The sequence below is a fragment of the Bubalus kerabau genome, chromosome 1 (assembly GCF_029407905.1).
Source record: "Bubalus kerabau isolate K-KA32 ecotype Philippines breed swamp buffalo chromosome 1, PCC_UOA_SB_1v2, whole genome shotgun sequence".
Taxonomy (NCBI): domain Eukaryota; kingdom Metazoa; phylum Chordata; class Mammalia; order Artiodactyla; family Bovidae; genus Bubalus; species Bubalus kerabau.
The window spans coordinates 46,198,934-46,262,469 of NC_073624.1; the positions used below are offsets into that span (position 1 = coordinate 46,198,934).

General features: G+C 50.7%; 3 protein-coding genes across 4 annotated transcripts in view; all 3 read left to right on the plus strand.

Moving 5' to 3' along the window:
• The window catches only part of RAC2 (Rac family small GTPase 2), a 16,939-nt gene extending 8,378 nt beyond the window's left edge, over window positions 1–8,561 (plus strand). Inside the window, exons 3-7 of one of the 2 annotated variants that reach the window (XM_055574054.1) lie at window positions 2,400–2,517; window positions 3,218–3,280; window positions 3,605–3,764; window positions 7,038–7,170; window positions 7,778–8,561. In XM_055574054.1, the coding sequence (XP_055430029.1) occupies window positions 2,400–2,517; window positions 3,218–3,280; window positions 3,605–3,764; window positions 7,038–7,168 (472 nt within the window). In that variant the 3' untranslated portion in view covers window positions 7,169–7,170; window positions 7,778–8,561. Of the gene's footprint in view, window positions 1–2,399; window positions 2,518–3,217; window positions 3,281–3,604; window positions 3,765–5,662; window positions 5,667–7,037; window positions 7,171–7,777 lie in introns of those variants that run through there. The other variant, XM_055574061.1, reaches the window with a different exon arrangement.
• A 19,407-nt stretch (window positions 8,562–27,968) lies between these two features.
• SSTR3 (somatostatin receptor 3) lies at window positions 27,969–29,237 on the plus strand. The gene has a single exon (XM_055566174.1). The coding sequence runs from the start codon at window positions 27,969–27,971 to the stop codon at window positions 29,235–29,237; it is 1,269 nt and encodes a 422-aa protein (XP_055422149.1).
• Window positions 29,238–41,252: 12,015 nt separating this feature from the next.
• On the plus strand, window positions 41,253–48,964 carry C1QTNF6 (C1q and TNF related 6). Its single transcript, XM_055566175.1, has 3 exons — window positions 41,253–41,390; window positions 43,632–43,890; window positions 46,224–48,964. Exons 2-3 carry the CDS (start codon window positions 43,638–43,640, stop codon window positions 46,769–46,771), a joined length of 801 nt encoding a protein of 266 aa, XP_055422150.1. The 5' UTR covers window positions 41,253–41,390; window positions 43,632–43,637; the 3' UTR covers window positions 46,772–48,964.
• The last annotated feature ends 14,572 nt before the right edge of the window (window positions 48,965–63,536 follow it).

The following is a 63,536-nucleotide window of genomic DNA, read 5'->3' on the forward strand; positions in this document are numbered from 1 at the left end:
AGGACTTCATGGAGGAGGTGGTGTCCCAAGTGCTTTGGTTCAGTTTAACTCTGTTCTACCTACACTCACCAGGGGCCAGTCCTGAGACTTCAGAGATAAAGAGACATGGGCCCTGCCCCCATGGACAGCTACATGGCAGGAGAGATGCAGTAATGCCAGCTCATAGTCTAAGCAAAGCAGTTGCCTGAGGGAGGGGATGACAAACTCTTTCCAGGTGGGGGCCAAGGAAAGAGGTAGCCGGGATGTTTCCCCACAGAGGAGGAAGTGCCTGGGCAGGGCTTCGAAGCATGAATGGGAGACGGGGTGATGAGAGCACAGAAGAGCATTCCCAAGAGAGGCACGGGCAGACAGGGGCCCAGGCTGGAGAGCGCGGCTGACCGCGCAACCTGGGAGGGAGGAAACACCTTCGACACGGAGAGGGTGGGAGGGCATTACAGGCAGGGGGCCACAGTGTGAACAGACTCAAGGAGGCAGGAAGCCTGAATCTTGCCAGAAACAGAAATGGCTTGGCTGATGTGTGAAGGGAGGAGTAGGGGGACAAGCTGGAGGAGCCTGAGGTCTCAGTGGGCCAGGGCAGGGGACAGGAAGCAGGACCTGTGTGGGTGACCTCAATGCAGAGAGAGAAGGTGGTGGTCTCTCGCCCACAGGGAAGCTGCGGAAGCAGCTGTTGCACGGGGTAGTGAACACTGGGCGTGGAATCAGAACTGGCTTAACACCTGGTTGGGTCACTTGCTCACTGGCTGTGTGGCCTAGGGTCAGTCACTCTATTTCACTGATCCCAGTTTCCTTTTGCATAGCGTTAGGGACCAGCTGCTGCCTCTCAGGAATGTGTGTAGCGAGAAATACTATTGAACTGAACCTTTAAATGGCAACCCACTCCAGTAGTCTTGCCTGGAAAATCCCATGGATGGAGGAGCCTGGTGGGCTGCAGTCCATGGGGTCGCTAAGAGTCAGACATGACTGAGCAACTTCACTTTCACTTTTCACTTTCATCCATTAGAGAAGGAAATGGCAACCCACTCCAGTGGTCTTGCCTGGAGAATCCCAGGGATGGGGGAGCCTGGTGGGCTGCCGTCTCTGGGGTTGCATGGAGTCGGACACGACTGAAGTGACTTAGCAGCAGCAGCAGCAGAACCTTTAAAAAAATCTGGACGCTCGTGTGATTGTCCCAGAGGCCTGTCTGGTGTCAGCAGGGAGAGTTTAGCATGTGCACATCCTTCAGCACGTGCCTTTCCAGTGTGTGCCAATGGCATTTCCTGAAGTCTCCGGTGACTGGCAGCTTTTGGGGTAGGCTGGAAGGCCAGTAAATTAATACCCCAGGATAGCCCTCTGCCAGTGGGAGATGGAGAAGGTGGTAAATACCCCAGCTCGCTGCCTCCTCAGGGGGATGCCCTGAGCTCAGAGGCCCCGGCAAGATGGAGTCCCAGTTCCACCCGCCCCCCAGTAACACCTCAATAGCTTCTGCCCCCTCCCTTGGGTCCTGGAATCACTTCCCAAGTAAATTTCATCTCAGGGTTTGCTTCTGGGGGGACCCAAACTAAGATGGGAATGAGCATTCATTCAACAAATAATGAGTACCCACAGGACTTCCCTGGGGGTCCAATGATAAAGACTTTGCTTTCCAATGCAGGGGGTGCGGGTTCAATCACTGGTTGGGGAACTAAAATCCCATAAACCTCTAGGCCAAAAAACCACAGTATAAGACAGAAGTAATACTATTACCAAATTCAATAAAGACTTAAAAAATGGTCCACATAAAAAAATAACTTAAAAAAAATTGGTTGACTAGCTGCAGTGTTCAGCCTCAGAGGTGGGTAAAGTTTATTTTGATTGTGCCTTCAAGAGAATGTTATACAGTCTTGAAAAATCATCTCTTCAAAGGATGCGTGCTGTGTGCTGAGTCACTCAGTCGTGTCCAACTCTGTGACCCCATGGACTGTAGCCCGCCAGGCTCTTCTGTCCATGGGATTCTCCAGGCAAGAATATCAGAGTGGGTTGCCATGCCCTCCTCTAGGGGATCTTCCCAATCCAGGGAAGGAACCCAGGTCTCCTGCATTGCAGGCAGATTCTTTACCAGCTGAGCCATGAGGAAAGCCTAAGAATACTGGAGTGGGCAGTCTATCCCTTCTCCAGGGGATCTTCCCGACCCAGGAAGGATAGACAGGGCAGAAAAAGAGTAGAGACAATGTTTTCTTCTTTATGTTCTCCCGCGTTTAACATTTTTTTTTAATATAATGGATTGGCATTAAAAAATTAAAAATTAACCCCAACTGCAGAGTGCAGTGTGACTTGGGTCCCATTGTAGCCCCTCTCTGGGTCTTGGCCTCTGTCATGGAACCAGGGATGGCAAGTCCACAGACTCTGGGGCTGGAGATGGATCCTCTGTCTTGTTCCCACAGGTTTGACAACTATTCAGCCAATGTGATGGTGGACAGCAAGCCCGTGAACCTGGGGCTGTGGGACACGGCCGGGCAGGAGGACTATGACCGCCTCCGGCCACTCTCCTACCCACAGACGGTACACCGCCCCACCCCTCCTCGTGGTCCTGACCTTCACGTCCCTGCTTCCTCAGCCTGGAGTGTCAGCTCGGCCTGGTGAACCCCGACCCTCCCCTTGAGGCCCAGCTCAAGGAGTCCCTGCCCTCCATCCGGCTCTGTCTGTCATCACTGTGCCTTCTCGTCTTCCCGTGGGCTCTGGCTCCACCTGGTGCCCAGTGGGTGGGGCAGGCAGACCCTGGACAGGGATCCAAAGGAAGCTCGGGATGATCAGCCCCCGGGGGGCGTGGCGGGGGGAGGGGAGATGGGGGCACAGCGGCAGGCGGCTCTGTGGCTTCTCGGCTCTCCCTCCAGGGTGGCAGAGAAAGGGCTGGGACCGGCAAACCGACAGAGGGGTAGTGAGAGCACGGACTCTGGAATTCCAGATGGCACACCCTTTAATCCTTGTAAACCTCACTTTCCCTGTCTGTAGAATGGGGTAGCAGCGGCATCGCTACAGCGTGATGTGAGGATTACCCTCTTAGAACAGACCCTGGCCTTTAGGAAGTGTCGGATAAACAAGCATCAGCCTGCTATAGAGAAGGGAAACGCTGCTCTGCCAGATCCTAAGAGCCTAGCATCGCCTGGGCTGCTCCAGCCCTCAGTGGTTGCCCAGGTGTGGAGGGCCCAGGTTGGACACCTGCAGGCCTCCTCTCACCAGTAACCCTTGCTTTATTCCCCAGGATGTCTTCCTCATCTGCTTCTCCCTTGTCAGCCCAGCCTCCTATGAGAATGTCCGGGCCAAGGTGAGTGGGACGGAGCGGGACCTTAGGGGTTAGGGCAGGCGACCCTGAAGAGGGGAGCATGGCAGGGAGGGACTGGAGACTTTGGCCTGCCTCTGGGCAGCAGAGGATGTGGGCAGAGAGGGTTCTCAGTGTCAACCACGGCTGGTGGGCGGGGATGGGGGGGAACTCGGGTCTCAGAGACATTTGGGATAGTTAACTTTACTATCTGACCTTGTCCTCTCCTTTCCACACACCCTCATGCCCCCTTCTTCTCTTCTCCCAACTTGGTGCCCCTCGTCTCCCCCCACTCCTTACATGACCCCCTGCCCCCGCCCACCGGTCCAGTGGTTCCCCGAGGTGCGACATCACTGTCCGAGCACACCGATCATCCTGGTAGGCACCAAGTTGGACCTGAGGGACGACAAGGACACCATCGAGAAGCTGAAGGAGAAGAAGCTGGCACCCATCACCTACCCGCAGGGCCTGGCACTGGCCAAGGAGATTGGTAGGGGGCTCAGCTCAGAGAGGGGAACTCCGACACAGCCTCGTGGTGATTGCGAACATAGCCTCCAGGGCCAGACTGTGCATTCCAGCCCTGGCTGTGCTGGGTACTAGCTGTGTGGCCCAGGACGAGTCACTTAGCCTCTCTGCCTGTGTTTCCTTATCAGTGAAATATGGCAATAGAAGTGGTTCTGAGTGGTTAGGAGAATTCAGTGAATTCACACCCGCGAGGCCCCTAGAGAAGCACCGTGCATGGGAAGCACTCTGTGTTGCTCACTGTTGGTACTGGTGCAATCCATAAGCAGATACTGACGTGACAGACAGAGCAGGGTTGGAGTGGGGTGTGCTGTGGTTTCTCAGAGGAGGAGCAGTCAACTCAAGCTTGGGTTTTCCGGGAAGGCTTCCTGGAGGGGTTGTTTCAGCTTGGATTTGAAGGCTGATGCCTTCCCTTCTGCCTCCTTCTCACCCCCCATTCCCCACCCTCCTGGCTTCTCAGACCAACTCCTCTTTGTTTCCTGGTCACTGGGCCAGAGAAGTGAAGGGACTTAACAGGGTGACACAGCTGGTAGGTGGCAGAAGCAGGATTTGAACACAGAACCACAAGGCACTGGCATGGGGGCCTCCTCGTGGTGGCCCAGGGCTGTCTGCACCAGCTATGACTGGTGTGTCTTGTCTTTTCCATGGTGTCCAGGTCTGCTGTCTTTCAGGCCCTGACCTGCCTGCCACCTGGAGACAGGGCATTTGCCCAAGAGCCTGGGACCACCAGCAGGGTTTGGCCACTATGAGATGCAAACCAGCTGCCCAGGGCTCTCTGTGTCACCACAGGGTCCCTCAGACCCAGGGTTTGGCCCCTGAACTGGTGGGGCCTCCTCCAGCCCCTCCCTCCCTCAACCCTAACCCTCTTCCTTCCGCCGGAACTGGGAGGGCCCTGGGGACTCACATCTCTCCACAGGAAGAGAAACCGCAGCCTCCACCTCCCCTTTCTCATGACTTGCCCAGTGACATGGCCGTCTTTCCCAGGGGGCCTCTGTTGCCGCTTAAACACTGGGTCCTACATCCCATCCTGGGGGCTCTGACTCCCAGGCTCTCTGGTCTTTCCTCACGGATACTGGGGATAGACCCTGCCTTCTCTTCTTTCTGATCAGTCTGCCTCCCGGACTCCTTCCACCCAAGACAGTGCCTCTGAGCCTGAGACTCTTTCCATTTTAAAGCAGAGGCTTTGGGATACAATGGGGCCTGGAAGCCTGGATTCTGGTACTAGCTCTGGCACTGTCTGTATGACCTCGGGCCAGGGGATCCCCTTCTCTGGACCTCAGTTTTTCCATCTGTACAAGCCAGCCTGCACACTCCCTAAAGGTCCTTTCTCTGCCAGAAGGAGATGACTTGGTGGTCCTGCCTTGGCCTCTAGCCAATTTTTCTTGGAGCTGATCCCAGATGAAAGTGGGGCAGGGGCAGTGACTAATGACTTTGAACTTGCCTCAGACCGGCCCAGGCCAAGGGGGAGGCCTGGGGGGCCTTCAGGGCTGATGAGACAGTGGTGGCCTCTGTCCACCAGCCCAGTAGGCTGACTTGTGGTGCAGCTGCCAATTCCGGCTGACATGGATTGAGCAGTTTCTGGGTGCTGGGCCTGTGCATTCTCCTGCTTCATCATCATAGCAACTATGAAGGAGGAACTCTCATCACCCCACTTTACAGAGGATGAAACTGAGGCTCAGGTAGAAGTCAAGAGCTCAAGGTCACCTAACTGGGATGTGGTAGAGCTAAGACTGGAACCCGGGCTGCGTGGCTCCCTCAGTCATGATCAAGGTGGTCTGCTGCCCCACAGGTGGGAGCCTGGGGTGCAGAGCAAGGCCAGGCCCCCAGTCAGGACTCTTTCTCTGGATACTCCTAGCCAAGAAGTAGGAGGGTGGCAGGTGCCAGGGAGGACACAGTTAGTGGGTGTGAAAGGAAGAAGTGGACATTGGCCACAGTCCCTCACAGTTCCTTGCAAGGGGACAATGGCTAAATGCCCAGGGAGACTCTTCTGGGCACAGGGGGTTATGTGAGACTCCCAGACCTAAGTCATGGTGTTTCGTCCCTGCCAGCCTTGCCCTGAGACCACTGCCCATGCACCCTGCTGGGACAGTGCTCCCATGTGCAAGGGCGATGGGAGAGTCCAGAGTGTGACTTTAGACAAATGACATCCTCTCTGAGCTTCAGTTTCCTTGTTCCTGCCCCATCCTTTCTTTCCCTCATCCCGGGTTGCCCCTCCTGAGATCCTGGCTCCCCTCTCCAAGCTGTGTGTCTCTGGGCCTGGGGCATCCCCTCTCTGGGCCCGTTTCCTCACCCAGGAAGTGGGGATTCACAGAATTTCTTCACAGGGTTGTCGGAAGCACCCAGCTCAGCGCCTAGCAGGGAGCAGGTGCCGATCAGTGTCAGTCTGCTTCCTGCCTCACAGAGGAGGGGACTCTAGGGAGGAGGCAAATTTCCCTGCTCCCCCCACCCTCCAACCTCCTCTGGTTCCTAAAATCGGCCCCCAGGCTTCTCTCAGGGAGAACTTCTCAACTGCTCACTTCAGGGAGACAGCTTGGGTTGTTGTGGACACAAAAACTCACACAGGTTCCTTCCAGAAGGTCATGGAACACTGCCTCGGGAGTGGGGCTCAGCCTGCCTTCCTCACTGTGCCCTGGGCTCCAGCCCTGAGTGGTCACATGGGAGAAGGACAGTCCCCTCATAGGTGAACAAGGCTCCCCATTTCTCATTCCTCTAGCTGAGAATTCTCAGCAGCCTTTGGGGGATGGGAAATGTCTAGTGTGTGACTTTGGACTGGTGACTTTTCTGAGCCTCAGCTTTCTCATCTGTAAAATGAAGTGATCTGAAGGACCAGTTCGATGATATTTGGAAGGTCCTGGTGAGCAGGTCATGGGTTCTTCAGGCCTTCTATGGGAAGGTGGAGGCAGGTATGTGGCAATCTTCTGAAAGAAAGTGAAGTGCTGAGAGATTTGGTCACTGTAGCTTGAGCTCCTTTCTTCCCAGGAAGGTATCAAAATTCCTGCCACCTTCTGCAAATTATGGGCTTATGTGTTTGAGAAAGACACAAACTTGCTGTCGTGGGTCTTAACCTTTCCCCCTGAATAAAGCTCCTCCTTTCAGATATGAGGAAACTGAGGCACAGAGAGGTGAATGTGTGAGGGACACAGCCCAGAGGGCCCCCACAGCCTGGTGTGGTTGTATGACTTGGGAGGGGGTTTTGCCCAGCCCTGACCTAGGCCTCTGTTCTCTTGCTGCCCTGACCCAGACTCAGTGAAATACCTGGAGTGCTCGGCCCTCACCCAGCGAGGCCTGAAAACCGTCTTTGATGAGGCGATCCGGGCCGTTCTGTGCCCGCAGCCCACACGGCCACAGAAGCGCCCCTGCAGCATCCTCTAGGGGTAAGAGTCCCGCCCACATGGCTTCATGACACTCCCTCCCCCGCTTCCCCCACTCCCCACACACAGAAGGCCGTGGCTGGGAGGGAGGCATTCAGCCACTTCTTGATAGCCCTAGGTTTCACCAGGAGTGGTATTTAGGCCAGGACAGAAGAGGGACCATTAAAGGGGCCTCAGTTTGCTCATTTGACTGAACTGGGCCTGCTCTGTGAGCCCAGTTCCCAGAAGAAGGGTTCAAAGTATCAGAAAAAATGCCAGGTAACAGGAGCCAAGCGTGGTGTCACTGAGTTCCCAATGTGCAGTCCCTGCAGGAGGGCGGAGAGGCCCAGGGTGAAGAGATACTTCAGCTCCTGTCCCTCAGGAGAGCCCAGTTGAGCCGGGGAGACCTGACACTCACATATGGGGTAGAGGCAGGGCAGACTCAGCTCTGAGGCTATTAGGGCAGAAGAGGGATGGGTGGGGGTGGGAGGCACCCACAAGGATAGAGAGGACGTGGCCAACCTTGAGCACAAGCTGGGAGCTGGAGTGAGCTGGGAGCCAGGAGAGCTGGGAGCAGGCTGTGGATTCTGCTTGGCCCCAAATTCTCACCCCCTGTTTGTCTTCCTTCCAGGATGCACCCAGCCTTCCCAGCCAGATGGTTTTGACTCTCCAAGGCCCCCAACCCAATGCCCAGTGGCCCCCCTGGCTGGCCACACTCTTCCCTTCCTGTGGCGTTTCTTAGCAAGATGGCTGCAGAGCTTGGTTGACCGTCTTCTCTGTGCTGAAGGTCCCCCTGGGGGCCCAAAGAGTGTAAATTTGTAGGTGCTTCACCCCCATCCCATCATGCTCCAGCCTTCTCAGGGGCCAGAAGGGGGTCCCAGCACCCAGTAAGCCACCCCTGCATTGCTGTGGTCAGATGCCACACATGGCGTCGTCTACCTGTTTACTCCTCCCCTCACCCTCAATGCTTGAATCCCCTCTGGGAACTTCAGGCCAGATGGTTGCTGGCCACCACTTATATACCTTCAGAGATGGATCTCTCATTCCCTTCTAGGGCAGCAGTATACTCAAGTATTGATGGTCTTGCTTATTGAGAGTTCTTCTACCGAGCTAAATTAAGTGTCTCAGAGGGTTTGTTCCTCTCTGGTCTTAGTCCTCCTTTGGGGACAACATATTATATTCAGATTTTCTAAATCTCTGTGAGTACCTGCCCAATCAATCGAAAACCAGGGTCCTGCTGACTCCTGCCATCTCTCAAGTCTTTCTGCTCCACTCAAAGGACCCCAAGCTGCATTTATCTGTGAGAGTCTTAAAACGTTCAGATCCTGCCAGTCAGGACTTTTGCCATTGCAAATAGAAACCCAATAGAAACCCTGCTTAAGCAGAAAATAAATTTATTGATTCAAGATTGGAAATATCATGACTTCAGGTACAGCTTGATCAAGGGGGCTCAAATGAAGTCTTCAGGGCTCACTTTTCTATACCTTCTGCTGTCTGGTTCATTCTTAGGCACAGTGACTCTCAGGGCTTCACCCTTCCAGTTTCAAGTTCAGCAAAAAAGAGCAAGTGTCTGCCCCAGGCAAAGTTCTGATTAAGGTTTACTCTGATTGGTCCAGCTTAGATCTTGGGCCCCCTTTCAACCAATCACAGTTGTCAGGAGAATCCTGTGCTCTGATTGGCCAAACCTAGACTACTTGACAAGCTAGAGCAGGGAGAGTAGTCCTGTTTCAAAACCCCACCCACTAGGGTGGAGGTGGGGGGATTTGGTTCTCAAAAGGAGGCTGAGAGCCTTGTCAGAATTTGGGAATATGGGTGTCGAGCAGCCAGAAACCCCAGTCTCCAATATTGGCGGTCCCAGGAAAGTGTCCAAACAGTGTAAGGAACCAATGCCGGTCCCAGCAGGCACTAAGCACAGGGAAGTTTCTTTAAGAAGAGATGGGGCTGCTGTCAGGATTAACAAAGCTCATCTCTAAAGCGCCACGGACAGGTATGGAGCCAATCTCCCCTCAGTGTTTGCTGATTCACGAATGCCAGACTTGGGATGATCCTGCTTCTATTTATCTGAGCTTCATCCGTCCATTCAACACAAATTTACCAGGCACTGTTGTGTGGTCCTGCGATTCACCTGAGTTACTGCCCTCAGGGGCTGACAGTCTAGAGAAGCTAAAATAAAGGATTTTTAAAAAGAGATATGAGACCCTGTCCTGACAACCCAGAAGTCTCCCAATTCCCAGCCAGTGAAATGCTTTGAATTTCCATTTCTGGCTCCCCCAGGGCTCCTGGCCACTTCCACTGCCCCAAGACCTGAAGTTCTGATGCAAGATCTCAGCTCACTGTCCTTCCCTCTTGAGAGCCCCACCATCTAGAAAGGGATGGGGTGTAGGCAGGGAAGCCCCACGTCCTTTCTCAGTTTCAGCTCAGACAAGGTTGTTATGTTTTTAAAGTTACCTCTCTTCTGAAACAAACCAAAAAACCATTAACACTGTTACCTCACCCCACCCCCAGCACACACCGACACAAACACAGATATGTGTGGGTCAGAACCCACACTCTAAGATGTCCAATGTTTAAAAGCCATGAGAAGGCCTTTTTCAGCAGGCCAGAGTCGAGAACCTCTTTCTCTTCCCTGCTCTTCGGGGGCCTTGGGATAAATAAATCCAGGGCCATCCTGATGGCCTCAGGCCTGGCCACACCCTGCCTTCCTCTCTCCTGTGCTCACACCTCCTCTGCCAGGTACCTCTTCTACCAAGCCTACCCCTTGAATACAGTCCTTGTTTTATACCAGTAATAAAGTCAGGAAATAAATACTCTCACCATTGTATGGTTTCACCTAGCACATATGATCTCAGTTAATTCTCCTGGCAGCCTCCCAATGTAGCACTAACAACTCTGTTTTGCAAAGAAGTAAACAGAGACATAGGAGTTAGGGCTCAATTCACTATGGCAGACACTGTGCTTTTCAACCCACCACCACTACTTGCATCCTCCTTGCTAATAGAATCCTAGTTGTGTCCAGAACAGCAATGTATCTAGCCCCAGACAAAAATAGTTGTTCCCAGCCTGCTTTGTAGCTGGAGTTCCAAGTTCATACAGTTCCGGCCAATAAGACATAAAATGAAAGTAATTGGAGAGGCAGCCTCTGTGAAAGTTTTGGTTTTCCTCCATAAAAAAATGATAGAACCAACCAACAATGCCCTGTGTCCTGGCTCCTTCTCTAATGAATTCTGATGAGATGTCTGGAGCTGCAGCAGCCATCTTATGAACCTGAAACCACAAACAGAAAAATATAACCTAACATTCTAAGAATGGAGAAGCAGAAAGATAAAAAAGCCTTGATTCCTCAAAACTTTGGTCAGCAGTTGAACTACTGCCAATGGGTGCCTTGTTAAGGGAACAGAGCAAAAATGAAACCACTTATTTGTTTATGCTGCTGTTGGTCATGCCTTCTGTTACTATTAGCTTGAGGTCTTAGGACTCCTAGCTCGTTGCTCCTTCCTCTGTATCATTGCATCCAGAACTTGCTGGACATTGGGTGAGTCACTCGTTTCTGCTTTGCAAATTGGCTGAGGACCAGAAGGCCTTCAGAAAGAAAAGAGAAATCTTGAGGAAAGTCAGTGAAGAATTTTGAAACAGGAAGAACTGTTAGTTATGGGCAAAAGCTGACAACATGGTAATGTTCACTCATTTGACAGCAGCCACTCCCAAGCACCCTGCTACTGTCAGGCTTGGGCTGGGTGTCAGTGATTGGCCTCTTGCAATGAAATCATCACCTGATGGGCAGGAGAGCACCTGCCAGATAAGCCTACTTCATTCGGGGCTCTCTGTCTTGGAGTCTGGCTTATCCTTGTGTCTTCTTCTAAAACAGAGGCCAGGGGTCCCCCTGGCTTTTCCCATTCTGTGCTCCCAGCATTCACTGGTTACCAAGACTTGAAAATTCAGCTTCACAATATCTATTAAACTTACCACCTGTCATCTGGCCCATCATCACTTCCTGCTCTAGGCCTTGCAATCATCCCCTGGACAGTAGTTATGCCTTCTCACAAGCTTTCCTGCCTGCACTCTCCCTGCCTTGTCTAACCTCCATCAGGCATCCTGGGAGATCATCTTCATTTACAAATGTAATTATGCCACTCAGAATCCTCAGTGTAAAGTCACCATGATCCTAGCAAGTACCTGGCATCTAGTGGATGCTGGATAAACCTCTGTTGTTTGTATAAGTGAACAAGCAGACAAAAAAAAAAAAAAAAAGTGGACTTTAAAGGAGAGAGAGACCCAATCCTTCTAGTGTCCCAGCTGAGCCCAGCCTTCCAGCATCCTCATCAAGGCATCAGTCATGTGTGGGAGCCATCTTGGATGTCTGCCCAGTTGAGTCCCCACATGACTGCAGCCCCAGCCAACATCATGTGGAACAGAAGAGCCGGACGACTGAGCCCAGACATCTCACAGGATCATGAAAGATAATATGATGGTATACTGAAACAATGCCTCTTTTGGGGCCAAAGTCCCTGCTGACTCTTCCTTTGATCTCTTAACTCTCCTTCCTACCCTCTTAACTCCTCCACTGCCCAAGAAATATTCACCACTGGGGCCAGTTGATTCCATCTAGGTAGGCCTCATGGGATGTGGGAGGCATGGCAGAGTAGGCTCTGGGGAGTGACACACAGATCTAGCATAGTTCTAGAAGACTTTGGAAGGCTTTGAGAAAGTGAAATGATGAGCAGTCATCCATGTAGTCTGAAGTTCAGTTCAATTCAGTTCCCATATGCTAACAGTGCACTCTGTGCCAAGTGCTGGGAGCTAGAGGGGCAAAGAGGGGTGGGACCCAGCAGCCTGCTCCCCAGAGGCTCAGAAGACAGACGTGTAACTCAACACCTGCCACGGGGTTTGATCAACATACCACAAAAGTGTGTTCAACAGAAAAAGGAAGAGACCTTGGTTTCAAGGTGCCAGGTAGAGATGCTTCCACCCCCTCACCCCTGGCCAAAAAGCAGCCTAACAACAAGGAGACCATGAAACAGAAACACAAAACTCTCATCTTCAAAGAAACCAGGAGACACCTGTGGCCCCAAACCGCAGCACATAACCATGAAGAGCAGATGGAGGGGTGGTAAATGATTTAACAGAGCCCAGGAAAGACAAATCTAAGTGCCTGCTCTTCCATGGCAGGGTGGGGTAGGAGGGTTGGAGACAGGAGAGATGCAACCAACTGGCCTTACAGAGCTGTGAGGGGGCTCCAAAGTGGCAGGCCCAGGTACCACAGATGGTGAGGCAGGAGGCTGAAAACCGGGGGTTGTTTAGAAGTCTGTGTAAGTAGTTAGACTCCCTGGTCCTCTCCCCTGCACTATGCACCCAGAAACCACCCCTCCCTAACCCAGGCAGGGAAATCCAACCAGAGAGTTCTGGACCCGAGGACACTAGCCACAAAGCAGATGGGGTAAGGCCCAAGACCGATTACTGAGGATGTGGTAGATTTGATTACACTTAGCAGATAATCACTCCCTCCTTCCTCTCCCTCTGAGGGAGGAGTGTACTTCCCTACTCCGCTGATGCTGCCTCGGCTGTGTGACTTGCTTTTGGCCAATGGGATGTTAGCATATGCCTCAAAAGGAGAGGCTTGATGTGCTTGCACCATGTTCTCTTGTGCTGATGAAAGAAATCCCAGGAAGCCTGCCATTTCCAAGAGTATATAAGAAACAGGGAGCAGGAGTGTCCAGATGACCTGTAGATCTGCAGCTCAAAGCAGACCAGCCTATCTAAGCCCTGCCTAGATCAACCAATCCCAGCTAACCTGAAGGTGTGTAGTGAAATAAAAGCTTATTGTTGTGCACCACAGAGGATTTTTGTGGTTGTTTGTTACACAGCAGTAGCTGACTGATAAGAGAGGATTCAGTGAAAGTCTGAAGACTTAACAGAGAAGACCCCAGGCTCCTTCTCTTACCCAGTTTAGGAATGCAAGCACCCAGGCATACATTCATCCCATATAGTAAACCATGGACAGGCTTTGACCACCCCAGTGAAAATCCTTATAGATGGTGACAGCTGGTGACATCTGGATGTTCTTGACAAAACATCCAGCTATTCCTACAGAAATGTTCACTATTTTGCAAGTCCTGTCTTCCTACATAGAGTTTCCAGTCCAATTTTTAATGCTTTATTCTGCAAAATGAATGGGTAACCAAAGATGACTAGTTAACTGAGGAAAGTTCTAACATTAAAGAGATCCAATCAAACAAATAGAAAAAAAAGGAACTAGCATGAAATAGAGACATAGTAGTGATCAGAAGAAAACTTCAAAGAAATTACCATTGCTATCCTTAGAGAGAAAAGAAAATGTGTTATATCCACAAATAAATATAGAATGCCAAACAAAGCAATAATCAGGAAACAGAACTCTTAGAAATTAAAAATGTGCTGATGAAAATTTTTAAAAATAGAAGAGTTGGAAGATAAAATAGACTAAAAAAAGAGAGAGAGAGAGAATCTCTCAGAATATAGAAGATACGGTAAAAGTAAACAACAAGAAAACTAAAGGATTAATCTATGAGACCAGTAGTAAAATAATAAAAGTTCCAGCAGGAAATAATAAAAAAAAAATCTTTCCTAGAACTTAAGAATATAAATCTTCAGATTAAAATGGTTCACTGAGTGCCCCCAAACACTTGGGGTTGATGTGGACACAATCCTAGCATTATAAAATTTCAGAATTTAGGGATAAAGCTAAATATCATTCTGGAAGCTTCCAGAATGATATTTAGAAAGTTACCTAAAGTTATACACAAAGGATTGAAGATAAAAATACAGCTTGAAGCTAGAGACCTGGACAACTGCCCTTTGCCAATCTAGAGTCAGTCTAGATTTTCAACCTAGAATTCTAAGCCCAGCTGGGCCCATCAACAAGGGCAAGAGGAGAATTAATGGTTTTCAAGCCTGCATCCTTTCTTAGGAAGTTACTGGAGGATGTATGCTGACAAAATAAGGGAGTAAACCATTAAAGAGGAAGACATCGGATTCAAGAAACAGGATCCAATACAAGAAAAAAAGGAAGGGAATCCCAGATATGATGGTGGAGAAAGAATTCTGGGATATCAGAGAGGAGGAGTTTAGGAGTGAGTCTGAGTGAACTCCAGGAATTGGTGATGGACAGGGAGGCCTGGCGTGCTGCGATTCATGGGATCGCAAAGAGTCGGACACTACTGCGCGACTGAACTGAACTGAACTGAAGAAAAAATTATCACTGAGATTAACTCCTGGAAACTCCAGGAGTTTGTTGTGGTTTTTATGGAGCTTCAGGAGTGTATGCAAAAACTTAGTCCAAGAAAACTAAGATTAAAAAAACCCTAAGCAAATAAAGGCTTTCTTATCTCTCTTTACTATTCTTTGGAACTCTGCATTCAAATGGATATATCTTTCCTTTTCTCCTTTGTCTTTCACTTCTCTTCCTTTCATAGCTATTTGTAAGGCCTCCTCAGACAACCACTTTGCCTTTTTGCATTTCTTTTTCTTGGGGATGGTCTTGATCACTGCCTCCTGTACAATGTCACAAATTCCAGTCTATAGTTCTTCAGGCACTCTGTCTATCAGATCTAACCCCTTGAATCTATTTCTCACTTCCACTGTATAATCGTAAGGGATTTGATTTAGGTTATACCTGAATGGTCTAGTGATTTTCTCTACTTTCTTCAATTTAAGTCTGAATTTGGCAACAAGGAGTTCATGATCTGAGCCACAGTCATCTCCGGTCTTGTTTTTGCTGACTGTATAGAGCTTCTCCATCATTGGGTGCAATCTGATTTCGATATTGACCATCTTGTGATGTCCATGTGTAGAGTCTTCTCTTATTTTGTTGGAAGAGGGTGTTTGGTATGACCAGTGCGTTCTCTTGGCAAAACTCTGTTAGCTTTTGCCTTGCTTCATTCTGTACTCCAAGGCCAAATTTGTCTGTTACTCCAAGTATTTCTTCACTTCCTACTTTTGCATTCCAGTCCCCTATAATGAAAAGGACATCTTTTTGGGGTGTTAGTTCTAGAAGGTCTTGTAGATCTTCACAGAACCATTCAACTTCAGCTTCTTCAGCATTACTGGTCGGGGCATAGACTTGGATTACTGTGATATTGAATAGTTTGCCTTGGAAACAAACAGAGATTATTCTGTTGCTTTGAGATTGCATCCAAGTACTGCATTTTGGACTCTGTTGTTGACTATGATGGCTACTTCTTTTCTTCTAAGGGATTCTTGCCCACAGTAGTAGATATAATGGGCATCTGAGTTAAATTCACCCATTCCAGTCCATTTTAGTTTGCTGATTCCTAAAATTCCTAACAGAAGCAGAAGATATTAAGAAGAGATGGCAAGAATACACAGAAGAACTGTACAAAAAAGATCTTCACGACCCAGATAATCACGATGGTGTGATCACTGACCTAGAGCCAGACATCCTGGAATGTGATGTCAAGTGGGCCTTAGGAAGCATCACTACAAACAAAGCTAGTGAAGGTGATGGAATTCCAGTTGAGCTATTTCAAATCCTAAAAGATGATGCTGTGAAAGTCCTGCACTCAATGTGCCACCAAATTTGGAAAACTCAGCAGTGGCCACAGGACTGGAAAAGGTCAGTTTTCATTCCAATCTCAAAGAAAGACAATGCCAAAGAATGCTCAAACTACCACACAATTGCAGTTGTTTCACACACCAGCAAAGTAATGCTCAAAATTCTCCAAGCCAGGCTTCATAAGTACGTCAACTATGAACTTCCAGATGCTCAAACTGGATTTAGAAAAGGCCAAGGAACCAGAGATCAAATTGCCAACATCTGTTAGATCATCAAAAAAGCAAGAGAGTTCCAGAAAAACATCTAGTTCTGCTTTATTGACTATCCCAAAGCCTTTGACTGTGTGGATCACCACAAACTGTGGAAAATTCTTCAAGAGATGGAAATACCAGACCACCTGACCTGCCTCCTGAGAAATCTGTATGCAGGTTAAGAAGCAACAGTTAGAACTGGCCATGGAACAACAGACTGGTCCCAAATTGGGAAAGGAGTACTTCAAGGCTATATATTGTCACCCTGCTTATTTAACTTATATGCAAGGTACATCATGAGAAATTCTGGACTGGATGAAGCACAAGTTGGAAACAAGTTTGCCAGGAGAAATATCAATAACCTCATCCCTGCAGATGATACTACCTTCCTGGCAGAAAGTGAAGAAGAACTAAAGAGCCTCTTGATGAAAGTGAAAGAGGAGAGTGAAAAAGTTGGCTTAAAGCTCAACATTCAGAAAACTCAGATCATGGCATCTGGCCCCATCACTTCATGGCAAATAGATGGAGAAACAGTGGAAATAGTGTCAGACTTTATATTCTGGGGCTCCAAAATCACTGCAGATGGTGACTGCAGCCATAAAATTAAAAGACACTTGCCCCTTGGAAGAAAAGTTATGACCAACCTAGACAGCATATTAAAAAGCAGAGACATTACTTTGCCAACAAAGGTCTGTCTAGTCAAAGCTATGGTTTTTCCAGTAGTCATGTACGGATGTGAGAGTTGAACTATAAAGAAAGCTGTGCTGAAGAATTGATGTGGTGTTGGAGAAGACTCTTGAGAGTCCCTTGGACAGCAAGGAGATTCAACCAGTACATCCTAAAGGAAATCAGTCCTGAATATTCATTGGAAGGACTGATGTTGAAGCTGAAACTCCAATACTTTGACCACCTGATGCTAAGAACTGACTCATTTGAAAAGACACTGATGCTGGGAAAGATTGAAGGCAGGAGGAGAAGGGGACGACAGAGGATGAGATGATTGGATGGCATCACCAACTCAATGGACATGAATTTGAGTAAACTCCAAGAGTTGGTGTTGGACAGGGAAGCCTGTCATGCTGCAGTCCCTGAGGTCACAAAAAGTCAGACATGACTGAGCAGCTGAGCTGAACTGAACTGAAGCAAATGAAAAAATGAGACAATTATTAATTCCTGGCTGAGCAGGGAATAATATTTATATTGAATTAATAACAGAAACACTGAAGATACATTTAACAGGATGTATGTTATGTTGAGAGGATGGGGAAAAGAGACTAGAGTGTGCAAGAAGTCTAAAATCTTTTTACCATAATATGAAGTCAGTATTGATGGGTAAAACTAGGGATTAAAGTGATAGAAAAATAAATGGGGTATTTAACAAAAATGGAGATAAATACAAGGAGAAATAGCTAATGGGGTGAAATTTCCTCTGGGATAGAGAATGGATCAGGGCCAAAGGAGAACTCCTATTTTTTTTTTTTTTTTTGCTGTTAGAAATCTGTTCAGCACCATTGGTTTTTAACATATACTTGCAAACAGTACTTTGATAAAAGCAAATTAAAAATAATTGCATTACAGATAAAAAGGAAGCACAAGGAGCAAGTTCAGAGGATAAAAAGGCTTCAGAGAAGGCTTCGCTGAGCATCTGACACCCTGAACCTGTTGAAGGATGGTTAGAGAGCCTGGAAACAGCTTGTACAAAGGGCCCGGGGCATATATGTTTTCCCTGAAGGCCATATCTCTTAGAAAGAGAGAAAGGGTGAGTAGGAAGAGATACAGGCAGAGGCAGCTTAAATGGGTACCCAGCCATGGTGGGGACCGTGGCTTTCATTCTACAGATGCAGGTGGCCTTAGAGTGGTCTCAAGGTGGAAGCAACTGACATGACTTGTTTTTAGCAGACTCTTTCTCTTTGGTGAGGAGGGGATGAGGGCAGAAGCAGGCGGACCAATAAGAGGTGATGGTGATCTGGCCCAGAAGGGAGCTTTCAGGGATGGAGAGCGGGGACAGGTAGAAAGATGAGAGTTTCAAGTAAAAGCAATAAGGCTTGATGCCGGGAGGGGCAGAGACAAGCTGATAGGCATTTCCTTCATTTGACCTTTTCATGAAACTTCGGGGCTGGGTGGGAAGTGGGGGCACATGATACTGAAGAAGAAGTTTTGCAGACGAGTTTCTCAAAGTTGTGCTGCTTCACTGAAGCAGATCAGGGACTCAAACTCACCAGCCCAGTCTGCTAACCCATCTCTTTCAACTGCAGAAAGTGTCCCTGGGAACTGTTGCTGGGTAGAAGAGTTAACTAATTCTCGTTCCCTGTGATCTTGTGCAGTAGGTGTTTAAGATGATGGACTGTGGTTCAGAGAAGTTAAGTCACATATCTAAGGTCACACAGTCAATAAGTGGCAAAGCTGAGATTCAACCCCAGGAGGACACAGCAGGGGCTGATGAACCAGAAAAGAAAGTGAAAGTGAAGTTGCTCAGTTGTGTCCAACTCTTTGTGACTCCATGGACTGTAGCCTACTAGGCCTCTTGGTCCCTGGGATTGTCCAGGCAAGAGTACCAGAGTGGGTTACCATTTCCTTCTCCAGGGGATCTTCCCGACCCAGGGATCGAAGCTGGGTCTTCTGCATTGCAGGCAGATGCTTAACCCTCTGAGCCAGGACACCCTTAATAGGGACTCCAGTGACAACAAAACCCCAGGGCCTGGGCTGGGAAGGGGTTTTGGCTAATTTCTTCTTAGTTGAGAGGACAGACCTCAGCATCAGTAGCTGCCCAGTGGCCAGCTCTAACCTGTGCATTGTGGAGGAGAAGGAGCAGGAGGATCTATCCCACTTCTCAGGAATAGGAGGAGTCTGGGCCCCAGTTTTTGGAAAACCACCCGTCTGATGACAGAGACACAGTCAGTCTTGGGGAGCCCTCTAGGCTGAGGCTGGAGGCATGACCCTAGGTTTGAGGTCAGAGTCTGATGGGGGAGACATAACATTGTTCTGTTTTGGGGAGATGGGCTCGACAGTCCCTCCAGGACACCAGGTAGACGTGACAGACCAAGGTGCCAGGTTCAGGCCCAGATTAGAGGTGCACCATGGACCTCAGTGCCAAGCAGGGCAGGGTCACTCCACAGCTCCCAGAAACAGTGTCCCAGCTCCCCAGAGCTCATAGGTGTGGAGTTGCACTTCCTTCTGCCTTGCCATCCCCCAGGAGGAGGGGCTGATGAGGGGTTCCTGTTGTGGGAATACTCCCTGAGTGGAATCAATGTCTGACTCAGGTCACACTTCCCTTGACCTGGTGCCTGGGATCCCTCAGCACCTCTTCAACCTCCAGCAGATGTTCAGCAGATCAGTCTCCCCTTCTGCCTTTCACTGCAGCTATCCATTCATCCATCCATTCATCCATCCATCCATTCTTTCCTCATTGAACATGCAGTGCCAGACTGGTGCCAGGTCTGGGGACACCATGGGGACACACACAGAGTCTGCTCTTCTGGAGCTCACAGCCCAGCACCGAAGACACAGAGAGTATCCAAACAAGGGGCACAGCCTGTGCAAAAGCCCTGAGGATGACTAATACTTTCTCACCGGTTTCGGCGAGCCTTTGAAAACCGTACACCAGATCACAAGACTCCTCTGCTCATATCCTGCGAGACTTCCAATACGTTCGGCCTGAGATAACAAAGCCCTCTGTGTTCTGGCCTCGGCGGCCTCCCTGCTTCCCTCTTCTCCAGCTATGCTGGTCTCCTCCTGGTCCCTCAAACATGCAAGCAGGTCCTCACCTCAACACAGAGCAGAGCCCTTCCTGCCCCATCTCTCTCACCAGCGCAAGGCTTTCTGAGATCACCCGTCTAGTGAATGAATGGAGGATAGAACAGAAGAGTGACTGAAAGAGGCTGGGTGTGCCTAACCCACAGGTAGGTGAAGGAAATCAGCAGAGGAGACTCGGGCAGGCAGCAGGCCGGGAGGGTGTAAAGCCTGCTGGGCTGCAGGGTCTAGGCTTTATTGTGAGCTTCTGAGAAGCTGCTGGAGGGCCTTGGGTGAGAGAGGGACAGTGTCTCTGATGTCACCCCTCATTCCTAGGAGTCTCAGAGCCTGCCTGCCCCTTTTGAACTTGTGCACACAGATCACTGATGCCTGGAGCGAGGGGCTTGTTGGGGAATGGGCTCTAGGCAGAAGCGCTGTGTCCCCCATAGTCCTACTGTGTGCTGACTACCACCTCTGAAGGCATTGTCTTGCTGGCTCTCTGAGGGTCTATAACACACAAGCACTGGGGACCTAGCCACAAAGTCAGTCCAGCCCTGGTCCTGAGGAATGGCCCAGGGTGGAAAGGGGCTTGGTGCATAGTAGGTGCTCAATAAAGATTCCTTCCCTTCTTCCCTCCCTTTCTGGCTCTTACCTCCCCTTGCCTTCTGAGAAGGGGTCAGGCCACCCAAGTGGGCAAGGTGCTTAAGAATATGTCTTTGGCACGAAGTCACTCTGCCTCTCCACTCACTAGCTGTGTGATCTGAGCAAACTGCTTGTCCTCTCTGACCCTGGCTTCTCCATCTGGAAATTGGATATGCTAACACTGCTCACCACTGGCGGTGTGGTAGCCACGAGGCTCGGTGATACGGCCAGTTGGGGATGCAGGCTTCATGAAAGAAATGAAAGTGACAGTCACTCAGTTGTGTCCTAATCTTTGCGACCCCATGGACTATACAGTCCATGGAATTCTCCAGGCCAGAATGCTGGAATAGGTTGCTGTTCCCTTCTCCAGGGGGTCTTCCCAAACCAGGGATCAAACCCAGGTCTCCTGCATTGCAGGCAGATTCTTTACCAGCTGAGCCACCAGAGAAGCCCAAAAGGCTGTTGTTACTACCTGATACTGATGCACTTATGATGCTCTTGTTGAAAGAGGAACTTAGGAGTGACTGAGTCCCATCTGCCCAGAATCTGGAATCAAGATTGCTGGGAGAAATACCAGCAACCTCACATATGTAGATGATACTATTTTAATGGCAGAAAGAGAAGAGGAACTAAAGAGCCTCTTGATGAAGGTGAAAGAGGAGAGTGAAAAAGCTGGTTTAAAACTCAACATTCAAAAAATGAAGGTCACGGCATCCGGTCCCATCATTTCGCGGCAAATAGAAGGGGAAAAAGTGGAAGCAGTGACAGATTTTATTTTCTTGGGTTCCAAAATCACTGTGAATGGTGACTGCAGCCATGAAATTAAAAGGCACTTGTTCCTTGGAAGAAAAGCTGTGACAAACCTGGACAGCATATTAAAAAGCAGAGATATCACTTTGCTGACAAACGTCAGTCAAAGCTATGGTTTTTCCAGTAGTCATGTAAGGTTGTGAATGCGGGACCATAAAGAAGGGTGAGTGCCAAAGAATTGATGCTTTCAAACTGTGTTGCTGGAGAAGACTCTTGAGAGTCCCTTGGACAGGAGATCAAACCAGTCAGTCCTAAAGGAAAACAACCCTCGATATTCATTGGAAGCACTGATGCTGAAGCTGAAGCTCCAATACTTTTTGCAACCTGATGTGAAGACCCAACTCACTGGAAAAGACCCTGATGCTGGGAAAGATTGAGGGCAGGAGGAGAAGGGGGCAACAAAGGACGAGTTGGCATCATCGATTCAATGGACATGAGTTTGAGCAAACTCCAGGAGATGGTGAAGGACAGGGAAGCCTGGCATGCTGCAGTTCATGGGGTCACAAAGAGTCAGACACGATGTAGCAAGTGAACAACAATCTCCCCATGGTCCGGATGAGGAAACTCCTCATGGCCCAGAGAGGGGACAACTTACCTATGGTCACATGGTTGGTTGGCATGAGCTAGGGCATGGCATTCAGGGGTAATCAGGCCTGTGCTCAAGCTCCAGACAGAGATCTTAAGGGTTGGCAAATATGGTCCAGGGGCCAAGTCTGGCTCACTGCCTGCTTTTTTTTTTTTTACAGCCTGCCAGCTAAGGATGGATTTTACAGAAGACCATTTGCAACTGATTTGAGGAAAGGAAATGCTAACTTTGAACTTCAATGAAGCAAAATATTACCCTTCTCCAAAAAAAAGGGGGGAAAAAGAATTCTACTCTTCTCAGTAGTAGATCTGTATCACCAAAAACAAAATAAAAAAGTCCTTGATTACTATTATTATATTTGAAATTTTGTCAATTGACAAAGAGGTGGGAATTTGTGTTCTCCTGTATAACAGCTTTCATGTTGTCTCTTGGCCCCCAAAGCCTGAAGTAGTTATTCTTTACCCTACCTTTCTATTCCTCACCCTGCCTGGGGGCTCCCCAGACGCAACCAGTCTCAAGGCTGATAGCCCCCACCCAGACTCCCGCTGTGGCTGGGGGACCCAGACCATAGTACTGTGGACTCCCCACCCAGTGCTCACCCCATGCTCCCAGCCCTGCTTGCAGCACTGACCTTGGAACCCAGCTGTCGCTGGGGGATGTGTGCACAGTAGCCTCGGAGGCGTCCCGCCACTGGCTCTCGGCCCCCAGCTCCCCTGAGTACCACACTCTCCTTTCCAACCCCTTGCGAGAGCCAAGGCCAGCGTGGGTGGCTGAAATCTCCCCGGTAACAAGATCTGTCCCCCACTTCCAGCCTCCTCCCCTAACCTGCTGCCCCTCCTCCCTCACCGGCACCTGCGCTCTGGCCCCTCCTCCCGGCCCCTCCTCCCGGCCCCTCCCGCACCCCTACTCCTGCCCCCTCCTTGCCTGGCTCTCCATGTCACCATCTGTGGCACAATCCTTCTCTGTCACTCTCCCTGCCACCCCCTCCTTCCCCTCCTTCCTTCCCTGTGCTCTCTCCCTGCATCTCTCTCTGCATCCCTCCCTCTGGCCCCTTCTCTGCTCTTTCCTCCTCTTTCTCTTCTCCTGTCACGCATTTCTCATCACTCCCCCTCATTCTGGCTTTCCACCCACTCGCTGTCTTCTCTCTCTGTCTCTCCCTGTCTTTCCACCTCCGACCGACCCCCGTTTCCCCTCTCTTTCTATTGGTTTCTTATAGTCCTCTGTTCCTCATTTCTCTTCTTTTCCTTGGGAGGTTTCTCCCTGCACCCCACCCCCAGCCTCCTGCCTGCAGACCCCCCCATCTGTGTCCCTTCCCCCCACCACCCAGGACGTGTCCTGCAATTGGGGGGGTGACGTACCAGGCAGTGGGAAGTCAGGGCCGGAGACCAGATGGGAGCGGCTCTGTGGGCAGACGTGGCTGTGGCCGCTGCAGGCATAGGAGGGGGCCCGGTCCCGCCAGCAGTCTAGAAGTGGGCACTGTGTGGGGACCCCAGCTCAGGGGTGCTCAGGGACTCCTGGGGACTGGGCAGGGAGAGGGGACAGCAGAATGATAACCAGCCTGGCTGCAAGGAGGGAAGCCCTCGCCCCATGGGCAGGTAAGGAGGCTGGGGCCGGATGGGGTCCCAGAGGGTGGGGTGCTGGAGCCCACCTTCTGCCCAGGATGAACTTGGGAGGCTGGGGCTGGGGGTTGGGAGAGGGTAGGAAGGTCTAGGGAGGAAGGAGGACTTCCTGTGACCTCTTGATGGACAGAAGGGGCCTGGGGCCTGGGGGGTGGGCATTAATCTCGGAATCTCATATCATGACTCCAGAATCTCGGAATCACAAAACAGCAGTGTCGGAGCTGGACAAACCAGATGCCTCATGGCATTTAGCTTAAGTGCCAGCTTTCCTGAGCTCCCCTTCTGGACTGGGCACTGTGCTCAGCACACTCCCATTTAATCTTTACAACAACCCTGGAAGGTGGGTACATTCGTCTTCATTTTAATAGGAGGAAATTGAGGTCCAGAGGTGGGAAGTGAGTTGTCCAAGGTCACACAGCAATTTGGCATCATTCCTTTGTGGCAGACCCTAAGTCCCCAACCTAGGGGCTGTGGGCTTGTGGGCTGTGCTCCTGGGGGTCAGGTCTGAAGTGGGCACAGACCATCTGGGCCTCTTCCTGGGGGGCAGGCCCAGGGGAGCAGAGAGCAAGTAGAATGCGGAGTCAGCCAGGGACCATCAGCCTGTGTTGTCCAGGGCTGTCTCAGTCCTTGTTATCTCTCAGCCCAAGGCCTTCAGGGAAGCCTGCAGAACCAGGAGGCACTGACGTGATGGTTTAGTAATAGGCATAGTAATAGTTGAGCTGGGCTCAACTTCTGGCCTCCCACTTACCAGGTGAGTGACCTTGTACAACTTATCGAACTTCTCTGAACCTCAACTTCCTCCTCTCTAAAAACCCTCCCTCTTGGGCTTGGCAAGGATCTCATGATGTGTGTTTGAGGCCTATCCCAGGAGCATCCTCCCACCTGGCTTTGAGTTCTACTTGCTGAACTTCTTGGTCTATTGACATCTGTGATGCCCTGGGTGCTGCCCTGGGTGCTGTGCTGGGTGCTAGGGTTACAAGTACAAATAACTCAGGGTCCTGTGCCTAAAAGCCAGCAATCTAGAAGGGAAGAGGGTGGGATATAGACAAACGGAGAATGATCTGGCATCCATGAGGGCTGTTCTGAATTGCTGCGGGGCTCAGAGCAGCCACTCACCCTCTCTGGACCCTTGTTCCCTCTGGAAAAGTCTTCCAAGGAGTCTGCCCCCGGTTTTCAGGCAAGCTTGTACCAAAGATAAACCAGACAGGGAGGAAAATGCCCTCCTCTCCAAAGGATGAACCAGATCATGCACAGTACCCCAGCTCCTTAAAAGGCAGCATCTAAATTGCAGGTCTGACTTACACCCAAGGAAAGCTATAATTTCCTTGCTTCTGGCATTCTGCCCTGTTAAACTTTGACAGGGAAGATGTGCCCAGATAAAGGCGGAGGCAAGGAGTCTTCCAGGGGGGCCAGGGGCTCTGGGAGGGGCTATTTAATTCTCTTGCACGAAGGCAGGGCCTGGCTGGTACACTGTGTTCCTGCCAAGGCCATGTGTGTTAGCACGTATGCGTGTGTGTGTGGGTACACAGGTGTGTGTCTGGGCAGGAGACACCATCCTCAGAGCTCACCCTCAAGCTTCCCCCAGGGCATCTGTCCCTGCAGCCTGGAAATTAGGTTTGCCTGGCTCACTGCTCCTCTCTTAGGAGCCTCCCTCCTCCAGCCCTGGGCTGTGATTGGCCACCTGACGGGAATGCTATAAAGAGGATCTGCACACAAGGAGGCGAAGTGGATGGATTGGTGACGTAGAGCTCCCCGGCCAAGGAGGTCTGGACTCTTAAGTTCCCAGATTCACAATTCTGGGTCTAAAGGCTGATTCCAATATTCTGGAAATCTGAACTTCTCCAATTCAAAGACACAGAGTCTAAAAATCTATGACTCTACAAGTCAGTTCTAAGACTCTAAAATTCAATTTTTAAGTCTCTAAGGTTCTAGGGATTTGGATCCATGATCTTAATAGTTCAAGAGCCTAAGGAGCAGTAAGGAGAGTTGTGAATAGGCTAGTAGGAAAGCTGGATGCCATCTGGTTTCCCTGACCAGTTATGATCCTAAAATAAGTGCCTTCTCTAGGTCTGGCCTGTCTGCTGGCCTGTGAAATGGATGGGTCGGGAGTTGGTGTAATGAATCCTCCCAGCTTTGCCCCTTCCCAACTGTGTGAGCCGAGCACAAGGCCTCATTTGGTCCCTGTGTGTACTGTGGGGACAACTTAGTGCCTTCTTCATAAGACCCTATCCGATGCTGCACATCACTGCTGAGCCTGGAGCCTGGCAGTCAGGGATCAGTCCCCAGGGACTGGCAGTACTGTTAAGATCCTATGAGCCCACCTTTCAGGCTGCCCGTCAACTAGAGCCTGGGGTGATGGCAGATTGAGGCCTCTCCTGAGGGTTGGAGGAGCAAGAAGGGGATGCTCTGAATGCAGTCATCCTGGGGAAGCATCAAGAGGAGCCAGGGCGAAGGGGTTCTTTCCCGTTTTTGGCATTGCCCTGCCTGCTCAGAGTCCTTGGAAAATCCAGGTCATCGTGCAAGGGCAATCAGACATGCTCACCCACCCAGAGGTGTCTGCTCTGAGTTGGGGTGCCTCCCCTTTGAAGGAGCTTTGCATCTGAAAAGCTGTGTCAGGACAGGGCAGTGGGGACCATAGGTCCTGCTGAAGGCATTTCAGGTCCAGGGCTGGGCAGGCAAGGGGACACTGGAGGAAGTTTCCCCTGAGAGCTTTCTTTCTCCCTCGGGGTTTCCCTAGGGAGTCAGGGAAGCCAGCAGCCGAGCGACTTGGGGAGGGGGCATCATTTGGAAAAGGGAGAAGGTCCAGTCCCAGAGGAGGCTCTGGCCTTCAGCTCTGGCCTGTAACTGGGTCTCCAGAGAGCCAGGGAGTCCTGCTAAGGAGGCGAGGGCATCCTAGGCCAGGGGCCCTACCCCAGGAGGGCCTGGATCCCCTCCGTCAGCAGTTCATCCTTCCTTTGTGTCGAGATTTGTCCACCCAGGGTTCCTCTGATTCACTCAGTGCCTCAGACACTGAGACAGAACTTGTGTGGAAGGGACGTGGGAAAGGACCAGAGCTGAATATGAGCATCTCCACGCTTAAGGAGAGTCAAGTCCAGTAGGCACGCCGGGAGGAGGCCCGGCTCCTCATAACACAGGAGAAGTGCAGTAAGAAGGTGCTCGCAGAGTGGGTGGGGTGCTGGTTTCCACTGAGCTACTGGGCAAGCTCTTACTCACACTTGAAGGCCTCCTTGAAGTGCCCTCTTCTCAGAGGAGCCCACCCCACTGGTACAGGGGGGAGCTGACTATTCTTGTCCTCACCTCCAGCATGTTATGAATTTCTCCACCATCAGTCAGCCGTGGGAGCAGGAGGGACAGCAGCCGCCCACCCCCCAAGTTCACAGTCCATCATCCTAGGCAGGGCCTTTGTGGGGGGCACAGTGGGATGGGCCAGGCCGAGAGGATCTTCAGGGGCTTTGATTCCCAGGGAAGGGGACACCTCTGAGCATGTGGTTCTTAACTGCATTCAGAATCTGAGGAATCGGATGAATGCGCTGGGCTCTGCCCAGAAAATACAAGGAGGCGTTGTTACCTTTCACCAGAGTTTGGCAGGGGGTGGGGGGTGGTTATGGATCTGCTGAAGTTCATCTAGAGACTTGGGCTCAGCATTAAGGATGGGTGACATGCAGCAATGTTTTCAAGTGTGCGAGCTGAGATCTATTGGGGATGTCTTAGTCTGTCCAGCTTGCTGTAACAGAATGCCATAGACTGGGTGGTTTATACACAATGGAAATTCATTCCTCACCATTCTGGAGGTGGGGAAACCCAAAATCAAGGTGCCAGGAGATTCAGTATATGGTGGGGACCTGCTTCCTGGTTCCCAGCTGGCTGTTTTCTAGCTGTTTCCTTCCATGGCAGAAGGGATCTAGGACCTTTCTTCAGAAGAGCACTAATCCCATTCATGAGGACTCTACCCCTGTGTCCTAATCACCCCCCACTGCGGCTCTCCCTCCTATCATCGCACTGGAGGTTAGGGTTTTAACAAATCATTTAGGGGTGGGAAGGACACAGTCTATCTCAGAGTCTATCTCAGTGGGTGATCCACTTGGGTCTCTGCCAGTGAGGCAATCGTATGTTGAAAGGGCATATTATGTTATGGAAGAGTGTGACATCACTGAATTGCAATATAAAAGGCACTGGTGTCAAAAGCATTTGAAAAGGGCTGGTATAGAGAAAAGGACCTATGTTGTCAGCAGCTGACTGAATGATCCACTCGCCCCTTTACTGAAACATTTGTGGAACACTCGTCCTGTGCACAGGGGAAGGGAGCAGGCCACTGCTGGTCTTGCCCTCTGGAGCAAGCAAGCCCAAGTCCCCTGCTGCACCCCTATTACGTCATATAGGGTGTTCTCTTTACCTCTCTAATATTCAGTTTTCTTGTCTGAGAAGTGGGGCTACCTTGCCAGCCTCCCTTGCTGGCCTGTGCAGAATGAATGAATGACTTGAATGACTTGTCCAACTCTGGGCAGGTGCCCAGGGAGTCTCCAAGTTCAGTGTGATGGGGGAGGAGCTACAGAGAGAAAGTCATGCCCTGCCCTGACCAAGCTATGTCCTCCCTCCTCCAGGCCAATAGCTGGCTGCTGACCCACCCTCTCTTGGCCATGAACACCCCTGGCTCCCTTTCACTGCTGCCTGTGACCTCGGAACCCGGGAACACCTCGTCAGCCTGGCCCCCAGATGCTGTCCTCGGAAATGTGTCCGCAGCGTCAAGTGCGGCAGGTCTGGCTGTCAGCGGCGTTCTGATCCCACTGGTCTACCTGGTGGTGTGTGTGGTGGGCCTGCTGGGCAATTCTCTGGTCATCTACGTGGTCCTGCGACAGACGGCCACCCCATCGGTCACCAATGTCTACATCCTCAACCTGGCACTGGCCGATGAGCTTTTCATGCTGGGGCTGCCCTTCCTGGCTGCCCAGAACGCTCTGTCCTACTGGCCCTTCGGCTCCCTCATGTGCCGCCTGGTCATGGCTGTGGATGGCATCAACCAGTTCACCAGCATCTTCTGCCTCACGGTCATGAGCGTGGACCGCTATCTGGCCGTGGTGCACCCCACCCGCTCAGCCCGCTGGCGCACGGCGCCCGTGGCCCGCACAGTCAGTGCGGCTGTCTGGGTGGCCTCGGCCGTAGTGGTGCTGCCCGTGGTGGTCTTCTCGGGTGTGCCCCGTGGCATGAGCACCTGCCACATGCAGTGGCCCGAGCCAGCGGCTGCCTGGCGGGCTGGCTTCATCATCTACACGGCTGCGCTGGGCTTCTTTGGGCCACTGCTGGTCATCTGCCTCTGCTACCTGCTTATCGTGGTCAAGGTGCGCTCCGCCGGGCGGCGGGTGCGGGCCCCCTCGTGCCAGCGGCGGCGGCATTCTGAGCGCAAAGTCACGCGCATGGTGGTGGCTGTGGTGGCGCTCTTCGTCCTCTGCTGGATGCCTTTCTACGTGCTCAACATCATCAATGTGGTGTGCCCGCTGCCCGAGGAGCCTGCCTTCTTCGGCCTCTATTTCCTGGTGGTGGCCCTGCCCTACGCCAACAGCTGTGCCAACCCCATCCTTTATGGCTTCCTCTCCTATCGCTTCAAGCAGGGCTTCCGAAGGGTCCTGCTGAGGCCCTCCCGCCGTGTGCAAAACCAGGAGCCTCCCGTGGGGCCTCCGGAGAAGACGGAGGAGGAAGAGGAGGCTGGAGACGGGGAGGACCAGCACGCGGGAGCAGGGAAGCAGGGGGACTGGAGGGAGATGAACGGCCGGGTCAACCAGATCATACAGCCAGGTCCCAGTGGGCAGGAGCGGCCTCCCAGCAGCACCACCAGCAAGGAGCATCAGTTCCTACCCCAAGAACCCTTGGCTGGGGAGAAATCCGACACGCTGCACATCAGCTATCTCTAGGGGCCTGTGGAGGGCCAGCGTAGCCCGAGGAATGGGCAGAGACTGTGGGTGCACCTAGGGTGTGCCACCCGAGGTAGTAGGGCCCGTGATGGAATATTTGGAGGCCTGGGCCCTAATCCCCTTGCTGTGTGACTTACTGTGTGACCTCAGATAGGTGGCTTCCCCCTCTCTGGGCCTTTTGTTCTCCTCTGTGACTCAGGGATGGGAGACAGCGGTCTGGATGAGCTCTATCCGATAAGTCTGGAGGGGCATCACGGCTGGGCGAATCTTCCTGAATAGGGTCAGGATAAGGGGAGGGGTGGAACTTCCCTGGCGGCTCAGGGGTAAAGAATCTGCCTGCAATGCAGGAGCCACAGGAGATGAGGGTTCGATCCCTGGGTCAGGAAGGTCCTCTGGAGGAGGGCATGGCAAGCCACTCCACTATTCTTGCCTGGAGAATCCCATGGACAGAGAAGCCTGGTGGGCTACATTCCATAGGGTCGCAAAGAGTCAGACATGACTAAAGCGACTTAGCACGCACAGCACAAACAAGGGGAGAGGTACAGATGGGCTCTCCCCTTCAGAGACAGAGCACCCTATATATTGGCCCTCAGAAGGATAAACCAAGGCCTTGGATTTCCTGGGCTCAGTCAGGTTCACAAAAGAGGGAGTGGGGCCCAGTATTCACAGGGGTCAGTACTGCAGCCCCAAATGGGAGGAAGTCTCCCCTGGTAGGGAGAAGGGGTGTGAGACTGCCCAGGCACCACATCAGCTCTGCTCCTCTTGCTGCAAGGCTGAGGGCCAGCCCTTCTCCTCTCTGGACCTCAGGTCTCACCTGCTGAACAACCCGATAACCTCCAGGCCTTCTTGGTCCAGATGGTCAGTGCCGGCTGTGTTCCTGGACAAGAGAAGAGGCCGATTTTCCAGGAAGCTAATTAAGTCCAGCTTCAGAGTTCCTGACTGCTTGGGTCCTTCTGAGGCTCTGAGTCTAATTTTGTCTTTGTAATGTTGTATTCCTTTTCTTAAACAAGGACCCCATATTGCACAGGCCCCTCAAAGGCTAGTTCAGGCCCTGTTGGGGGCAGCTTACCAACCTTCAAAGCATCTTGCTTTGTGTCCTATGGCTGGAGGGGGTCTCGGGGTTTTGAGGGCTCAGGAGCCTTCTCGTAGGAGAAATTCTCCCTGCTTCTCCCCTCTCATTGACTAAGTCAGGGACCTGGCCTGGGCAGACTGACACGGAAAGGCAGCATGTCTAAATAGAACTGAAAGGAAGAGGAATAAGAGGAGGAGGCAGAGGGGAAGAAAAAGGAGGAAGAGAAGGGGGAGGGGGGAGGAAGAAGAAGTGAAGGTCAGATCTGTCTCATGACCTTGGGGCCAACCTTGGCCACCCTGGGCTGACCTCAGGGGCAACATCAATGAAATTGGGTTGCCAGTCAGTGCCTGGCCTGATCAAACTCAAGGAAAGGATGCCATCAGGGTGGAAAAGCTAATGTCCTGAAAGGTATGGGGCCAGCAACCCCTGAGGGCCTGCAGCACGCTGAAGTGTTGGGCCTTAATGGGAGCCTAGGAGCAGAGCTGAGAAGCAGGGCCTGGCTCCCCGGAGAGGTTGGGAGGAGTGGTGCAGCCCTGGCAGGCTGGGGAGCAGGCCTCCTGGTCTTTCACATTCCCCAGGTCCAGGTCGGAAAGGCTCAAGGAAGAAAAGACTGGAGGAGGCTGGAGGGAGACCATAGGGAGAGGCTCCTGTCCAAGATTGGGCTCGGGCTGGCCTGGATTCCCTCCCCGAGATGACCCCTTAGAGCCACAGTGAGACTGGTTCTGAGGAGAGTGGCACCTCTTGCTAAATCTCCCAACCCCCACCCTTCAGAAGGTAGGGGGTCCTCAGAGAAAATGTGGGAACCACAACCTGGGAGACCTCCAGATCCTGTCCAGCCTTGACCTCTCTGGGCCTCAGTTTCCCCTTCATAAAATGGCAGTGGTTGTCCCAGTTTGCCTGCCTCCTGGGATTTGGGAAGAAAAGGAGTCATCTGGGGTAAACTGCCATGTACACTGCAGTGGGTGAGGCTGGGGCGTAACAGATTACAGAGTGGAGGCAGCCTCCTTCTTTCTCATGAAGTGGCTTCTCTGTCTTCCAGTCCTTTGGGGTAAGGACACTACAGGATACAAGGAAGGGAAGTTGAGGTTCAGAAGCCAAGAATCGGGGGGCAGGGCTTGGGGAAGAGTGAGGCCCCATCAGGGGGAAGGAAGTGTACAAAACTAGAGCTTGTACAGGGGTTGGAGGCTGGAGGCCCAGTCCCCATTCTAGGGCTCCCCTGAGGAGGGTCTGGGGTCTGAGGGAAGAGGACCCCTGGCATTCTAGCATCTCCTGCTTTCCTGATTCCTGGGGCAAGTGAGCCACTTCTATAAGGGTGCCTGAGAGGCCCTAAGGAAAATTCTGACCCAAACTCTTGTCAATAAAGTTGGTGACACATGACGACCGGCCTGGGCCAACTGCTCTGACTAGCACTGTGTTTTAGATTGGTTTGCCTGAGTGGGGGTGTGGCCATGCATGCCTTTCTATCAGGATACTCCTTCTCTCCTGTCTCTCAGCTCTGCATGCCCAGGCCTCCTTGTGTATTGCCTTCCAGAGTCCTGGTCCTCCAGGAGTCGTGGAAGATGCTCCTGACAAACCTCAGCCTATATCCTTAGAGAGCTTGATCCAAAAGCAGTAAACCTACTCTTTTGCTGCGTCCAAATTTCAGACCTCGTGGAAGAGAGCTGATTGGTTCTAATTGGGTCACATGATGGCCATATGGGTAGATCACCAAAGACAAGGTGATAGAATGCCATGATTGGTCAGATGTGGGTCATAAGTCCATCTTTCCAGCTATAAAGAAGGTGGGACACTGTGATGGACAGTTTGGCCTGACCAGTGGGGTAGGAGTTAGGTCAGGGACAGACTCTCAATGGCAGGGAGAAATGAGACAGGCAGCAACAATAACAGGATGGAGGAGGAGTGTGTAAATACAATGGAAGGGTATATAGTAGGTGCTCAGGCATCTTAGCCATATCCACGAATGAAGGTGCATTGGGGTGAAACACAGGGCCTGCTGTGTGTGTGGCCGTTGTGCATGGGCTGGGAGCAGAGGGACTGCTGGCAGCCAAGGTTGTGTGGGGAGTGGGGCCTTGGCTAGGGTCACCCCTCTGGAGCCCAGAGCCCTCCAGCTTCCCTGACGTCTTATATGTCACTCACTACCTGTGCACACACATGTGCGTGTGCAGGGTTCAAGCCTGATGTATCCATGTTCCCAGGGCCTGGCAATGCTGTGGGCCCTTCATAAGATGATTTGGGATAAATGAGTGAATGGAAGAAATTCCATTTCACAGTTCCAGGGGGAAATTTTCACACTGTTACTCTAGCTTCCTTTGGTTGGTACAATGTGGTTGTTGTTCAGTCACTCAGTTGTGTCCTACTCTTTATGTCCCCATGGACTGCAGCATGCCAGGCTTCCCTGTCCATCACCAACTCCTGGAGTTGCTCAAATTCATGTCCTTTGAGTTAGTGATGCCATCCAACCATCTCATCCTCTGTCATCCCCTTCTACTCCTGCCTTTTATATTTCCCAGCATCAGGGTCTTTTCCAGTAAGTCAGCTCTTGGCATCAGGTGGCCAAAGTACTGGAGCTTCAGCTTCAGCAACAGTCCTTCCAATGAATATTCAGGCCTGATTTCCTTTAGGATTGACTGGCTTGATCTCCTTGCAGTCCAAGGGACTCTCAAGAGTCTTCTCCAGCATCACAGTACAAAAGCATCAATTCTTTGGTGCACTGTGGTGACCCTGAATAAATGCGGGAAGAATCGAGGGGGTGGAAAGAGTGATATGGGGGTTTGGGGTTAGAATCTGTGTCTTATGGGAACCACAGGGGCTGTGGGTTCAGGGGAGGCTCTGGAGCTGTGAGCCCAAGCAGGTAGAAGGGGTGATGATGGTCCTCCCTGCCTAATTCCTTCTCTCCAGATGTCCAAGTTGCTCAAGACATCCAAGACCCAAGACCTTACCTTAAACTTGTCTCTCAGAGGCAGTTGCCAGGCAACAGCCCATGGCTTGGACCAGGACTTCATACATCAGCCTCAGCACCAGCAGAAAGGAGTCTGCAGGGCCTGGGACAAGGAAGCCAAGGGCCCAGGGCTTCAGCCCTTTTCACCTCCAAGGAGTGGGGGAGATAGAGGCCACTGTCCCATAGGGAAGTGACAGCCTGGGTTCCAAAGGACTCCAGACACAGAAGAAAGCACTCTAAAGACAGCAAGAACTCCAGGTATAAGGTGAGGGGAGTTGTACAAGGCCACAGTCCCATCAAAACATCAGGGTGCTCCTCTGTGGCCAGCAGGCCCTGATGAGACTTGGTGAGTCTACTGGAAGGCCAGAGGGCAAACACATCCCTTAAACGTCATGAGACCCAAAGTCAGGAGATCTGGGACGTAGGCCCACTCTGCCACAAACCTACCACATGGCCTTGGCTATTCACTTGACCTCTTTGGGCAAAGTTCCTTAAGTTGATAAAGGTTTTCCTGTGTGCAAGGCCCTGACGCTGGACTGGGAGTACAGTGGAGGGAAATAGACAGGTTCCCATGCTTGTGGCACTCACAGGCAGCCACACAGGTAAACGGACCACTGTCCAGTGGGATGCTAGTGCAGTGTGCTCTGGAGGAACACAGCTGGGGGGAGGGGTCTGTGTTGGGGCTGGTACTGAGAGCAGAGGGTGAGCCTGAGTGTGTCTGGCAGGGGGACAGTATGTGCTAAGGCCCTGGGGTCGGAGAAAGGCAGTGAATGAAAGGGAGAAAGGCCCAGTTCAGGGACAGAAGCTGTGTCAGACAGGACCTCCTAGGAAGTTAATTCCCACTGTGCATCGAATTGTGTCCCCTTCCCTCAAATTCATATGAGGCCCTAACCTCCAGTACCTCCAGATGTAATTTTATTTGGAAATAGGGTCTTTCCAGTCATAAGGAGTTCTGATGACATCCCCCCAGAGTAAGGTGGATCTCTATTTCAGTATGACTGGTGTTCTTACAAAAGGGAAGATCTGGACACAGACACGAGCATGGGGAAAATGCTGGGTGATGCACCCAAGAGTCAGTGCCAAAGACAGCCAGAAAACCACCAGAAACTGGGAGAGACGTCTGGAACATGTCCGTTGTCTCAACCCTCAGAAGGAAGCAGCCTTGCCTGACACCTTAATCTTGGACTTTCAGCCTCCAGAGCTATGAGAAAATACATTTTGGTTGTTTAAATCACCTAGTTGTGGTAGTTCAGTCCAGCAGTCCTAGCAAACTAATACAATTACCACCTGCAAAACAAAGCCAGCATCCCTGCCTCTCCTGGGCCTCTGGAAGACCTTGGACATTATCATTCATTCATGTCTTCATTCAACAAGTGTTTATAGAACAGCTGCCAAATGCAAAAAGCAGAAGGTAGAGAAATACAAGGTCTGTCTTCAGGGCCAAAGGAAGTCACATTGAACATAAGAGATAAAGGGGTGGTTCTTAAGCCCCTGGAATATGGAACTGTCTAGTTTCGAATCCCCACTCATCCATTCACTAGCTGTTTGATTAACCTTTCTGTGCCTCAGTTTCCTTCTCTCTGAGATGAAGATGAGGGTAGACATCTATGTTAAGAGGATTATGTGAGTAGTACAGTCCACTGTACAGGGCTTCACTGGTGGCTCAGACAGTAAAGAATTGCTTGCAACATGGGAGACCCAGGTTTGATTCCTGGGTTGGGAAGATCCCCCAGAGAAGGGAATAGCTACCCACTCCTGTATTCTTGCCTGAAAAATCCCATGGACAGAGGAGCCTGGTGGGCTACAGTCAATGGGGTCACAAAGAACTGGACACAACTGAGTAACTAGCACTTCACTTTCACAGTGCATTGTAGGTACTATGAATTAAATAAACCTGAGAAATGCTTTAACAAAAGTGAGAAGCCATCCACGGGTGGGGGTGGAAATCTTGGTGGAGGGGTTATAGCCCAGCCAAGCGTCAAGAGGGAACTGGAGTTTGTGCTCTGGGAAGAAGTGTGAAAGATGTTCAAAGTACTATTGAACAGCTCTCATATCCATTTTACAGCTGAAGACAGTGAGGCCTGGGATGGTCACATGATTCACCCATGGTCACAGCACCAGAGGCAGACCAAGAACCCCATTTTCCTAGTCCCCAGTCCAGCGCCTATAGTTTTTAGAAACTACGAAAATGAAGGTGAGTGTGGCAGGAGTGATGCTGGGTGTGGAAAGAACCCGGAGGCCAATGGTGTCAGCTCCTTGGCAGCCACTGGTGGTGACAGGCAATGTCCTTGAGCAAGACTCAGCAGCATGCAGAGCATCCCAGGCCTCTGGATTGCTGATGTCAGGACAGAGAGGGGCAGTGACGTCATCATGCTGCTGGTGGGCAACAAGATGGACCTGGCCAATAAGAGGCAGATGACCACTGAGGAGGGCAAGCAGCACGCCGAAGAACTGAGTACCATGTTCATCGAGACAAGTGCAAAGACAGGCTACAGCATGAAGCAGCTCTTCTGACCTGTGGGCTCGGCTCTGCTTGAAATGGCAAATGTCCAGGATAGAAGCAAAGAAAGGATGGCTGACATCAAGCCGGACAAACTCCAGGAGCCCCTGGCCAGTGAGGGTGGCTGCTTCCACTGATGCAGCCCGACCTTCCTTTGACACTACTCATTTGTTGTGATCTCGGTTGTGTTCTAGAAGCCCAGCCCAGCCACCCTCTAGCCAGCCCTGCAGCCTTGTCATAGGCCGGTCTGGCAGGCTAAGGTGGTCTGCACACAGGAGTGAACGTCACTGATGTATTTGAGCACACACATGTGGGTGGAGGGCAAGGCCAATCTTCACTTTTTCACAAGCTCAAAGACAGTGCTTGGTGCCACACTTGGCCTCCTCCAGGGTCCCAGACACCCCAGGTCCTGGCTCACATAGCCCGGGGACACAGCCTGCAGACAGCCAGGGGCTCCTACCCTCTGGAGATCTTGTAAACAGGAAGGGAAAATGAGGCCTGCAGTCGGACAGGGCCTCTCCGACTTGCTCTCTGCTTTAATGACCGGGAAACATGTCAATATTTGCACATGGGAACGGCTGGCCCTGCTGTGCTTGGTCAGCATGCCCAGAGCCTACTTGGTTTCACCACCTGTAAGAACAGGGGTTATCTCTGTGCTCCAGGGTGGGTCTACCCCGGATCATCAGACAGGGCAGGTCCCTCCTCCTGGATGACCATGATAAATAGCAGCAATTACTGCGAGAACAAAGCAAACACACAATGATCACTGCAGTGGGTGGCAGTGACAGGTGAGCTCTCTGCCATACAATCTGCTTCGAACCTCACAGCCACCACTTCTTAGCTCTGTGTGCCTTTGGGCCAGGCTGGAAACGTCTTGGAACCTCAGCTTCCACATCCATAAAACGGGCTCAGTAGCCCCCGACTGTCGCAGGGCTGGGAGGTGGCGGCGACGCGTTAGCTTCGGCTGAGTCCAGCGCCGGGCTCTGTGTCCAGCAGGGGGCGCCGAGTGACCTTCCCCTCTCCCCTTGGCTCCCTCCAGCAGCTCCACTCGGCCGAACTCGGCTCGACTCGGCACAGTGCGGTCAGACCCGGCTATGATCCGCCAGACCCGCTTGACTCGGCTGGACTCGGCTCCGCTCGGCCAAGTTCGGCTTTGCTCGGTTCTGCTCGGCTCCACCGGAGCTGAACTCTCAAAGGCCCCTCCCCGGCGCCGCCGCGGCTGCCTTCGCGCATCTCCTGTTGGGCTTCTGGCTTACTGGCGCGGTGGCCCCAGCGAAGACGCCGGCGGGTTTCTTTGTGGCGGGGGTCTGTTCTAGCAGAGCCCTGGGTGTTGCCAAGAGTGGCCGCAGCTGGCGGCAGTTTTTCCCAGGGTTTGAGCCCGAAGTGGGGGTGGAGGGATGTTGGGGCTCCCCCGGCTTGGGGGTGGGGGAGTCGCACCCCTTAATTTGGCCGAGAAAAGTGGGAGATGGCAGTGGCCACCCCTGTACCTTGCCCGCCCCGTCATCTGGCTCTGCCCCTAGTCGGCCGTGAGGAGGAGCCAGTTAGTGCACCTGCTTCCCTGAGCCTCAGTTTCCCGCTGTGTAACCACCGTCCTTGTCAGGGGCCAGGAGGGCTGGGAGGGGGCTGGCTCTTCCTTTCTGTAGGCCTCTTGGGGATTCGGTTTCCCTTTCTGTAAAATGGGATAAACTCGCCCAAGTCAGATGAACACCTGTAGGACAGACGTGGGTTGCTGAGAAAGCCCAGGACGGAGAAATGGAGTCCGGAGAGCGAAGTTCACCCTCGACTACTCAACTGGTCGAAGGAGGGGCTCTGCAGATCCCAGAAGCCGAGTAAGCTAGCAGCTTGGGAGAGCGATGGTCCCATTGGACCCCCTACCCACGTTGTTGGAAGAAGTTAGGGAACGGCGCATCTCAGTGGGCCCTCCATCTCCCCGCCCCACCCCACCCCGCCAGCTCCCTAAGAACCGGACGGATGGGGTACATCAGAAGGCCCGGTGGCGTGGGGTAGGTGCCGGGCTCCATGACTCCCCAGTGGGTGGCGCTCACGGTTTCCTTTGTTTAGTTTCTTGACGACTGCCCTAGAACAGTTATTAATAGATCGGTGACTTGCCATACACCACTTGCATAGCTGAGTCCAGGAATCCTGTTTTCTGTTCTGTCTCACTTTATGACGGGCACATTTTATTTTTAAAAAATGCATGAAGGGTTCTTGTTGCAAGCACCAGGTGTCACTATTTTTATATCTTCGTCCAAACTTTGGGCTGGAAGGTGGGTGTGGCTAGAAGCTTGGTTCTGGGAGTCAGTGAGTCTGTGTCTCAGATGTGTGCCTGAGGAGGATGGGCTAATGTCCTCACCATATTCACCTGGAGAAGCACTGGTTGGTGGCCAGTGTATATCCCATTGGATATCCTGCCAGGCTGCTCAGATGGTCTTGGTCTCCTCGTGTCCCTCTGGCCCAGGGACACCAAGGCTCAGAGGTAGGGGGACGTGGCCAAGGTCACCAGAGCTGGAAGGAAGTGGAGCTGAGATGTAGACCCAGTCTTGTCTGACTCAGGGCTGTGACTCTGTCTCCAAGCTACCTGGGCTGCTGTGGAGAGCAGCAGAGTGGCTGGGAGACTAAGGGCTCATGCACAAATGGGAAATTTTCCGGTTGATGGAAGAGAGTGGAAGGAAGAATATAATTAAAATTGTGTATAATATTCCAGAGTCCAACCCTCTTGTCTACTCCACCCCTCATCACAGCCAGCTGCCTGGGAGCTGGGGGCTGGGACAAGGGGCCCTTTTCTGGGACACTGACCACAGCTGGGAGTCAAAGAAGCTGGACCTAGAACCTGATGAGAATGGTTTTCTTGTCCAGACCTCAGCCTCCTCACCTGTTAAGTGAGATGAGGCTCCTTTCCCCCCCCCCATATATACCTAGTTTATTAAATTTATATAGCAAAGTTAAGTCATCAAAATGACATTAGCACCTTCCTATGACATTCCAGAGAAAGTGTGTAAAATATAACTGGCTCAAATGTGTGATTAGTCCTTCAGCTGTGTCCAACACTTTGCGACGTCATGGACTGTAGCCCGCCAGGCTTCTCCGTCCATGGAATTCTCCAGGCAAGAATACTGGAGTGCGTTGCCATGCCCTTCTCTTGGGGATCTTCCTGACCCAGGAATCAAACTGTGGTCTCCTGCATTTCAGGCGGATTCTTTAGCAGCTGAGCTATGGATCAAATGTGTAATATGGGTGTTTCCAATTCTTTTCTACAAAGGATTGCTTTAACATCACTTGGAATTCTGTACCACTTTTAATAACTAATGCAACACTTCCCTTAAAAAATATTATTTTCTGACTCTTTGGAGAGGACCTTGATGTTGGGAAGATTGGAGGCAAAAGAAGAGGGTGGCAGAGGATGAGATGGTTAGATAGCATCACTGACTTAATGGACATGAGTTTGTTTGAGCAAACTCCGGGAGACAGTGAAGAACAGGGAAGCCTGGCACGTTGCTGTCCATGGGGTCGCAGAGCCGGACACAACTTAGCAACTGAACAACGATGTTATTTTCCAAACCTTTGAGTTGAGGCTCCTTCTCTGCAGAGGACCTGTTGAGCGTGGCAGGAGCACACAATGGGCCCTGGACCAAAGCAATCCTGTGTCCCCACCCTGCCTCTCCGCACCCCACATCCCTTTGTCCTCAGATGCTAGGCTTTCTAAGCCAGATCTCTGAGAGACAGCCAGGAGCCGTGTCCGCCTCCAGTGCTGCTGATTCAGCCCTTTTCCCTCTGGTGGCAGCAGCAGGGGAGGGAGGAGAGGGCGGCTCCCCTTACTTCCCTCCCTCTGCAGCCCTGGCTCAGTGCCCTGGGAATGCTGCCTGGGACAGGGCCACATGGAGGGCACAGCCAGTGTGGACCTGATCACTTTCCCAGGGTCCACAGTGCTTCCATCTGCATTCCTTTGGGCTGCTTTGGACCCCTAAATAGGCCTGGGTGGGGGGCACTCCAGGTGGGCTTGTGAGAGGGAAGCAGCACAACACTAGAAGTCGGGAGAGTCGGGCTCTCATCCCAACTTAGACTCCAGTCTGATGTGTGACCTTGAGCCAAAGACTTGCCGTCCCTGAGTCACAGTGTCCCTGCTGGACAGAATAAAGGATTGGATTATATCACCCCTAAGGGTCCTTCCAGGCCTGGATATTCTGCTGTGTGATTATCCCCCCGAAGTAATAGAAAAACAGAAGCTCAGAGACAAGAGATGGTCAACAACACACAGCCAGGACTGTTCCCTCCTTCACACTTTGCCCAGCTGTGAGCAGGGCCTGAGGGTTAACGCCCAAAGCCCCAGACTTCAATAAACCCCCCTTAGGTCACTGCACTCTTGTGCCATCTGAGAGGCACAATGTCACCACCTCTCTCTGCCCAGGGGACAGACCCTGAACTGCAGCCTTTGAACACAACCGTACCCAGTTGGGTCATCGTGGGAGCTCCTTCCATTCTGTAGGGTCGTGGTTCCTCTTCACTAACTGTGTGACCCTGGGTGAGTCACATCAGCTCCACCACTAGCTCCTTTTCCCAAGGCTGGGGTAAGAAGAGTAGAAATAATGGATGTTAATACCCTTTGGGTGACAAAAGCCCCTCTGAAGATGAAGTCTGGCACAGGCAGTAAGTACTCAACAAATGTAGAGGGGGCTATAGGGCGAGAGACCTATGAGAGAGTCTTTGTACAGGGGTCTCTGGCCCAGTGAGCCAGGACTGCAGCCTTTGCAAAGCCTCCTGCAGCCTAACCAGAAGGAAGCAGAGGCAAGACCCTTTCTGGGGCCCTGGGGTCTTCTGTACAGGCTGCCCTCCTGCGAACTTGAGAATTATTTCCGTGGCTCTAGAAGACCAGGAAGATGGATAACATGACAAAATTTCCAGGCAGAGTAGGACTTTGGTGTCCATTGGAGGTGGAGCTACTGACCTGGTTGCCACTGTTAGCTGATCCCCAAGGAGATGTGACCATCACTCAACATACACTTACTAAGCTTCCCCTTGTGACTGGCATGGAGGATGAGGCTGGGGACTGGAGTTCTACAGAAAACCAGGGCCTGAGAGGGGAAAGGACTGGCCAATGGGTGCCCGAGCCAGGATTTGAACCTGCGGTAGCTGGGCTGGTGCCCATGCCCTCTGTATGCCTCCTGCCTTGGTGACTCCGGACTAAGGAGCCCTTCAGCTTAGGCTGGAGCCTTCCCCTTTCTGAGCAACTTAGAGGGCTCCTGCCCTTACCCTTTCAGGGGCTTGATTTCCCAGCCCGCACGTCAGGAACCTCAGACCCCTTCCTGCTGGAAGTGTATAGGGTCTCTGAATTAAACAAGACCCTCTAGGACTACCAAAGAGTTAAGCAACGGGAATCCACCAGCTCCCTTCATCTCCGCAGAACCTAGAGGCTGGAGGGGAGGGAGCAGGGAGGAGGGGCAGTGGGAAGCCAGCCTGCTCCCTCCGCCCTCCCTCCCTCCCTCCTCTCTGCCTCCATCCCTCCCTCCCTCCCAGGCCAGCCCGCCAGACCTGGGGGTCTGGGCCAGCAACAAGTTATTATCATCATTGCAAACATGGATCAAGGAAACAGAGGCTGCCGGGAGGCCCGGGGTCCATGAACTGCTGTACGAGGCTGTCGGACACTGAGTGAGTGATGGGAGGTCCTGCAGCTTCCTCCAGCAGGGCCAAGGGGGTTGGGGTCAGAGCCTGGAATGCCTCTCCTTCCTTCTCTCTTCCTGGACATATCTCGGGGCCCTGCTCTCTCCCTCTGACCCCGGCCAGCCCCTCTAGACTCTCTCTTTCCCATCCCTTCCTCTGACTGAGATTTTTAGCACTGGTGAAGGGCTGCCCTCCTCCGATGCTCCTGGCTTGTGCCCACTCCTGCCTGGACGGGCACTGAGTCTGCTCCAGCAGGGCTTGACTCTCCCTCGACTCCGAAGAGGCCCCAGCTCCATAGTGGAGGCAGCAGGGACCCCCGAATCACCCCCATGGCATGGTCCCTCCACTTGATGCCTGCATGCCACCCTCCCCCAGGGACAGCCAGTGACCACGGCTGTGGTTATTACTTTTGTTAAAAGCTGCTTTGCTTCCTGCTTCCTGCGTCCCCCTCCCCCCACTCCAGGTCACAGTTCTGTGTCACAGATATTTTGACTCCCAGCTGTCTGGCTCAACAGAAATGTCCCCAGACCATGCCAGTTCTCTGGGAACAGTTCTGCTCTTCCTGTCCCATACAGGACTAGGGGAGAGGTCATGTTGGGCAGCAGAGAGAGGAACAAAAGTTTAATTAAGAGTCTTTTACCAGAGAGGTGATTTTCCTGCTTTTAAATCCTCCCAAATAACCTGGTGGGGAGGTGGTGTTGTCTGCTCCTTGTAAAATGTTAAGGAGCACGAAGCCCAGAGAGGTTAAGCCACTAGCCTTAGGTCACAACAGCTTGCAAACCATTCTGGAATCTCAGGTCTGATTCTAAAAGTCTCACATCTGTGGCCAGGAAAGAGGGGATTCTGCTCTTCTCAAAACCGCTGGGGTGTGTATTATAATTTACAAATAAAAGGTAAGGGTGATAATCTTGGCCAGAGTGGGTGCTGTTCCCTGAAGACCTGACCTGCCTTACAGAGCAGAAGGAGGAAACCAGTGCAGGGTGGGGGTGGGGAACAAGGTCACCTCCAGGAGAGGGTGATGACTCTGGAGGCTGCTGCCCACTGCTACGACCGAGCTCTGGGAAGCGGGGAGGGGAAGGGGGCTGGTGCAGGGAGTGCTCCTGCCCCTTTAAGACCCAACTCTTCCGTGCTCAGGTTAGGATAGAAGGGCATTTAAAAATAATAATTTTACCTTCTCAACCCGTATTAACCACAGAAAAATATTTTTGAATTGTACTAAATGTTACAGGAGAACAAAAAGGAAATAAACAAAGAAACGCCAGAAGTGTAAAAACCAGTCTGGTTTCAAAAAACTAGTTTCTGATCCTGCGATAACGTGTGCCAGCCCCCAAAGACTGCCACCACCTCAGAAGCTCTTTGCCTGGCTTCCTGCCCACCAGCCTGGCTTGTCTCCAGTCACTGCTGTCCAGGCTACCTTCTGCCCCTCCTCTGGAACTCTGGATCCCTTCTTGGCCAAGGCCAAAGACAGATCCTCACAAATCCTTGGACTTCCTTGTTCCTTTAAAATTTTCCAGAACTCCTGGGTTCTGTTCCTTAATTCCAAATTACCACCCTGGCAGCTGATTGGCAGGTCTAAGATAATTGACACAACCACCTTCCAATGAATTTTACTCTCTCCTGCTCCCTCCCTATAGGGCTTCTTGGGTGAGGTTGAGCTGTGTAAGTTGTTGACTGCACAAAGATGCTGAACAAGGAGGTGGGCTGACGCCATCTACACATCTTCAGTGTGCGTGACTGCTGGGCTTCTTTTGTCTGTTTCTATTTAGTCTGTCCCAAGGGGCTCCTTCTTCTAACTTGTATTCCATTGACTATGGAGTCCGTGACAGGAAAACAAGGCCGAGGGAGATTGGGAGTGTGGGAAAAGCGTTTTACAGTCTCATTGGCTATGTCACATGGGCAGCAGGGCATCTTCCTCACCCACCCCAGCAAAGACCTCCCAGGAAGGACCTTCATCTTCAGAAGGGGTCCTCCTCTGTGGGCCCACGTGTGGCAGAAACCCCCAGGGAGTGGAGACTCAGACTCCAGGCCCTGCACTACCACAGGTCTCTTTGTGAACTTGAAGAACTTGTCTTCCTGTGTAGGCCTCAGTCTTCTTGTCTGTTAAATGGGGCACTAGTGCTCCCTCCCTGGGTTACATCAGGAACACCCATGCTGCAGGTGTTCACTCTAGGCATCAGCAGAGTGTAGATCTTCAGGTAACTATATTCCTGTCCTTCCTTCCTGCTCCAGGTCGCCATGGGGATGGCTGCCCTGGGCCTCCTCTGGGCAGCGCTCCTGCTCCCTCTCTTGGTGTCTGGACTCCCCACCGAGGAGCCTACCTCTGGGGAAGCTGTGGCTTCTAGTTCCCCTGGGTTCTGTCGACGGTGCTGTGACTCTGAAGACCCCACGGTCCTTGCTGATGCTGCGCATGCATCCTCAGCCTCTCCGTCTGCCCTCCCATATGTGCTGCCTGAGGTCAGGCCCTACATTAACATCACCATCCTGAAGGGTGAGGACCCACACAGGACTCGGGCTGGACTGGCCTGGTTGGCATCAAGGAGGGCATGTGGGAAGATCTCTTCCTGGGCCTGGGGGAGGTGAGGTGAGAGGAGCAGGAAAGACCAGGACATAAAACTGTCTCAGACCCTTTCTTTCATTCACACATTATATTGAGTACCCACTATGTGCCAGGATCATTCTGAATTCTTGGAGGGAGTGTGTACAAACCAGACAGAGATGCCATGTCTGTGGAGCTTCTGTTCTAGTGAGGAAGGCACACAATGAGCAATAAACATATCACCCAAGTTAAAGAGATGGTTGGTGATAAATGCTGTGGAAGTGCTGAGGTGGAAAAAGCACTGGGAGTGCAGGTGTGGGGCACGGGTTGCATATTGAATGGGGGTGGTCAGGGGAGGTCTCACTGAGAAGGTGGGGAAGAAGCCATGTAGATACCTGGGGAAGAACATTCCAGGCAGAGTGAATAGCAGGTCACTCTATTCACAGAGTGAATAGTGGGCCTGGTATGTTTAAGGAGCAGGGGACAAGCAGAGGAGCTGAGGTTAGAAACAAACTGTGGGTTTCTTCTCTGAGTGAGATAGGGAGCAAGGGAGGGGTTGAGCAGACAAGGGGCCTGACCCGGCTTAGGTTTCAAATGGATCCCTCTCATTTCTCCTGGAGACTAGGTGGTGGGAGACAAGGCTAGAAGTGGGGAGAGCTGTGGGGACCCCCTGAGCCATTCAAGTGAGAGCTGACTCCCTGTCCTCTAAGACCAGACCCCAAGAGAGCTACTTCTGCTGTTGGGGGCTGCGAGCAGCTGGTCAAACTCCCGGGGCCGGGCCCTTGACATTCTTACCTCCGTCTTTGCTCACAACAACCCTGTGAGGGCGGTATACTTAATCCTCCCACTTTGCAGATGGGGAAACCTGAGCCTCCGAGAGAGGAGGAGATCTTCTGGGGTCACACCACTATTCAGGGGCAGAGCTAGGATTTATGGGGAGGAATGCAGAGGACCACTCCACTCCACGGATCTGAGACCCTCTCTTCCTCTCCCCGGTTTTCTCACCACCTCACACATCACCCCTTCCCCAAGGCCAGCAGAGCCCTCTGTGTGAGGTTAACGAGGTACCTGGGTGTCAACAGTACTTCCCCGTCATTGTCCTCCATAAAATCCCATGTCACCTCTCCTGGGCCACCTCTCTAGCTGCCTGTTAGGTGGGTGGGCATCTGCTGTGGCGGAAGGCACCTTTCACCTTCCCTGGGTCCCAGCCGCAGCTCTTCAGCTTCCTTGCTGTGTGGGGCAGCAAGGTCTCTTCCTTCCTGGGCTCGCTGCATCATATATAAACTATGACTACCATCCCTCGGGACTGGGATGAAGAAAGTGCTCTGCAACCTGTAAAGTGCAGGGCATGTGATGAGGTAGTTACTTCACCAATGGGGCTGGTGAAGAAGACTTCTGCAGAGACCTTGACTCCCCGCTCCTTGCTTCTCTCCAGGCTTCTCCTCCGAGGGCCTGTGCCCTCTTTTCTGCCTCTTCCTAGCAACATCGCTGTGGTCAGAGGGGGCCCCGGGAGAACACAGGGCTGTCCGTTTCATTCAAAGGGATGTGACTGAGGGTGATTACTGGCACTGTGACAGGCAGCAGCAAAATATTTGGGATCTGTTTCCTCAAGAAGCATAGCTTCCCAGGTGGCACAGTGGAAAAGAATCTGCATGCCAATGTAGGAGACGTGGGTTCGATCCCTGGGTCAGGAAGCTCCCCTGGAGGAAGAAATGGCAATCCACTCCAGTATTCTTGCCTGGAAAATCCCATGGACAGAGGAGCCTGGAAGGTTATAAGTTCATAGGGTCACAAAGAGTCGGACATGACTGAAGCGACTTAGCATGCAGAGTGGCACTTACCTGGTGGTTCAGTGGTAAAAAATCCACCTGCAGGAGATGCAGGCTTGATCTCTGGGTCAGGAAGATCCCCTGACAAAGAGAATGTCAGCCCACTCCAGGATTCTTGCCTGGAGAATCCTATGGAGAGAGGAACCTGGTGGGCTACAGTCCATGAGGTCGCAAAGAGTTGGACACGACTGGAGCAACTTAACTTGCATGCATGCCGCCCTGCTCCTAAGCCGTGCCATGCCACCCAGGCGAGTCCCTTCACCTCCCTATGAATGGCGGTGGACATGGTGTCTCCTTTAAAGGGTCATTTGGGGCAGTGATGCCTGGCGTGCAGTAGGTGCTCAGTAAATGGCGGTTCCTCTGGCCTACCTTCTCTTGGCAGGGTAGAGCCTTCTGCAGATGCTTAGAAGCAGCCCTGGGCACCTGCCCTGACTTTTCCTCTTCTTGTCCCCACAGGTGACAAGGGGGACCGAGGCCTGCTGGGCTCACCCGGGAAGCTGGGCAGGGAGGGTCCCCGGGGGGACCGTGGCCCCCAGGGCATCAAGGGTGCCAAGGGGCAGGCGGGCAGCCCTGGCAGTCCATGCCAGACACGCTTCTCGGCCTTCTCGGTGGGCCGCAAGACAGCCCTGCACAGCAGCGAGGGTTTCCAGCCGCTGCTCTTTGACACGGTCTTCGTGAACCCCGATGGGCACTTCGACCTGGCTGCCGGCCACTTCGTCGCCCCGCTGCGCGGTCTCTACTTCTTCAGCCTTAATGTGCACAGCTGGAACTTCAAGGAGACCTATGTGCACGTGGTGCACAACGACAAGGCGGCCGTCATCCTGTACGCGCAGCCCAGCGACCGCAGCATCATGCAGAGCCAGAGCGTGATGTTGGCCCTGGCACCTGGCGACCGCGTGTGGGCACGGCTCTTCAAGCGCGAGCGTGAGAATGCTGTCTACAGCGACGACATAGACACCTACATCACCTTCAGCGGCCACCTCATCAAGCCCGAGGACGATTAGTGCCTCCCCTGGGGCAGCTCTGGCCTGGGGTGGCTGTGGGCAGGTCTGTCTCCTGTGGGGGCCTCAGTTTGCCCATCTGTAAAATGGGCCCCTGACCTAGCATTCTGGGCAGCCTTCCTCCTCTTTTTTTTCCCTCCATCACCCCTCCTAGCCTGTTCCTGCCTCTCTCCTCTTGAACATTTTAAGAAACCTCCTAACCTAAATCTTCTAGAACTTTCCCAACCTTCTAGATCAGCCATTTTCAAACTTGAATGTGATACAAATCACTGGGGCATTGTGCTGAAATGCCCAGGACTGGGCCCAGGATTCAGCATTTCTAGTACATTCCTGAGTGATTGCCGGTGCTGCTGGTCTCTGGAACCCCACTTGAGTAACCAGGTCCTACAGCTTTCACAACATTTTGATACTTTCCAAACATTCTGGAATCTTCCCAACATTCTGGAATCTTCCCAACATCCTTAAATTTCATCTTTCTAGGATACTTCCTCCTTTTGTCTCTTGCAACCTCTTCCTTCTCTCTGAACTCCTGTCTGCCCACCACATGCTCACCCATAGTGCGTTTATTCAGTTGCTGAACATTCACTGATCACCCTCTCTGTGCCCGGCTCTGGGAAGGCTGAGGCGAAACAGACACAGGCCCTGTTTTTGGGGAGCACCCAGTCCAGCTGGGGAGAGGAGACACAGAGGATCCTGAAAACAGCCCCAGAGAACTTCTTGGGGCTCTGATCATATACATCTGTGTTATGGGCATTCAGGAACTGTGGCCCCTCATTACCCACCACTCAAGGCTGACAGGTTAGGGTACCGAGGCAAAATGGGTATCCTCTGCCTGTTCCTTTCTTTTCTGCCCCATGCCCATCCTTTAAATCAAACCCAGAGGGACCTTGGTCAGGGGACAGGTGCTATCAGGAGAGGACCCAGGGGTTTGGAGGCATTTTGGGGTAAGGCATCCCCTGAAGAAAGAAGCCCAGACCAAGGTCCCTACACAGCTGGGATGGATGCCTGCGAGGGCTCCTACCCACCACCACCCTCAGGGCATGCCCTCCCTGCCTTGCTCCCTGGTGCTGTCAGGGCCGTGCACAGCCCTCTCTGCCAAAGCTGCCTGGGCCTCCATCCTCCTAGGCTTCCAGCTGCTGTCAGACACTAATGTCTGTCCCCAGGTGCTCTGACCTCCTTGGTGCCCCTCGCCAGCCCATGCCCCTGGCCCTCCACACTTTGTTAAGGTGCTGAGGCCCTGCTGCCCAGCAGAGCTGCCTCTGGCTGCTGCTGCAGTTACAAATGCCACTGCCGGGCAATGAGCCAGGAAGGAGGGCACTGGGCTTTGGACCCCTCAGCAGGTCTGGGGAACTGAAGCCAGTCATGTTCCAGGTCAGTCCGGGGATGCTCCTCTGAGCCATGATGCTGAGGGAGGCACTGGGAGAGGCTGAGGCCAATTGAGGGACATCAGGACTTCTGTCCTTTCCCTTCTCCCAGGGTGGGTCAGCCTGGAGGCCCCCAGCCTTCCCCTTCCCCAGCCCCAGGTGGCTGGAATCTCTTCCTAGAAGGAGATGGCCTCCGCCCATTGGTGCTTGTGTGGACTTGGGGGCAGAGGTGACCCCGGTGCTGGTCTCTGGTGCTTACTCCTAGCCAAGGGAGCCATGGCCACATGGCTGGGGGGTGGCAGCAGGGCCTGACCTGATGCCTTGAAGGCCGGTCCTGTGCAACAGCCCCAACCTCCCCAACCTGACTTCACCCCTGCCCTGCTTGACCAGTGTGATTAAAGGTTTTATGTCCTCTTGGCAACTCGGGTTGGTTGGTTCTGCTCTGTTTGTTCGCCCACCTTGGGAGGCCGGTGTGCCCCATTCTGCTGCGCCCAGGTCCAGGGCTCCAGAGGGACCCAGGCAGTCCAGGGATCTACTACACGTGCTCCCCAGCCACAGAGAAGCCAGCACCTCTGGTCACTCACCCAGCCTGTGCGCCTTGGAGGCAGTGGAGCCAGCTGAGTCTGCTGTGCCACTCCCTGGCTGTGGCCTTGGGAAAGTCCCCATGTCTCTGAGCCTCAGTTTCCTTGTCTGGTAAAATGGGAATGCTGATTGTCCCCCTTATGGGGGTGGACATAAGGATTAGAAGAGAGGTTGCCTAGTGAGAGCAGTGTTCATCCTTGGAGCCACAACTGTTGAGCACCTACTGTGTGCTGGGTACCCCACCAAGCTTGGAAGCTTCAGTGGAGGCGGGCATAATTCATCACCTCCCAGTGGAGAACACCCATGGAGTTTGTGTTCTAGTGAGGCCCTTGAACGTGCAGAACAAACCACAGATCCTCACTTGGGTCTTCGGTCTCACATTCTGTGTGTAATGTTTACTGGAGAATCACTGGATATTCTCTGGAGGAAAGTGCTGCACATCATACAAAGAGCAGTCTTTGTGAGTTCTGACTTCTGAGTTAGCACAGCAGCCACTCACATAAAGATACTTAAAGTCATCTGTGTTGACTCCCCTTACTGGCTTGATGGCGGTATCCTGTGCTGCCCGCGTGCCTATTGCTGTGTTCAGTGGTCCTCTCGGTACCACGTGGAAGAGGATGCTATAAAGACAAGCCCACTATAACTGTGCCAGGATTCCCAGGATTCACCTGAGCCTGTGGCCACCCAGGCAGAGGGAGGCACAAACCTTTGCTTTCTTAGAGCCCATCTGGCCTCTTAAGGAGGTTTCCTACCACAGCTGAAGTTCTCACAGTTCTCACGTAAGAGGTCCTAACAGGGCTGCTCAGGGGAGGAAGGCCACTGCATGCTCTTTTTTATTTTTTGGCCATTCCCCATGGCCTATGGGATTTTAGTTCTCCAACCAGGAATTGAACACATGCCCCTTGAACTGGAAGCACGGAATCTTAACCACTGGACAACCAGGGAAGTTCCCCAACTCCATGCTCTTAGCTCAGGCTCTGTTGAAGCATCATCGGCCTCACCAGCACCCCTGCTTCAACCCTGGTGGTAAAGGTCACCCCCAGTGCCAGGCAGGAGCCTTCTGTCATGGACATCATGAGGAGCTGGTTTGTTGATTGTTGTTTCTTAGTTGCTAAGTTGTGTCTGATTCTGTGATCCCATGGACTGTAGCTCACCAAGCTCCTCTGGCCATGGAATTTCCCAGACAAGAATACTGGAGTGGGTTGCCATTTCCCTCTCCAGGGGATCTTCTAGACCCAGGGATCAAATCCATGTCTCTTCTTGGCAGGCAGATTCTTTACCGCTGAGCCACCTGGGAAGTGGTTTGCTGGTTACTGAGACAGAAAAGCTTTTGACATTGCTTGCCAAGCACCTGCAGGACTGAAATTTGTCCTTTGCAAACAGAGGCCAAAGGTCCTAGACGTTTCCAGACCACATGAGTTCAGGGCTCCGAGACCAGCAGCCCTCCACTGCCTCATGAGTGTCACCACAAACATGTCCCTCTGTGCTTCAGAGGTGGTCTCTGGTCTGTCTGGGCCAGTTGTTCCCGTGGGATCCCAGTTCTTGACTTGGAGGCGTATCGTCATCAGTGGTGGTTAAGAGCCACTCCATCTTTGTTATGGAGACTCTCCCAATAGGTAAGGTTTTGGTGGGGATTGAGCAAGGGCCCTGGAAAAGTGGAGGCCCCCCAGCCTGCTGCCAGGTCTGTGGTGACATCTCCAGGGCATCAGCAATGCATAGTCCCAGTAACCGCAGGGAGCTGGCGAAATGCCTGTCTCACCACCCTGGGGCCATCCCCTTCCTGTCCTGAGTGAGGGCTAGATGTGATGGTGTTTGTGTGTTAGCAGTGGCAGCCACGTGGGTTCTTGAAAAGTGGAGAATATTTGTTGGATGAATGATTTTTACCTAGCAAACGGCAAGAGGAGCTGCGGGAAGCAAGAACTGGAGTCCTGGGCCAGGGAATAAAATCATGCAACTCCCTGCTCCCTCCCCTCTTGCCAGCTCCGAGGGCCTGTCCCTGTAGCCTCATGTTGCCACGTGTGCGTCTGGAGGCAGGGAAAAACATAGGCAGAAACTCAACAAGACCAGAGACAGATGTCAAGAACATTATAGGTGGGGCCAAACTGGGGAGAGCTGCTGCCAGCAGGCAGCTGTGGGAGCCAAAAAGGAAGGAGAAGGATTTCCATGACATGAGTCAAGAGTGCACAAAGCTAAGCCAGCGTGGCTGGGAGCAGCTGGTCTGTGGACCCAGGAGGACAGCAGGCTGGGGAGGCCAGGAACCAGGCTCAGTGCTGCAGCACGGGGTCAGGATGAGGTGTGAGGTCGCTTGCAAGCAGTGGCGTGGGCGGGAGGAAGTAGTAATTGGGGGTGGAGGCACAATGGAGGAAACAGGCGCCCCTCTGCAGGGCAGCAGCAGGGCGGGTGGGCGGTCGGGGGTGGCTGACCTTCCTCTGGTTGACTGCTCTTGACCACTGTGGGCAGTGAATTGATGCCACGAACTCCGATGTACACAAAATAGATTTTGCTTCGTTTCTTCACGACTAAGCTTAATTTCCATTCTGCTAGAGTTGAAGAAATGTGATTTTGGCTAGCTGGGGCTCATCTCTTACCACACTTCCTAGGGAGCTGCATTGAGAGCCACATCCTGGCAGCGGGAGGGTCACCTGGAAGGGCACACCCACAGGACATCTATTAAGTGCGTCAGTACCCCATTCACTCTAGGCTTCTGGTCTCATCCCCACACCTGCTGGACCACTTATTGCAAAGCCTCCTGTGTCCTCATTCCTCTTGGGACAGCCAGGTCCTGTCTATATGCATGCTTATCTCACAAATTCTGTATCCCTCAGAGGTCTGAGCCTAGCTGGCCCCATCTGGCTAGATGCACCATCTGACCGTTTCTTCCCTGGGGTCTCAGCCGCCTCTCCAGGGTTCTGCTCAGTGAGAGGGGAATGGCTCCTCTGAGTCTCAGATGCCCCAGACCTGCTGGAGGTCTTCCCTGTAGCCCTCGCCACCAGGCTCAGCTGGGAAAGAGGGGCCAGAATCCAAGTTCACCAGGAGCCTCAACTCTGACACTCCTTGCCTCCCCTCAGCCTGCCTCTCCCCCCACCCCAGGGCATCTTGGGAATTGCAATAGAGGGGACTGTGTGTTATTGCAGTTAGAGTATCTTCTCCCGAAGCTCTTGACTGGGAACACAGGCTCTTTCCTTCTTATTTTGAACCATCAATAACAGTTCAGTCACTCAGTCATATCCGACTCTTTGTAACCCCATGAACTGCAGCACACCAGGCCTCTCTGTCCATCACCAACTCCCAGAGTTTACTCAAACTCATGTCCATCGAGTCAGTGATGCCATCCAACCATCTCATCCTCTGCCGTCTCCTTCTCCTCTTGCCTTCAGTCTTTCCCAGCATCAGGATCTTTTCAAATGAGTCAGTTCTTTGCATCAGGTGGCCAAAGTATTGGAGTTTCAGCTTCAACATCAGTCCTTCCAATGAACACTCAGGACTGATCTCCTTTAGGATGGACTGGTTGGATCTCCTTGCAGTCCAAGGGACTCTCAAGAGTCTACTCCAACACCACAGTTCAAAAGCATCAGTTCTTCAGTGCTCAGCTTTCTTTATAGTCCAACTTATATCCATACAAGACTACTGGAAAAACCATAGCCTTGACTAGACAGACCTTTGTTGGCAAAGTAATGACTCTGCTTTTTAATAAACTGTCTAGGTTGGTCATAACTTTTCTTCCAAGGAGTAAGCATCTTTTTATTTCATGGCTGCAGTCACCATCTGCAGTGATTTTGGAGCCCAAAAAGATAAAGCCAGCCACTGTTTCCACTGTTTCCCCATCTATTTTCCATGAAGTGATGGGACCAGATGCCATGATCTTCGTTTTCTGAATGTTGAGCTTTAAGCCAACTTTTTAACTCTCCTCTTTCACTTTCATCAGGAGGCTCTTTAGTTCTTCTTCACTTTCTGCCATAAGGGTGGTGTCATTTGCATATCTGAGGTGATTGATATTTCTCCCAGCAATCTTAATTCCAGCTTGTGCTTCATTTTGAAACAAGACTCTGGAAAAGCCTCCTTTCCTCTCTCTGCTTTTTGTTACATACCCTTTCTGTATTTGTTAGGATAATCTTGGGTGCAAGAAACACATATTGAACATGGAGCTTTGAAAAAGGAAAAAAATAACCCTAAATCCCAGGGTGAGGTAGCTCTGGAGCTGGTTAGTTCATCAGCTCAGCAGCATCACTAAGGCCCCTGACCTGTTCCATATTTCCACTTAGGCCACTCAGTGCAACAGCTTTGTTCTCAAGCCAGCTGCCCTCAGGGCCACAACTAACCCAACCTCTGGGAAGGAGAGAAGGATGATGGGAAGCAAGATTTACCAGTGAACCCCAAGGGTCTAGGGTGAACCACAAGCGTCTAGGCTAAACCCCCAAGTGAGATCAGAAAGGTTGCGGCAGGTGAGAAGTGGTCAAGAGCACAGCTGATTCATTTCTCATCAAAGGTCTCTGGCCACATCATTGTCTTGCTGAAAGTTTCACTTTTATTTAGGTTTGAAGGATTCATTAACAAGAGAAACCACTTATTACACACATAAACAATTTCAATGTTTCATAGATTATTTTACTTAATTTCAACATACAGGCATTAAAAGAAAAGAAACAATAGAGAAAAGTAACAGCACATATATCACCAAACTGGGCAGATCTACATCCAGACTTGAACAGCTCTGTGAGGTCCCTCCTTAACAGCAATTTGGAGTCCAAATTGGGAGAGGGGCCCTGGTGGTGCATCCAACCCATGGGTGAGATTTCAAATTGCAGTTTCAGGGTCTCCTGCTTATAATCCCAGGCCACAAACTGATATCATCATCAGTTTTGCATGCAAAAAATGCAGCTCTGGTTCTACTTTTTACAATGCTGCTTGTTTCACCTTGTGAGACATAGGATTTGCTTAGACCTCGGGGGGTTGGCCAGACTTTCAAGGACTCAAGAATTCCAAGTTCCATTCCCTTTTTTGTGATATCTAAAGTGTCACTTGACTTACTATGCTTGCAGGCAGGTGCCGAATCCAGGCAGTGTTTGGGCAGGTCAGAAGGAGGTCAGAGGCCTGCTCTCCTGCTTCTGAAGCCTGAACAAGACTTCCTCCATTTTAACTTCCCCAACAATCATTAGACATGAGTATCTTCCTCAGCCAGAGTATCTTGGTTCTAGGGAGGCTGCTCAGACTTGGAGACAGATTTGGCCCCGAGTGATCCCCGATCACAGCACTCATCAGTTACCAGCCCTGACCACTGAGCTGCAAGGTCCTGGGGCACCGGGGCTATAGCAGCAGTGAAATATCATCAGCTCCAGGACTCCTCCCCAACCCTCCCTCAGAAGAGTTGAGCTTCCCTGAGTTTAGCTGAGCCTGCTGGAGACACTTCCTGGGTTTAGTTCTAACCAGGTAAAGGAGAGCAGGTTATCTGACATATTAGATCTTCAGTTTCCTGAAATGGGGATAATAATAACAGCTTTGGAACTTCCTTGGTGATCCAGTGGCTGAGATTCCATGCTTCCAGTGCTGGGGCCCCAGGTTCAATCCCTAGTCAGGGAACTAGATCCCACTTGCTGCAACTAAAGATCCTGCATGCTGCAACAAAAATCGAAGATCCTACATGCTGCAACTAAGACCTGGTACAGCCAAATAAATATTAAAAAAATAATAATAATAACAGCATCCACCCCAGAAGGCTGTTGTGAGGATTTAAAGGTGTAAGTGTATGTAAAATCCTGACACACAGTTGGCTCTTCATTAGTGTTAAATATTATTTGAAGGTAGGCATTTTATCATATTCATTTTTCAGAAGAAACTGTGACTAGATAATTTCCTCAATGTGTCATGTGTTCATTCATTCAACACTTAGGGCTTCACTGCATATGATGGGCCCTGTGCTGTGCTGGGTAGAGGGGCAAAGCAATGAACAAAAGCCCACGTGGACCCAGCTCTCATGGGGCTTTTGGTCTAGTTGGGAGGGTGAACATCATACAGATGTCGACTTTAAAATAATTCACAACCTACAAGTTGAGTTGTTGTTGTTGTTGTTCAGTCGCTAAGTCGTGTCTGACTCTGTGACCCCCATGGACTGCAGCACGCCAGGTTCCTCTGTCCTCCACTATCTCCCAGAGTTTGCTCAAATTTGTATGCATTGAATCAGTGATTGTAGGGGAAGAGCAAATTAGGCAAGATGGTATGGTCAGGCTCTCTCACCCCACAGCCTCTCGCTTTTGCCTTATGCTTTGTAAATAATGAGTGTAACAGCTGAGATCACTCATAGCACTGTGCATGTACCTCATGAGGTACTCACTTGGTCATGAACTGTTTTGTGCCATACATCTGTAAGAGCTTCACCAGGAAAGCCCTGGCTGCTACAACACTGGGGCTACACTGGAGTGGCATCATGGTTATGTTATTTGAGGTTATGTCATGGCTATGTTCCGGAGAAGGCAATGGCACCCCACTCCGGTACTCTTGCTTGGAAAATCCCATGGACGGAGGAGCCTGTTAGGCTGCAGTCCATGGGGTCGCTAAGAGTCGGACATGACTGAGCGACTTCACTTTCACTTTTCATTTTTATGCATTGGAGAAGGAAATGGCAACCCACTCCAGTGTTCTTGCCTGGAGAATCCCAGGGACGGGGGAGCCTGGTGGGCTGCCGTCTATGGGGTCACACAGAGTCAGACACGACTGAAGCGACTCAGCAGCAGCAGCATGGCTATGTTATTGCTACATAAATGTGGCTGCTGCTACAGCTATTGCATCAGCCAAGAGAGAGGCTGTGTTATGGCTGCTGTGCCAGCCAGGACAGAGTAAATGTGTCTGCAGTTCCTACGGCTCCTCGAGTCTCCTTCCAGCCTCTTAGCTTGCGCCTTGCCTACCCTGGGTCAGTGAACAGTGCGCACAGCGTGAACAATGAGACAACTGGCATCCCGAACAGGATTAGCAATACAGTGACACTATCTAACCATCTCATCTTCCGCTGCCTGCTTCTCCTTTTGCCTTCAGTCTTTCCCAGCATCAGGGTCTTTTCCAAATGAGTCAGCTCTTCACATCAGTTGGTCAAAGTTGACAGTTATGATTTATTTGGTGGGAATTTTTCAAATTCCCGCTGGATAAAACATAACTGGTGGGAATTTTTCAAATTCCCACTGGATAAAACATAACTGGAAGCCTGGAAGATTGCATCTCATGTGACCCTGAGAGAACTGACCTAAGGAAATGGGGGAGGAGCCAGGTTATATAGAAGTTTTGCAACAAGGGGCAAATAGTCTGAACCTCAGAAGATTATTGATAATTAAAACCAGATAGTCCAAGTTAAGGAATTTAGTGCTTTTCTGTGTATAGGAAGATGCAAGAGTCTGGGCTCATTTAAATCATTCCTTCAGTATGTACCTCAGCCATCTGGGGCCTGTATCTTGTGTTTTTCACAAACTGAACTTTCTTTCTTTGGGGCTCACCATAGGGAGTGGAAACAGTCTATAGACTGCAGGTATTCTTCTCTCTCCTGAGTCCCTCCTGACTCCCTCCCTCGGAGTCCCCCTGCTCACATTGGAGGGCTGCAGTAACTGATGACTGTGACATCCTTGTTTACTGATATTGCAGAAAATATTCCGTTTCTTATAGATCATCACACTAGGATCTCTAATTAGGGTCAGTGCTCTCAAAGTAATAATGGAAGAAGCCAATTTGGAGGTTGGGGGATGGTCAGAGATGGTCTCTCTGAGGAAGAGGTGGTTCAGCCAAGCCCCAGATGGGGAGAGGGGGTACCAGCACTACAGGCAGAGGGACCCCCATGGGCAAAGGCCTGGAGCTGGGAAACTGCGCAGCATGTCCTGGAAACTGAACAAAGGCTAGGAGGCAAGAAGGAGCAGGTTGGCATTGTCATGGCAGACCGAACACAGGTTGGAAAGGAATTTCCAGACACAGAGCATTTCAGAAGGGAGTGAGTTTAATAAGAGCTGGGAGCAGGGATAATGAAGGTTCTGCAGATGCAGCAGGCCAGGGAGCGCTTATAAGACACTGTTAGAACAGCGGGCTGACTCAGCGGGCTGTGCTTTTCGTGGGCTAGTGGCCAATTTTTATAGCTCAAGGAAAAGAAAATTCGGGCTAGAAGGGTGGCATTAGGTGATTGATTAAGGTGGGACTTCCCAGGTGGCTCAGTGTTAAAGACTCTGTCTGCCAATGCAGGAGACACAGGGGATGTGGGCTCTATCTCTGGGTCAGGAAGATCCTCCGGAGTAGGAAATGGCAACCCACTGCAGTATTCTTGCTTGGAGATTCCCATGGACAGAGGAGCCTGGCAGGCTCTAGTTCATGGAGCTCCAAAGAGTTGGACATGACAGAGCATGCACACCCAATTGTAGGGTGCTATAGGGTAGGTACTGGGGTGGGCATTTTTGCCTAATATGGGGTCAGGAAGCTTGCTGGGTCTGATCGGTTTAGTTCAGTTCAGTCACTCAGTCGTGTCCGACTCTTTGCAACCCCATGAATCACAGTATTCCAGGCCTCCCTGTCCATCATCAACTCTCAGAGTTCACTAAAACTCATGTCCATCGAGTCAGTGATGCCATCCAGCCATCTCATCCTCTGTCGTCCCCTTCTCCTCCTGCCCCCAATCCCTCCCAGCATCAGAGTCTTTTCCAATGAGTCAACTCTTCAGATGAGGCGGCCAAAGCACTGGAGTTTCAGCTTTAGCATCAGTCCTTCCAATGAACACCCAGGACTTACTCCCTTAGAATGGACTGGTTGGATCTCTTTGCAGTCCAAGGGACTCTCAAGAGTCTTCTCCAACACCACAGTTCAAAAGCATCAATTCTTCAGTGCTCAGCTTTCTTCACGGTCCAACTCTCACATCCATACATGACCACTGGAAAAACCATAGCCTTGACTAGACGGATCTTTGTCGACAAAGTAATGTCTCTGCTTTTTAATATGCTATCTAGGTTGGTCATAACTTTCCTTCCAAGGAGTAATCAGGGGGGCTTTTGGCAATGGTTACAAAAGGGCTCCGTCAGTTCCAGGTATGACCTTCAATCTGGGCTCCTTTTCTGTGGCCTTGGTACACTGTTTCACTGAAACAGTCACAGACTTTATTTTGGCAGGCTCCAAAATCACTGCAGATAGTGACTGCTGCCATGAAATTAAAAGACACTTACTCCTTGGAAGAAAAGTTATGACCAACCTAGACAGCATATTAAACAGAGACATTACTTTGCCAACAAAGGTCTATCTAGTCAAGGCTATGGTTTTTCCAGTAGTCATGTATGGATATGAGAGTTGGATTATAAAAAAAGCTGAGCGCAGAACTGATGCTTTTGAATTGAGGTGTTGGAGAAGACTCTTGAGAGTCCCTTGGACTGCAAGGAGATCCATCCAGTCCATTGTAAAGGAAATCAGCCCTGAATATTCATTAGAAGGACTGATGCTGAAGCTGAAACTCCAATACTTTGGCCACCTGATGTGAAGAGCTGACTCATCTGAAAAGACCTTGATGCTGAGAAAGATTGAAGGCGGGAAGAGAAGGGGATGACAGAGGATGAGATGGTTGGATCGCATCACCAACTCAATGGACATGAGTTTGAGTAAACTCCAGGAGTTGGTGATAGACAGGGAGGCCAGGCATGCTGCAGTCCATGGGGTCACAAAGAGTCGGACATGACTGAGCGACTTAATTGAGGCAGGACCTGGGCTTCTGCATCTATCTGGCAGGTGATCTTTGAAGGAGTTTAAGGTCATTGGATCAGAGGTGGACCTGGATTCAAACCCACATTCTGAGCTATTATTTCTCAGAGACTTCAACACCTTTCCAAGTTCTGTGTGTGTGTGAGAGAGAGAGAGAGAGAGAGAGAGAGAGAGAGCCCTCAGTCATGTCCACTGTTTTGCGACCCCATGGACTGTAGCCCATCAGGCTCCTCTGTCCATTGAATCCTCCAGGTAAGAATACTGGAGTGGGTTGCTCTTTCCTTCTCTGTGGGATCTTTCTGGCCCAGGGATCAAACCTGAGTCTCTGCATTGGCAGGTGGATTCTTTACCACTGAACCACCAGGGAAGCCCACAGTGCATTTGGGGGCTATAAAAGAACTTTGTATGGGGTGCAAAATTTGAATAAATGTGGGTAGCTGAAAAGAAAGAGCAATCAACTCTGCCCATGTAAATTTGGGTGTTCATGGATGAGTGGGAGTTTGCTAGGAAGAAGTGAAAAAGCAGCTTTCCATTCTGGACAATCTAGTTCACAAATCCTGTAAATACTCTTTGAGAGCAAGTCTGTTTCATCCCATCTGGAACTCACCAGCTGGTGCGGGCAAAGGCATGGACTGGGGATCACAGGGCGTGTTTCAGGCAGCTATCAGTTGCTGTGCAGTTTTGCTTTGTTTTTTTGATCCCTCCTCCAGTTCTGCCTGGCTCCAGATTTTGGCATTACCTTCTCATGAGGTCTCTGGCTGCCTTATTTAAACCTGTGCTTCTGACGCCCTGTGTCCTGCTTTCTTTTCTCACAGTGTTCGTCATCTTCTAACTCCCTATGGGATTTTAAAGATAATTTTATTATTTTTGGTTGCTTCCAGGGCTTTTCTCTAATTGTGGCGAGTGGGGGTTATTCTCTAGTTGCACTACATGGGCTTCTCATTGCAGTAGCTTCTTTTATTGGGGAGCACAGGCTCTAGAGCACAGGCTCGATAGCTGTGTTGCTTGGACTTAGTTGCTCGAGACATGTGGGATCTTCCTGGATGAGGGACCGAACCTGCATTGGAAGACAGATTTTTTACCACTGAGCCACCAGGGAAGCCCTTCTTGGCTATTGTATTTATTGTTTCTGTGCTTTGGCTGCTGCTCTCTCCCCCAACCCCTAGTCTCCCACCAGACTGTTATAGTCCACAAACCTAGAAGAGAGCTTGCTACATAGTAGGTACTCAATAAAAATTGGTTGACTGAATGAATATGTCTTATTTTTTATTTTCGTCATTTTTGATGGGAATAAACTTTTTTAAATTTTATTTTTTCAACACCAAAATCATTTTTTATTGGGGTGTAGTTGATTAACAATGTTGTGATAGTTTCAAAAGAACAGTAAAGGCACTCAGCCATACATACCCATGTATCCATTCTCTGTCAAACCCTGCTCCCATCCAGGCTGGCATGTAACACTGAGCAGAGTTCCTTGAGCTATAAAATAGGTTTTTGTTGGTTATCCATTTTAAACATAGCAGGTGTACATGACCTTCCCAAAGTCCTTAACTATCCCTTCCCCCTGGCAACCATGAGTTTGTTTTCTAAGTCTGTGAGTCTCTTTCTGTTTTGTAAGTTCATTTGTATCATTTCTTTTTAGATTCGGGATGTAAGGGATGTCATAGGATATTTCGCCTTCCCTGTCTGACTTACTTCACTCAGTATGACAGTCTCTGGGTCCATCCATGTTGCTGCAAATGGCACTATTTCATTCTTTGTAATGACTGAGTAATATTTCTTTGCATATATGTACCACATCTTCTTTATCCATTCCTCTGTTGGTGGACATTTAGTTTGTTTCCATGTCTTGGCTGTTGTAAACACTGCTGCAATAAGCATGCATTGGGGTGAACACTGGGGTGCATGTATTTTTTCAGGCCATGTTTTCCTCTGGATATATGCCCAGGAGTGGGATTGCAAGGTCATATGGTAGCTCTAGTTTTAGTTTTTTGAGGAACCTCCATATTGTTCTTTGTAGTGGGTGTACCAATTTACATTCCCACCAACAGTGTGAGAAGGGTCCCTTTTCTCCACACCCTCTCCATCACTTGTTTGTGAAATTTTTGATGATGGCCATTCTGACTGGTGTGAGGTGATATCTCGTTGTAGTTTTGATTTATGTCTTTAATAACTACTGATGTTGAACATCTTTTCATGTGCTTATTGGCCATCTGTATGTCCTCTTTAGGGAAATGTCTATTCAGGTCTTCTGCCCATTTTTTGAGTGGATTGTTTGTTTTGATGCTATTATGTGTCATGAGGTGTTTGTAAAGTTTGGAGACTAATCCCTTATCAGTCACATTATTTGCAAATATTTTCTCCCAATCTGTGGGTTGTCTTCTTATTTAATTTATTGTTTCCTTTGCTTTGCAAAAGCTTTAAAGTTTAAGTAGGTTCCACTTGTTCATTTTTGCTCTCATTTCCATTATTCTGGGAGATGGATTAAAAAGATGTTGCTGTGATTTATGTCAGAGAATGTTCTACTTATGTTTTTCTCTTAGAGTTTTAGAGTGTCTGGTTTGGCATTTAGGTCTTTAATCCATGTTGAGCTTATTTTTGTGTATGGAGTTAAGGAATGATCTAATTTCACTTTCTTACATATAGCTGTCCAGTTTTCCCAGCATCCTTTGTTGAAGAGACTGTTTTTCCAACATTGTGTAGTCTTGCCACCTTTGTCATAGATTAATTGACAGTAGCTGCATGGGCTTATTTCTGGGTTTTCTATTCTGTTCCATTGTTCTATATTTCTATTTTTTGGGCCAGTACCATACTGTTTTGATGACTGTAGCATGGTAATATAGTCCAAAGTCAGGGAACTTGATTCCTCCAGGTCTTTGTGTCCATATGTATGTTTATTCCGAGGTATTTTATTCTTTTTGATGCAATGGTAAAGGGAATTGCTTCTTGAATTTCTCTTTTTGATCTTTCATTGTTAGTGTATAGAAATGCAATAGATTTCTATGTATTAATTTCATAACCTGCAACTTTACTAAATTCACTGATGAGTTCAGGTAGTTTTCTGGTAGCATCTTTAGGATCTTCTATGATTAGTATCATGTCATCTGCAAACAGTGACAGATTCACTTCTTTTCCAATTTGGATGCTCTTTACTTATTTCTCTTCTCTGATTGTTGTAGCTAGGACTTCCAAAACTATGCTGAATATAAGTGGTGAGAGTGGACATCTTTGTCTTGTTCCTGATCTTGGAGGGAATGCTTTCAGCTTTTCACCGTTGAGTACGGTGTTAACTGTCAGTTTGTCATGCATAGCCTTTATTATGTTGAGGTATGTACCCTCTATGCCCACTTTCTGGAGAGTTTTTATCATAAAACAATGCTGAATTTTGTCAAAATCCTTTTTCTGCATCTGTTGAGATGATCATATGGTTTTTGTTCTTCAAATTTTTAATATGGTGTATCATGTTAATTGGTTTGTGGATGCTGAAAATTTCTCACATTTCTGGGATGAATCCCACTTGATCATGGTGTATGATCTTTTTAATGTATTGTTAGATATGGATTGCTAGTATTTTCTTGAGGATTTTTGCATCTATGTTCATCAATGATATGGCCTGTAATTTTTTTTTTTTTGGTGGTATCTTTGTCTAGTTTTGGTATCAGGTGATGGTGGCCTCATAAAATGAGTTGGGAAGTTTTCCTTCCTCTGTGAATTCTTGGAACAGTTTCAGAAAGACAGGTGTTAACTCTTCTCTAAATGTTTAATAAAATTTGCCTGTGAAGCTGTCAGGTCCTGGACTTCTGTTTGTTGGGAGGTTTTTAATCATGGAGGTTTTAATTAAATTTCAATGCTTGTGATTGGTCTGTGCATATTTTCTACTTCTTCCTGGTTCAGTCGAGGGAGGCTGTACCTTTCTAAGAATTTCTCCACAGTTATCAAGACAGTATGGTACTGGCACAAAGACAGAAATATAGATCAATGGAACAAAATAGAAAGCCCAGAGATAAATCCACGCACATATGGACACCTTATCTTTGACAAAGGAGGCAAGAATATACAATGGATTAAAGACAATCTCTTTAACAAGTGGTGCTGGGAAATCTGGTCAACCACTTGTAAAAGAATGAAACTAGAACACTTTCTAACACCATACACAAAAATAAACTCAAAATGGATTAAAGATCTAAACGTAAGATCAGAAAGGATAAAACTCCTAGAGGAGAACATAGGCAAAACACTTTCTGACATACATCACAGCGGGATCCTCTATGACCCACCTCCCAGAATATTGGAAATAAAAGCAAAAATAAACAAATGAGACCTAATTAACCTTAAAAGCTTCTGCACATCAAAGGAAACTATTAGCAAGGTGAAAAGACAGCCTTCAGAATGGGAGAAGATAATAGCAAATGAAGCAACTGACAAACAACTAATCTCGAGAATATACAAGCAACTCCTACAGCTCAACTCCAGAAAAATAAATGACCCAATCAAAAAATGGGCCAAAGAACTAAATAGACATTTCTCCAAAGAAGACATACAGATGGCTAACAAACACATGAAAAGATGCTCAACATCACTCATTATCAGAGAAATGCAGATCAAAACCACTATGAGGTACCATTTCACACCAGTCAGAATGGCTGCGATCCAAAAGTCTACAAGTAGTAAATGCTGGAGAGGGTGTGGAGAAAAGGGAACCCTCTTACACTGTTGGTGGGAATGCAAACTAGTACAGCCACTATGGAGAACAGCATGGAGATTCCTTAAAAAACTGGAAATAGAACTGCCTTATGATCCAGCAATCCCACTGCTGGGCATACACACGGAGGAAACCAGAAGGGAAAGAGACACATGTACCCCAATGTTCATCATAGCACTGTTTATAATAGCCAGGACATGGAAGCAACCTAGATGTCCATCAGCAGACGAATGGATAAGAAAGCTGTGGTACATATACACAATGGAGTATTACTCAGCCATTAAAAAGAATACATTTGAATCAGTTCTAATGAGGTGGATGAAACTGGAGCCTATTATACAGAGTGAAGTAAGCCAGAAAGAAAAACACCAATACAGTATACTAACGCATATATATGGAATTTAGAAAGATGGTAACA

Coding starts and splice junctions, on each gene's coding strand:
- C1QTNF6 (XM_055566175.1), top strand. CDS start 43,638: ATGGGGATGGCTGCCCTGGGCCTCCTCTGGGCAGCGCTCCTGCTCCCT. Junction 43,891..46,223: donor TAACATCACCATCCTGAAGG/GTGAGGACCCAC, acceptor TTGTCCCCACAG/GTGACAAGGGGGACCGAGGC.
- SSTR3 (XM_055566174.1), top strand. CDS start 27,969: ATGAACACCCCTGGCTCCCTTTCACTGCTGCCTGTGACCTCGGAACCC.